This window comes from Mobula birostris, unplaced genomic scaffold, assembly GCF_030028105.1.
Source record: "Mobula birostris isolate sMobBir1 unplaced genomic scaffold, sMobBir1.hap1 scaffold_1701, whole genome shotgun sequence".
Lineage (NCBI taxonomy): Eukaryota > Metazoa > Chordata > Chondrichthyes > Myliobatiformes > Myliobatidae > Mobula > Mobula birostris.
The window spans coordinates 3,561-67,500 of record NW_027274746.1 but is presented as its reverse complement, the minus strand read 5'-3'; the positions used below and the strand labels follow the sequence as shown (position 1 = coordinate 67,500).

At 48.0% G+C, this 63,940-nt stretch overlaps 1 protein-coding gene across 2 annotated transcripts; it reads left to right on the top strand.

Annotated features, from left to right (window-relative positions):
* The first annotated feature begins 8,853 nt into the window (after positions 1-8,853).
* On the top strand, positions 8,854-31,900 carry LOC140192578 (uncharacterized). 2 transcript variants are annotated; one of them, XR_011884340.1, is made up of 10 exons: positions 8,854-8,932; positions 9,625-9,711; positions 10,193-10,264; positions 11,893-12,012; positions 15,217-15,333; positions 20,783-20,935; positions 25,822-25,964; positions 26,942-27,006; positions 28,299-29,496; positions 31,810-31,900. XR_011884340.1 is itself a non-coding variant. In XM_072250142.1 (9 exons), the coding sequence occupies exons 2-9, from the start codon at positions 9,645-9,647 to the stop codon at positions 28,477-28,479; spliced, it is 918 nt and encodes a 305-aa protein (XP_072106243.1). In that variant the 5' UTR covers positions 8,854-8,932; positions 9,625-9,644; the 3' UTR covers positions 28,480-29,598. The 2 variants fall into 2 exon arrangements, 1 of the variants encoding a protein (XP_072106243.1); XM_072250142.1 differs by lacking the exon at positions 31,810-31,900 and having other exon boundaries at positions 28,299-29,598.
* The last annotated feature ends 32,040 nt before the right edge of the window (positions 31,901-63,940 follow it).

Here is a 63,940-nt window from a genome sequence, read left to right as displayed (position 1 = left end):
ATGCTGGCCTTCATAACAAGGGGAATTGAGTATAAGAGCAAAGAGGTCCTTCTGCAGCTGTACAGGGTTCTGGTGAGACTACACCTGGAGTACTGTGTGCAGTTTTGGTCTCCAAATTTGAGGAAGGACATTCTCGCTATTGAGGGAGTGCAGCGTAGATTCACAAGGTTTATTCCCGGGATGGCGGGACTGTCATATGTCGAAAGATTGGAGCGACTGGGCTTGTATACTCTGGAATTTAGAAGGCTGACAGGGGATCTTATTGAAACATATAAGATTATTAAGGGATTGGACACGCTGGAGGCAGGAAGCTTGTTCCCGTTAAACGATGAGTCCAGAACCAGAGGCCACAGTTTACGAATAAGGGGTAGGCCATTTAGAACGGAGTTGAGGAAAAACTTTTTCACCCAGAGAGCAGTGGATATATGGAATGTTCTGGCCCAGAAAGCTGTGGAGGCCAAGTGTCTGGATGCTTTCAAGAAAGCGATGGATAGAGTTCTTAAAGACAGCGGAATCAAAGGTGATGGGGATAAGGCAGGACCTGGATACAGAATGTGGATGATCAGCCATGATCACAGTGAATGGTGGTGCTGGCTCGAAAGGCCGAATGGCCTACTCCTGCATCTGTTTTCTTTTGTCTATTGTCTATTGTCTATTGTCAATTAAATTATCTCCCTCTGTAGACTCTCAGTATCTTCTACACACTTAGTTTTTCCAATCAATTTAGTATCATCAGCAAACTCAGATTCACGACACTGGATCCCCTCTTCCAGATTATTAATGTATATCGTGAGCAGCCGCAAACCCAGCACCGACGCCTGCGCACTCTGCTCATCACTAATTGCGAAACAGAATAACGCCCATGTATCCCATTCTCTGTTTTCTATTGGTTAACCAACCCGATACACATGCGAATCTCTCCTGCAGCCATCATTCAGTAATGCATATTTCCCAATCTGCAACTGCGCTAAATTCATCTTCTTATCCCGTGTACCGTATGCACTCAAATATAACACCTTCACTCCTGAAATCATCCTCGATTGTATCCACCTCCTACATTGCCACTCATCCTACTGACTGCAAATTTGCCGTCAATAGCCTCTCCTCACGACACAATGCCTCTGTTTGTAAACCAGTTGCCTCATCTTCAACACGTTTATCCGCCTCTCCTGCGGACTTCATTTATTGAAATATATGCAGTTCAGCACACTATTGAGAACATGTTTAACCTTCTGATTGCTAACTGTGTCTTAGTTTTGACCAACATGACCCCGTAAGCCTCTCCAATAGAGTCTCTTACATTTCCTGGGTGATAGCATCTCTCAGGATCTATATTGGGCAGCACATTGCTGAGGCGCAAAGGGATTTGTGGATCCTATTGCACAATTCCCTGCTGGTTCACTTACAGGTGGAGTCGGTGGTGAGAAAGGCAAATCAAACGTTCGCGCTCCTTTCCAGAGGGCGAGAATATAAATGCAAACATTTGACTGTAAGCTTTTAAAAGACACTGGTGAGGCCTAATTTGTGTGATCTATGAGTCGATTTGTCCCTCTTAGATAAAAAAGAAAAAGGATATGCGAACTTTCGGCTGGGTTCCATGCAGGTGAACCAAAATGTTTAGAATAACGGAAAACCTACAGCACAATACAGGCCCTTCAGCCCACTAAGTTGTGCCGAGCATGTCCCTACCTTAGAAATTACCAGGCTTACACATACCACTCTATTTTTCAATGCTCCATGTACCTATCCAAAAGTCTCTTAAAAGATTCTATCGTATCCGACTCCACCACTGTTGCCTACAGCCGATTACACGCACTTACCACTGTCTGAGTAAAAAACTTCCCCCTGACATCTCCTCTTTACCTACTCCCCAACAACTTAAACCCGTGTCCTCTTGTGGCAACAATTTCAGCCCTGGAAAGAAGCCTCTGACTATCCAGGAGAGCAAACCTCTTATCAACTTATACACCTTTATCAGGTCACCTCTCATCTCCGTCGCTCCAAGGAGAAAAGGCCGAGTTCACTCAACCTATTCTCATTAGACATGGTCTCCAATCGAGGCAACATGCTTGTAAGTCTCCTATGCACCCTTTTAGACCATAAGATCATAAGACAAAGAGGCAGAAGACGGCCATTCGGCCCATCGAGTATGCTTCGCCATTTTATCATGAGCAGATCCATTCTCCTATTTAGTCCCACTCCCACGCCTACTCACCATAATCTTTGATGCCCTGGCTACTCAATTACCTATCAATCTCTGCCTTAAATACACCCAATGACTTGGCCTCCACTGCTGCCCGTGGCAACAAAATTCCATAGATTCACCACCCTCTGACAACAAAAAAGCAACTTCGCATTTCTGTTCTGAATGGGCGCCCTTTAATCCTTAAGTCATGCCCTCTAGGACTAGACTCCCCCATCATGGGAAACAACTTTGCCACATCCACTCTGCCCATGCCTTTCAATATTCGAAATCTTTCTATGAGGTCTCCGCTCAGTCTTCAAAACTCCGAGGAATACAGTCCAAGAGCGGACAAATTTTCCTCTTATGTTAACCCTCTCATTTCTGGAAGCATTCTAGTGAATCTTCTCTGTACCCTCTCCAACGTCAGCACATCTTTTCTTAAATAAGGAGACCAGAACTGCCCACAGAAATCCAAGTGAGATTTCACCAGCGCCTTATGGAGCCTCAACATTACATCCCTGCTCCTATACTCTATTCCTCTAGAAATGAATGCCAACATTGCATTCGCCTTCTTCACTACAGACTCAACTTGGAGGTTAACTTTAAGGGCATCCTGTACGAGGACTCCCAAGTCCCGTTGCATCTCCGAACTTTGAAGTCTTTCCCCATTTAAATAATAGATGCCCGTTCATTTTTTTTTCTGCCAAAGTGCACAACCATTCGCTTTCCAACATTGTACTTCATTTGCCGCTTCTCTGCCCATTCATCCAATCTATCCAAGTCTCTCTGCAGACTCTCCGTTTCCTCAGCACTACCGACCCCTCGACCTATCTTCATATCGTCAGCAAAATTGGCCACAAAACCATCTATTCCATAATCCAAATCGTTGATGTACAATGTAAATAGAAGCGGCCCCAACACGGACCCCTGTGGAACACCACTGGTAACCGGCAGCCAACTAGAATAGGATCCCTTTATTCCCAGTCTCTGTTTCCTGCCAATCAGCCAACGTTCAATCCACGTATGTAACTTTCCCGTAATTCCATGGGCTCTTGTTAAGTAGCCTCATGTTTGGCACCTTGTCAAGGGCCTTCTGAAAATCCAAATATACAACACCCACAGCATCTCCCTTGTCTAGCCTACTGGTAATTTCCTCAAAAAATTGTAATGGGTTTGTCAGGCAGGATTTTCGTTTAAGGGTTCCATGCTGAGTTCTGCTTATCTTGGCATATGCCTCCAGGTACTCTGTAACTTCATCTTTGAGAATCGACTCCAAAAACTTCCCAACCACCGATGTCAAGCTAACAGATCTATAATTTCCTTTCTGCTTCCCTGCCCCTTCTTAAATAGCGGAGTGACATTTGCAATCTTCCAATCCTCCAGAACCATGCTAGAAGCTATCGACTTTTGAAAGATCTTCGCTAATGCCTCCGCAATCTCCACAGCTACTTCCTTCAGAACACGCGGGTGCATTCCATCTGGTCTCGGAGATTTACCTACTATTCAGCTTCCTGAGTGCGTTCTCTATCGTAATTGTCACAGCGCAGACTTCTCCTGCCTGCCGCCCTTGAGTGTCCGGTATACTGCTGATGTGTTCCTCAGTGAAGACTGATGCAAAATACTCGTTCAGTTCCTTTGCCATCTCCTTATCTCCCATTATAATTTCTCCAGTATCATTTTCCATCAGTCCTATATCTACTCTCACCTGTCGTTTGCTCTTTATATACTTGAAAAAGCATTTAGTATCCTCCTTGATATTATTTGCCAGCTTCCTTTCATAGTTAATCGTTTCCCTCTTAATGACCTTTTTGGTTTCCTTTTGTAAGGTTTTAAAAATTTCCACAATCCTCTGTCTTCACACTATTTTTTGCTTCCTTGTATGCTCTCTCCTTTGCTTTAACTTTGGCTTTTACTTCTCTTGACAGCCGCCGTTGCATCCTTTTTCCACTCGAAAATTTCTTCTTTTCTGGAATATACCTGTCTTGCACCTTCCTCACCTCTCGCATAAACTCCAGCCACTGCTGCTCTGCTGTCTTTCCCACCAGTGTGTCTTTCCAGTCAACTTTGGCCAGTTCCTCTCTCATGCCACTGTAATTTCCTTTACTCCACTGAAATACCGACACATCAGATTTCGGCTGCTCTTTGTCAAATTTCACAGTGAACTCAATCATGTTATGATCACTGTCTCCAAAGGACTCCTTCAGCTCAATCTCTCCAATCACCTCCGGTTCATTACACAATACCCAATCCAGTACAGCCGATCCCCTAGTGGGCTCAACAACAAGCTGTTCTGAAAAGCCATCTCGCAGACATTCTACAAATTCTCTCTCGTGAGATCCAGTGCCGACCTGATTTTCCCAATCCACTCGCATGTTAAAATCCTCCACAATTATCATAACACTGCCCTTCTGACAAGCCTTTTCTATTTCCAGTTGTAATTTGTAGTCCACATCCCTGCAGCTGGTTTGGAGGCCTATAAATAACTGCCAACATGGTCCTTTCACCCCTGCTATTACTTAGCTCAACCCATAAACTGTCTGACCTCCCGATCCTATAGCACCTCTTTCTAATGATTTAATGTAATTTCTTATCAATAAAGCTACACCTCCCCTTCTGCCTCCCTGCCTATCCTTCCGATACACCGCGTATCCTTGGGCGTTCAGCTCCCAGAGACATGCATCCTTTAGCCAGGTTTCAGTCATGGCCACAGTATCATACCTGCCAATCTGTACCTGTACGACAATTTCATCCACCTTATTGCTTATGCTGCGTGCATTTAAGTATAACACCTTAAGACCAGTATTTGATACTTCTCGCTTTGATTTCACTGCAACTTTTTTGCACTGCAACTCATTCCAATGTCACACTGGTGGGGGCATTGGGAGCAAGAGTGGACCCAAATGCAAGACACATCTTGAGAGGCTACTTAGATTTAGTTTATTGTTCGATACCTGGAGAGCAAGGCAGGAGCGGGAAATACCGAACTGGACAGGGACTCAGGACTACGACTAGGCTGGGATCAAGGGTCTGGGCTAGAACTCGGAATCGGCTCCCAGAACTGGAGGAGACTTGAAGAGACTAGGGTATAGGCTCCGAGCCACAGACTCGGCAAGTGCTCAGTACCTGGGTCTTGCCATGGTCTCGGATCCCAGAACCAGTCAAGGACAGGACATGGGCTAGGGAGAGGAGGAACATAGTAACACAGATCCTCGGTCTCGGGGAGCAGATACAGGGAACCATGGGCGCATACACAGAACACAGAGTCGGGACCCCTCCTTGCGTACAGGACATAGGGCCGGGACTCAAACACAGAACAGAGAGTCGGGACCCCTCCTTGGGTACAGGACATAGGGCCGGGATCGCACACAGAACAGAGAGTCGGGACCCCTCCTTGGGTACAGGACATAGGGCAGGGACTCATGACCCTCCGCTGGGTAACGGCAAGACGGCCTGACTTACCCCACGGAGGCAAGGACAAGACAAGACAAGACATGGCTCCCCGCGGGGCAACGGCAAGACGGCCTGATTACCCCACGGAGGCAGGACAAGACAAGACATGACTGCCCGCGGGGCAACGGCAAGTCGGCCTGACTTACCCCACCGAGGCGGGGACAAGACAAGACAAGACCAACACGAATGAACACCAGACAGTACCTATCTAGCTGCAGCGATGGTACTACACCGGAGTGCAGGCGGGGGCTGCAGACAAGGGCTAGAGGCGAGAGGGGCAGAGAAGGGATTCAGACAGGGGGGTTAGGACAGGAATCACAGACCACCAGGGCCAGGACCTGACTTAGAACTGGGAACCCGCCAGGGTCAGGACTCGACTTGGTGCTTGAACGCCGCCAGGACTAGGACTTGAGTTGGTGCTTGCATGCCGCCAGGAACAGGACTCGACTTGGTGCTTGAATGCCGCCAGGACTAGGACTTGACTGGGTGCTTGCATGCCGCCGGAGACAGGACTCGACTAGGTGCTTGCATGCCGCCGGAGACAGGACATGACTTGGAGCCTCCGGGTAGTGGCGAGCTCTCGACTAGTCCCGGGTACTGGACAGCGTTTCTTGATTCCCTCCGGCAGGTTAACTGACGGACCCACCTCAGCGAGGAAACTTTGTAGGCTCGCTTTGGCGAGGTAACTGGACAGGGTTGCTCCGGTGAGGAGAGGCGAATTTCCGGCACTCGCTTCGGCAGAGATTCGGCTTGTTCCTGCCTGGTGACATTGGCCGCCGTGACTTTGCAGACACTCCCGCGCCGAACGGGTGAAAGCAGGAGACTATAAACTACCGGTTCAGCCGTGCGTTAATTGCCTCTAAATATCAAAGTCGACGGACACGGGAAAACAGGGAATCAACCGTCCAGATCGTATCATATACAAGGTAAATTTAAAGGCACCCCGATCCGGACCATGACACCCAATGGCTACAAATTTGCCCCATCACCTGCCTGTCTTTCCTGAAATCTTTACTGCTCATTATATTAGATTTATTTCTGTTTTCCCTTCCCTCCGCTCTGTCATTCCGGTTTCCACCCCTTTGCCAAATTGGTTTAAACTCTCCCTAACAGCTCTATTAAACTTTCCCGCCAGGATATTTGTCCCCTTCGGGTTTGGGGGTAACCTGGCCATTTTGAGCAGGTCATACTTCCCCCAGAAGAGATCCCAATGTTCCAAGAATCTGAAGCCCTGCCCCCTGCACCAGACTCTCAGCTACGCATTCATCTGCCTGATCCGACTATTCTTGCCCTCGCACAGCCCAGGATCTGCAGCTTGTTGATTCGAACTGAGGAAATAATTGTGCTGAACGCTGAGCTGTTGCCAGGTTACCGCAGCCTGACGTAAGTATTGCTATTGTCCAGATGGTCCCGGGCCCAGAGGAGAGCAAGTGAGATGACAACAGCAGTAGAACTATTGTGGAGACAGACACATTGCAGAGGGTCGATGTCCTTCTGCATGGAGGCCAGTGACCTGCTGTATAACAGAGGGATCTGTTCTGGGACTCCTGCTCGTTGTGAAAGCTGGAAGGTGGCTTAGTCTCTTTGTCAATGTCACAAAAGTTGCGGGTGTTGTGGATAGTGTGGAGGGCTGTCAGAGATTACTGCGCGATATCGATAGGATGCAGAACTGGGCTGACAACTGGCGAGAGGAGTTCAACCATATCAGTGTGAAGTGGTTCATTTCGGCAGGTCAAATATGAAGACAGGACTTAATATTATTGGCGAGACTCTTGGCAGTGTGGAGTATTATAGAGATCGTTGGGTCCGTGTTAAAAAGGCTTACGATGTATTGGCCTTCATCAACCGTGGGAGGTAATGTTAAAACTATAGAAAAACTTGGTCAGACCGCACTTGGAATAGTGTGTTCATTTCTGGTCACCTCACTACAAGAAATATGTGAATACTATAGAGAGGGTGCAGAGGATATTTACAAGGCCGTTGCCTGGATTGGGGAACATGGCTTACGAGAATAGGTTCTGTGAACGCGGCCTTTTCTCCTTGGAGCTACGGAGGATGAGCTGTGACCTGATGGAGGTGTATCAGATGATGAGAGGCGTTGATCTTGTGGATAGGCAGAAGCTTTTATCCCCAGGGCTGAAATGGCTAACACGGGAACACACAGTTTTAAGGTGCTTGGAAGTAGGTACACAGGCGATGTCGGGGGTAAGGATTTCACACAGGGAGTGGTGAGTGCGGGGAACGCACTGACAGCGACGGTGGTGGAGGCTGATAAAACGGGTCTTTTAGAGACTCTTGGATAGGTCCATGGAGCTCAGTAAAATAGAGGGCTATGTGATAGGGAAATTCTTGGCAGCTGCTGGGGAAGGTTACCTGGACGGCACCACATTGTGGGCCGAATAGCCTGTAATGTGCTGTAGATGACTATGTTCCAGCCAATAAACACTAACGCGTTATTTTACACTCGATGGTCGCAGAAGCAGCTTAGCCCACCCTCCCTGAATACTGGTATGATCGTCGCCCTTTTGAAGCGGATGGGATGCTTCCAATGCAGAAGTGAGAGACTGAGGAAGACGCTCGGGCAATCCGGTCTGCTGGTCGGCACAGGTCTGCAGGGCCCACTCCAGGTACACCATCGGGGCCTGACACCTGGTGAGCGTTCACCCACCTCAAGGGCGTTCTGACCCTGTGCCCCGAAACAGAGATCGCAGAAAATCTCTCACCCCTCACCACTGACCAGCTGCATGAGCTCCTGACAGCGCTGGAGTATCCGGCCCCTCCATAATCCCTTACACCGACTCTCTGTCACCGACTACCTCTTTCTACCTCGGAGTACTCCCCCGTCTCCATCACCCCCTCCTTTCCCTAAACACCTATTAAATCCTTCACCTCCTTACTCGACTGTACCGATCTCCCTCATCCCCAAACTCCCCGAAGCTACTCCCTGTTTACGTAGACCACTCCATCCCCAGCAGACCTCCAGATCTCTGGGTCCAACCCAAGCCCCTCCTCTCCAATTCACCCTCTCTGTGTTCACCGGGATTTCTGAGTACGATAGGGGTTTACTCCCTTTATATCGGATACCGGTCTCTCGGTTCTGAGGCTCTCAACAGTTCTGTGTGGATAAAACCACCATGTGATTCCTCTCCTATGTGCAATCTCACCACCCGGTCCCCGCCCACTCCACGCCTCCGCTTCCTTCCTCTTTCCTCTGCTTCGCAACGGCTCTCAGACACACACACACACACGGAATCTTAGAAGCAGACACACAATTCAAGACTTCAGGAACGGCTGGAGGTAGGGAGGTGGTGGGGAAGGGTGGAATGGTGAGAGGGAGAAAAGGAGCGGGTGGGGGTGAGGGTGGGAGTGTGAGAGACAGGTGGGGGGAGGGGCACGGAGGGACGAGTAGTGCAGGGGGAAAGAGGAACGGTGTGGGGGAGGGAAAGGGGAAGCGAAGGAGGGTGTGGACAGAAGGGACACAAACAGGAAGTAGCGAGACGGAGTGAACGAGGGGGTGAGGTGGGGAATTGCACTGCAGAATGTGAGAGAGGGATGGCTGTCCCGAGCCAAAAAAAACAACCCAACGCCTTCCCCACCTTCGACAAGTCGGAAGCGATAAATATGGTGGGAGATGTGGAAGGAGACAGAGAGGGAATGCAAGAGAAATGAGGAATGGGACATAGGAGAAAGAAGGGGAAGGAGGGAGAAAGAGAAAGAGAGAGAGAGAGAGGGGGAATGAGAGGGAGAGATAGATAGAGAGAGCGAAAGAGAGAGAGAGAGAGAGAGAGAGAGAGAGAGAGAGAGAGAGACTGCTGTGCGATAAGGAAGGGAAGACAGAAAAGACAGAGGACGAGGAAGAGAGAGAGTGGGTTGGGTTTGTGTCCTGTGTCCAGTCACTCTCCATATCACTCTTCTCCCTCTATTTCACACTATCCTGCCCCCACCACATTCATCCCACACGCACTCAATCACTCTCCTATCCCTTTCAGGAGATCAAGAACTCGATACGATGGATGAGAGCGAGACCTACGCGAACATGCGTTTCACAGGAGCGGACTCACAATCTCCTTCGAGAGGTGAGTGGTGCAGAGAGAGGGAGAGAGCTAAACACTGTGTCTGACACCCTGGAAATATGAGATGGGACAGCGTGTACGGAACTACACACTGTGCCTGACACCGGGGAGGAGGGTTGGTCGGTCAGTGCTGAGGGCGCTTTACTCGGTGCCTGACACCAGGAGCTTATGACGAGTCGCTGTGAAGGGAGATTTACTCAGTGACTGACTCTGGAATCTGTGAAGAGACAGTGTGGAGAGAGATTCATGTGTTTCTCTCCAGGAAATAGGTGATTGGACTGCGTGGAGGAAGTTTTACTCTGTGCCTGCCCCAGGAGGGTGTTATGGACAGTGTGGAGGGAGCTTCAGTCTGTGTTTGACCCCGGGAGTGTGTCATGTGAAGTTGTGGAGGGAGTTTTACTCTGTGTCTGAACCCGGGAGTGTATCATGCGACGGTGCAGAGGGATCTTCAACCTGATTCTCACCCTTACTGTTGTGTTCCCAGCTGAACCTGATGTATCGTACGTGGAACTTAACGTCACGGCCCTCTCCGCTCCTCGGGTCCGGAGAGATGGAGGTCAGTATCATTTTTGTTGAATTGACTGTGTTTAGGTAACGTGTCCGCTCCTGTCGAGAGATCGCAGCGCATGGGCACAGTTGACCCTAATGATAAGCTGAAGAATAAGACGGAGGGAACCGGTGGCTTTGGCCATGATGTGGGAGGTCTGTGGGAGTGTCGGTGTGGAGGGTGCGCTCTGTGAGGTACGGTGGGTATTCAGCACCATGGCAGCAAGGAGCTGTGTTTGGTGGGGACGGTGCATTCTGCGAGGGGATGTGTGGACGGAGCGTTGTGGGATCGGGAACGGGGCAGTGCTGTGGAAGGCGTCGGAAAGGAGGGGTGCTCTGGGAGACGTGGAGTGGTGGGTGTTCCATGGAATTGGGTGAGGAGGGATTGCCGTGTGAATCATCGGTGTTGGGCACGGAGCAGAAGGAGAGCCGTTGGAGCGGTTGGTGAGGAAAGGAGGGACATCTGTGGGAGGGGTTGGTAAGTCGGGAACACCATTGGAGGGGTGTTGAGGACGAGGGGGGGCATGGAGGAGGCGGAGAGGAGACAGCGTTGCAGAATTTGAACGGTTCTCCGAAAATTCTAACCATCTTTCTCTCTCTTCTGATCACCCTGTCTCCCTCTTTCTTTTCTCCTATACCTCCTCTCTCTCCCTACTTCCCCTCCCTTCTCCCCTCTCCTTTACCCCCTGCTCCTCACACCTCATTCCCTCCACTCTCCCTTCCCTTCTAAACCGTTCCATCTTTTCTACCACTTTCTCCTAGTACCCCTCTCTCCATTCCCCTTCTTTTGCCCACTCTCTCTAAACTCGCTCGTCTATCAACACCCCTCTCTCTCTCCCCATCCCTCTCTCCCTTCCCACTAAACTCTCCCCTCCTCTTTCCCGCCCTTCTTCCACCCACTCCCCCTTTTCCCCCAATATCAACCACTCTTCCTTCCCTCACTTGCCCGACTCTCCGTATTGGCCCCTCTATCACACTCCACCATTCTCCCTTCCTCACTCTCGCTCTCTCCTTCGCACTCTTTCCCTCATTCTGTGCTCATTCTCTGACCTTCTGCAATTTGCCCCGTTTCTCCTTCCTTCATTTTCTCCTTGTTCTCTCCCCTTCGCCCCATTTTCCGCTTATCTCCCGCTCCGCAACATCATCTCTTTGATGATCCCTTCCCCTTTTTCCCTCTCGCTCATGCTTTCCCTCCTCTCCCTTCCCCTCTCTCACATTCTCTCTCTTCTTCTGCCTCTTACCCCCTTGCACTCCCAATTTTCTCCTTCCATCTGTCTCCTATCTTCCTCCGCTCTCTTTGCTTTCTCTCGCCCCTCTACCTCTCCCTTCCGTTCTTCCCTCTGCCACTCTCTCCGTATCTCATACCCATACTCTCTCCCCATTCACTCACTCCCAATTCGTCGTCCATTGCTCCTATCTTTCATCATTGTCTCCTCTTTTCCATCCATCTCTCATCCTTTTTCTCCCCCGTCTTCACCCGTTCCTTCAACTTCTTTCTCTTTGTCTTTCATCCTTTCTCCGCTTCACTTAACATACTCTCTCTCCCTGCTCTCCCTTCGCCTCTAACTGCTCGCTGTCGCTGTCCTCCCTCCTCTTTCTCTTCCCTTCTCTCTCATCCTCCCTCGCTCGACGCCCCAGCTGGTCTGAGCTCCACCTACGCAGAGGTGAACTGTCCGAAAGACGAGCCCGTCATCGATGAGGACGAGGCCCCCCCCATTGCCGCAGGATCCCGCAAGCAGACAACCAATGCCCAAACAGGTCAGAGTTCACCATTATGACCTCATTATGTCTTATGCGGAAGTGTGTGTATTTTTAAGTGCTTAACATTTCTCTCCTTCAGCCACATTTCTTGCATCTCGTTCCACATACGGACCGCCAATTGGTTACAAACTTTTGTCACAAGGGTACCCAATTATTTTTTTACTCTCTCACTTTCTGCGTGTGCACTCTCTTCCGCGATTCTCCTTGATATGCGCATTCAGCCTGTCTGTGCCCCTCGTGGTTTTATACACCTCTGTAAGGTCACCAGTGCACTCCAAGGAAGAATGTCCCTCTGTAAGGTCAGTCCTGCGCTCCAAGGATTAAAGTTCAGAACTACACGACATCTCCTAACTAGGTCCCTCGAGTCCCCGCAACATCCTCGTAAATTTCCCTCTGCACTTTTTCCAACTGAGTGACATTTTTCCTACAGCACGGCCAACAAAGCTAAACACCCAGCTCCGATTCCGGCCTCGCCGGCATCTTGTACAACTGCAAAGTGACTTCCCAACTCCCGAACTCAGTGCCCTGACTGGTGAACGCGAGCGTGCCAAACACCTTCTTCACCGCCCTGTCCCACTGTGACTTCTGTTCTTCTACGGCCTCCTTCCTTCCTCAAAGCTAACTCTCCTCCACCAATCTCCACACAGCGCATTAATTCAATCATCCAAGTCTTTGACATAATATAGAAAGGAATAATTCACAACACGGAACCCTGTGGAACACCACAAGTCACCGGCAGCCAACCAGGAAACACACCCTTTATCCTCAAACTTTGCCTTCTGTTCATTTGTGGTCGCCCCATTACAGAAAGGATGCCGAAACTTTGGAGAGGCTGCAGAAGTGGTTTACCAGGATGCTGCCTGGATGAGAGGGCACAAACTGTGCGGACAGGATGCAGAGAATTGAGTTGTCTTCACCGGCTCTGAGGATGACGAGAGGAGATCTGATAGAGTTTTGCTAGATTATGAGAAAAAGAGATAGACAGACAAACCGTATCTTTTTTTTTTCTCCCCTGGGGCTGAAATATCAAATCCCAGAGTGCATGCAACCGAAGTGAATGGGTGAGGTTTGAATAGAGGTGTAAAGAGTCTGTTGTTTGGACACAGAGGGTGGTGCCTGGATTTGCGCTTCCTGGGCTGGGATTAAAGACGGGCACAGTAGAGAGTTTAACGAGATATTTAGGTAAGCCGATGAATGTGAAGGAAACGGAGAGATATGGAGATTGTGTAGGCAAAAGAGATGAGGATTGTTATCCATTTGATGAGGAATTCATGTATCGGGGACAACTTTGTGGGCCGAAGGGCTGTGCTGGTCAGTCTGTGTTCTGTGTGTGCAAATACTTTACGGTATCTGCGAGGCAGCATGTCCTAAACGCACAAAGCCGTGTTGAACACGAAGCTTCCGTCCAAGTCTTTGCCACAGGCGGCACCGATCCGTGCGGAACACAACCAGTCACGGGCGGCCAACCTGCGACCGCCGCCCACTCTGTTCGCTGGGCAAGTCAACTTCGAATCCAAATGGCCCATTCACCGTGAATCCCATGCATCGCAATCTTGTGAATGAAACTCCCACCAGAAGATTTATATAAAAGGCCCGTCTGCAGTCAACTCTGTAACACCCCATTGACCTGTGTAATAAAGCCAAAATCTCTTTCGAATGCACAGTTAAGCGCCTTGCCGTTGCAGGTGTCCTGTCCCTTTACAACTGAATTTCCAGAGCGCAAAACCTCACACTAACCCGGGATAAACGCATCTACCATTATTGACTCAGATCTTTAACAGATCCAAACCCACTGAATGTATTGGCGATCTTCTACACTGTCCACCATACCACGAATTTTATGTCATCTGCAATTTTACCAACCCACTCATATTCAGTTTCTTTGAAGTCGGTCCTAATGCATCATATACAACCTTGAGATTCAGAGCTTTAAAATTGTCCTTGGATTTACATATTTATTAATAAACGGTGTGGAATCGGCTCTTCTGGCACTTCAAGCCGCGCTGCCCGGCAATTCCCCAAATTATTCCTAGCCTAATGACGGGACAATTGACATTGATCGATGTATGTCCCAGCTGGAGCGTCTTTGGAATGTGGGAGGAAACCGGGGCACCCGGAAGAATCCTACTGGCTCACGGGATAAGGTGCAAACTCAATGCAAGCGGCAGTGGGAGCTGAACCCGGTTCACTGGTAATGTAAAGCGTTTGCTGACCACTACGTTACCATACCCCCCACAACATGTTAATCCCTACAAGACTGTCATATATCCCACGTGTAAGAAAAGAACAAAGCTGGGTAACAGAAATTCAACTATGAAAAATAATAAACTCTGAATCCGGACGACCAATTCCCCGTGGATCCCAGTTTCCTAATCGTCTGTATAAGCCTCCTCTGAGGGTCCCAGTCAAATGTCCAATTGAAGTTCACGAAGACAACGTCCTCGACTCTAACTTCACAGTTCAGCTCAGAAGCAGAAACAGAAACAGTCGGACATTAGACAGCCTTTGCCCAGTACAGGATTTAGGACTCTCAGCGATGACGGATAAAAATAGATGGGATTGAGAGAGGGAGGGGATGACTTAACATAGAACATAGAATAGTTCTTCACAGTACAGGCCCTTCGGCCCAAAATGTCGTGCCGACCCTTAAACCCTGCCTCCCATAAAATAAACATCTTAAACTCCACCATATACCTGTCTAGTAGTCTGTTAAATTTCACTAGTGTATCTCCTTCCACCGCTGACTCAGGGAGCGCATTCCACGCACCAAACACTCTCTGAGTAAAAAAAAAACTTCCTCTAATATCCCCCTTGAACTTCACATCCCTTCCCTTAAAGCCATGTCTTCTTATGTTGAGCAATGTTTTCCTGAGGAAGAGGCGCTGGCTGTTCACTCTATCTATTCCTCTTAATACCTTGAAGATCTATTGTGCCTCCTCTCATCGGCCTTCTCTCCAAAGAGGAAACCCCTAGCTCCCTTAATCTCTGATCATAATGCATACTCTCTAAACCTGGCAGCATCCTGGTAAATCTCCTCTCTATCCTTTCCGAAGCTTCCACATCCTTCCTATAGTGAGGTGGCCATATCCATCTTCTCGTGATCGTGGTGGAAGGAGAAAGCGTGAATGGTGGGTGGAAGGGGGTCGCAGTCGGGGACACGGCTGAACTCAGACAGACACACACTAAATGGGCTCTCTACAGGTGCGCATGAACAGGAGCCGAAACAGAACATCGAAAATAGACGATACATGAAGATCTGCCTACTCTGCCTATTTACGTCCGTCCTCATCGCCATAGTGGCCGGGCTCTCGATCTATGGTAAGTCTGGATGGAGTCAGAGAGTGGACAAACAGTGTGGAATGAAATGTTCGCGTGAAATCTCACAGTGATGACGGCACACCCCTGAACATGACACCAACACAACCCTCACCGTAACACCGACCATATCTCTGGCCGTAACACTGACACATTTCCCACCATGCCAATGATACTGCCGGGAAGCTGTCGGAGCGGGCAGCGGTGTCAGCGGTAGCAGAGTGTAGGGCTTTGGCTGCAACGGGCTTCGGTGATAAACGGGAAGAGGCGAGAGCGAAGCGCCAACTCTTGTTTTCTCTCCCACCCCCCCCCACCCCTTTCGCGAATCGGCCCGGACAGACAGGAACAGCAGGGCTCTCACAGCTAACGGTTTAAAAAGTTTGTCTGTTTGGCGAGGTAAGTGGGTGAGTAGAATTATTTTTCCTGTTTCATTCGTGTAGAATTAGATAGCATGCCTGCAGGGTTAGTGCTTTGTTCAGGGTGTCAGATGTGGGAATCCTGGGAGATTTCCAGACTCCCTGATGGCCACATCTGCGCCAGGTGCACCGACTTGCAGCTCCTAAGAGACCGTGTTAGAGATCTGGAGCTGCAGCTTGATGACCTAGTGCTTATCAGGGAAAGTGAAGAGGTGATAGACAGGAGCAATAGGGAGGTAGTCATCCCTAAGCTACAGGAGTCAGTAGTCATCTCTAGGCTACAGGAGTCAGAACAGTGGGTCACTGTCAAGAAAGGGAAAGGAAATGCCCGGATAGTGGAGAACACCCCGGTGGCTGTCCCCCTCAGCAACAAATATCTTGTTCTGGATCCTGTTGAGGGGGATGACCTGACAGGGGACGCTCACGGTGACCGGGTCTCTAGTACTGAGACTGGCGCTGTTATGTAGGAGAGAAGGAGGGTGAAGAGAAATGCGGTAGTCGTGGGGGATTCCATAGTCAGGGGAACAGACAGGAGATTCTGTGAGCCTGACAGAGATACCCGCATGGTGTGTTGTCTCCCAGGTGCCAGGGTACGGGATGTATCCGATATTCTAAAGGGGGATGTTGGTACCAATGACATAGATAGGACAAAGGAGGAGGTCCTGAAGAGAGATTTCCAGGAGTTAGGAAGGAAGCTGAGAAGCAGGACCTCCAGGGTAGTAATCTCGGGATTGCTACCTGTGCCACGTGCTAGCGAGGGCAAGAGTAGTCGGATCAGGCAGATGAATGCCTGGCTGAGAGACTGGTGTAGGGGTCAGGGCTTCAGATTCTTGGATAATTGGAATCTTTTCTGGGGGAAGTATGACCTGTCCAAAAAGGACAGGTTACACATAAACCCGAAGGCGACCAATATCCTGGCAGGAAAGTTTAATAGAGATGTTAGGGAGGGTTTAAACTAATTTGGCAGGGGGATGGGAACCGGAATGATAGAGTGGAGGAAGGGGAAAACAGAAATAAATCTAAGATAGTGAGCAGTAAAGATGTCAGGAAACATAGGCACGTGATAGGGCAAATGTGTAGCCATTGGGATGAGTTGCAGTGCAATAAAGTTACAGGGAAATCAAAGCAAAAAGTATCAAATACTGGTATTAAGGTGTTGTACTTAAATGCACGCAGCATAAGGAATAAGGTGGATGATCTTGTTGTACAGCTACAGATTGGCAGGTATGATATTGTGGCCATCACTGAGACCTGGCTGAAGGGTGCATGTCTCTGGGAGCTGAACGTCCAAGGATACACGATGTATCGGAAGGATAGGAAGGTAGGCAGAGGGGGAGGCGTAGCTTTATTGGTAAGAAATGGTATTAAATCATAGAAAGAGGTGATATAGGATCGGAAGGTGCAGAATCTATATGGGTTGAGCTAAGAAATCGCAGGGGTAACAGGACCCTGATGGCAGTTATTTATAGGCCTCCGAAGAGCTGCAGGGATGTGGACTACAAATTACAACTGGAAATAGAAAAGGCTTGTCAGAAGGGCAGTGTTATGATAATTGTGGGGGATTTTAACATGCGAGTAGATTGGGAAAATCAGGTCAGCACTGGATCTCAAGAGAGAGAATTTGTAGAATGTCTGCGCGATGGCTTTTTAGAACAGCTTGTTGTTGAGCCCACTAGGGGATCGGCTGTACTGGATTGGGTATTGTGTAATGAACCGGAGGTGATTGGAGAGATTGGAGAGATTGACGTGAAGGAACCCGTAGGAGACAGTGATCATAATATTATTGAGTTCACTGTGCAATTAGAAAAAGAGAAGCCGAAATCTGATGTGTCGTTATTTCACTGGAGTAAAGGAAATTACAGTGGCATGAGAGAGGAACTGGCCAAAGTTGACTGGAAAGGACAGTGGCGGGAAAGACAGCAGAGCAGCAGTGGCTGGAGTTTATGCGAGGAATGATGAATGTGCAAGACAGGTATATTCCAAAAAAGAAGAAATTTTCGAGTGGAAAAAGGATGCAACCGTGGTTGACAAGAGAAGTCAAAGCCAAAGTTAAAGCTAAGGAGAGGGCATACAAGGAAGCAAAAGTAGTGGGAGATAGAGGGTTGGGAAATTTTTAAATGCTTACAAAAGGAAACAAAGAAGGCCATTAAGAGGGAAACGATTAACTATGAGAGGAAATTAGCAAATAATATCAAAGAATATACTAAAAGGTTTTTCATGTATATAAAGAGTCAAATACAGGTGAGAGTAGACATAGGACCGATAGAAAATGATGCTGGAGAAATTGTAATGGGAGATAAAAGAGATGGCGGAGGAAATGAAAGAGTATTTTGCATCAGTGTTCACTGAGGAAGACATCAGCAGTATACCGGACACTCAAAGGTGGCAGGGAAGAGAAGTGTGCGCAGTCACAAAAAAGACAGAAAAATTACTCAGGAAACTGAATCGTCTAAAGGTAGATAAATCTCCCAGAGCAGATGGAATGCACCCTCGTGTTTTGAAGGAAGTAACTGTGGAGATTGCGGAGGTATTAGCGATGATCTTTCAAAAGTCGATAGATTCTGGTATGGTTCCGGAGGATTGGAAGATTGCAAATATCACCCCGCTATCTAACAAGGGGTCAAGGAAGCAGAAAGGAAATTATAGACCTGTTAGCTTGACTTCGGTGGTTGGGAAGTTGTTGGAGTCGATTGTCAAGGCTGAGGTCACAGAGTACCTGGAGGCATCTGACAAGATAGGCAGAACTCAGCATGGATTCCTTCAAGGAAAATCCTGCCTCACAAACCTATTATAATTTTTTGAGGAAATTACAAGTAGGCTAGACACGGGAGATACAGTGGATGTTGTTTATTTGGATTTTCAGAAGGCCTTTGACAAGGGGCCACACATGAGTCTAATTAACAAGATGAGCTGCCATTGAATTACAGGAAAGTTACATACGTGGATAGAGCGTTGGGTGATTGGCAGGAAACAGAGAGTGGGAATAAAGGGATCTTATTCTGTTTGGCTGCCGGTTACCAGTGGTGTTCCACAGTGGTCCGTGATGGGGCAGCTTCTATTTACATTGTATATCAACGATTTGGATTATGCAATATATGCCTTTGTGGCTAAGTTTGCTGATGAAACTAAGATAGGTGGAGGGGCCGGTAGTGCTGAGGAAATGGAGAGTCTGCAGAGGGACTTGGATAGATTGGAAGAATGGGCAAAGAAGTGAAGAATGAATTACAATGTTGGAAAGAGTATGATCATGGACTTCGGCAGAAGAAATAAACGAGCAGACTATCATTTAAATGGGGAAAGAATTCAAAGTTCTGAGATGCAACGGGTCTTGGGAATCGTCGTACAGGATACCCTTCAGGTTAACCTCCAGGTTGAGTCGGTGGTGCGAAAGGCGAATGCGATGTTGGCATTGATTTCTGGAGGAACAGTGTATAGGGGCAGGGATATGATGTTGAGGCTCTATAAGGCGCTGGTGAGACAGCAATCTGAGTACTGTGGGCAGTTTTGGGCTCCTTATTTGGGAAAGGATGTGCTGACGTTGGAGCAGGTGCAGAGAAGATTCGCTAGAATAACTCTGGGAATTAGAGGGTTAACATATGAGGAACGCTTGTCCGCACTTGGATTGTATTCCTTGGCGTTTAGAAGAATGAGGGGAGACCTCATAGAAACGTTTCGAATGTTGAAAGGCATGGACAGAGTGGATGTGGCAAAGTTGTGTTCCATGATGGGGGAGTCTAGTACGAGAGAGCATGACTTAAGGATTGAAGGGCGCCCATTCAGAACAGAGATGCGAAGATTTTTTGTTTTTTTTTAGCATGAGGGTGGTGAATCTATGGAATTCGTTGCCACGGACGGCAGTGGAGGCCAAGTCATTGGATGTATTTAAGGCAGAGATTGATAGGTATCTGAGTAGCCAGGGCATCAAAGGTTATGGTGAGAAGGCGGGGGAGAGGGACTAAGTGGGGGAATGGATAAGCTCATCATAACATGGCGGAGCAGACTCGATGGGCCGAATGTCCGACTTCTGCTCCTTTGTCTTCTGGTCATATGGCTTATAACCATGATAAAGACACGGCATTCACCGTCACACAATCAAGACTCATCCTGACACCGGCACGCCATTCACCAGAACATGAACAATTCAGTCACCGTATCACGGCCACGACCTTCAACGAGACACAGATACACTCCTAACCGCAACACGGACACGGACCATGGCCGTTACACACCCGTGGCAGTCACACTGACCGCAACGTACCCCTCACTGTAACATCGACATTCCCACTGACCGTGTTACTGATAAACTCCTCAAGGCAGCAGCGAAACACACCTCAAAATGACCCCGACACGGTTTTCACTGTGACACTGTGGTACCGTACACTGTGACACCTTCACGCTCCTCGTCGTGATCTGCACCGCCTCGTGACAAAGATTCAGAAGTCACTGTAACACCCCTGACCGAGACAGTATCACCGCTCAACATAACGCCGATGCACCGCTCACTGAGGCAATTACCCACGCCTCATTCTGACACGGGCAAGCCTCTTAGCGTGATATCAAAACACCTCAGCCTGACACTGTTACAACCACCGTGGCAATGACATGCCTCTCACCGTGACACAAACACATCCCTCTCTAAACACACCCCACACCATGACAGAGATGCTCCACTCACCTTAACAGCACCAGGCCCCTTACTCTGACATTTCCCACGCCGTGACATCGAGGTACACTTCAATGCGACCCGGCACAACTCTCACCGGGGCACAGAATCACCTATCACGGTGACACCGCCACGTCCTTCACAAGAACTTGATCATGACCCACATGATATTGACGCAGACCCCATTGTGACAACAACATAACCTTCACCGACACATTAATATACCCCTCAGCGTGACACGACAGGCCGACGCCTCTCACTGTGACAACCTTCAACGTGACACTGACACAACACTCTCTGTGGCCCGCTCGGTAGCGTGTTGCTGAATCACGTGTCACTGTAAACGCTAATCATCCTTCACCATCTCTCTCAGTATCACAGATTCGTCAGTCCAAGTTCACCCTCGACCGAAACTACGATGAGTTAAACTCAACCCTTCAATCCAAGATCAATGAGATGGAAGCGAAGTACAAAGCTGTGAAGGAAACCAAGGCTCAAATCTGTGAATTGTTGACTAGCCGAAGAGGTGAGGCATCATCCTCTCCTTTAACCCGCTCCTCATCACAGGGCAGACACAGAGAGAGGAAGCGTCACTCTGTGCTCGACATCGGGAGTGTGTGAAGAGACGGTATGGAGGGAGATTCCCTCTCTGTGTTTGACCGGTGAGTGCGTGATGGTGCTGCGAGGAGGAAGCTTCACTGTATCACTGAACCCACGAGAGTGTGACGGGATGTTGTGGAGGTGGATTCTTCTGTGCCTGCCCAGAGGATTGCGAGACGTATCTTTACAGCTTCACTCTATGTCTGATTCCGAAAATCTCTGATGGGACGGTATGGATCCATCTTCACTCTGTGTCTGACAGGCGGTTTGTGTGATCGGACAGGGCCCAGAGAGCTTCACCCAAGGTCTGACCCCTGAATGGTGTTATGGGTTGGCGGAGAGAGAGTTTCACTCTGAACCCGGGAGTGTGTGACGGGGCGGTGCAGAGGGGGCTTCACCCTGTGTCTGAATCCGGGAGTGAGTGATGGGACGTTGCAGAGGGGAATTCACTCTGTGACTGAATCCGCGAGTGTGATGGGACGGTGTGGAGGGAGCATCACACTCTATCTGATTCCCGGAGTGTGTAATGGGATCGGACGGAGAGAGAGCGTCTGTGTCTGACTCCGGGAGTGTGTGATGGGTCAGTGCAGAGGGGCGTTCACTCTATGTTACACCGGGTTGTGTGATTGGATGTTATGATGGTAGTCTGACCCCGTGAGTGTGCCATGGGAGGATGAGGGCGGAATTTCGCTTTGTGTGTGAACACGGGGGGGGGGGGGGGTGATGGGACGGTTCAGAGAGAGCTTCACTCTGTGAGTCGCCAGGGACTGTGTGATGAACCGTAAGGAGGGAGATTCACACTTTGTTAGACTCGGTGGTATGTGATGTGGCCGTGCGGAGGGAGATTCATTCTGTGTCTACCCACGGCAGTGTGTTATTGGACGAGAGGAAGGAGATTCGCACTGTGTTATTCTCGGGAGTGTGTGATTGGACGGTGAGGAGGTAGGTTCCCTCTGTGTCAGACAGTTTGCGCTGTGGTGTGTTGAGAAGACGTAGAGGGAGAATCGGTCTCCCTCTGTTATTTGTCGTGTGTGCTAAGGCAGTCTCTTTCCGTGTCTAACCGCTGGAGTGTGTGATGGGCTTGTGGAGAGAGAGATTCACAGTGTGTCTGACCAAGGCTGTGTGAGATTGGACTTTGGGAAAGGATCTAAATTCTGATCTCTTACTCAGGGCATGTATAAGGGGCGGTGTGGAGGTAGCTTCACTCTGTGTCTGACCCCGAGAGTGCGTAATGAAACGGTGTGGAAGGAGTAACATTCAGAATCTGACACGGGGAAGAGTGTATTTGGAAGGTGTGGAGGAAACATCACTCCACGTCTGACCGCTGAAATGTGTGATGAGCCCATGGAGAGAGAGATTCACTCTGTTCCTGACCCAGGCAGTACGTGACGAGGCTTTGTAGAGGGAGCAAAACTCTCTGTCTGACTCCGGGAGTGTGTGATGGGAAAATGCGGACGGGAGCTTCACTCCACGTCTAACAACTGTAGCGTGTGATGGGACGGCGGAGAGAGAGATTCCATCTGCGCCTGACCATTTCAGTGTGTGATCTGACCGTGTGCAGGAAGCTTAAAGTGTCTCACCCCGTGTGTGTATCATTGGACTCTGTTTGTGACACAGTATGCGTGTGATGGGAAGGAATAGCGGAGGTGGGGGTGGGTGACTGCGTTTGGGAGGGCGGTTATGTATGTGTCTGACACCGGGAACAGTGGCGCGTGCCTGGATGGTTTTCCGCTCTGTGTCTGATGCCAGGAGTGAGTGATAGAACGGTGCGGAGGGAGTTCTCTCGTTTTCTGACCCCTGTGTTGTGTGATGTGACAAGGTAGAAGGAGCATCATACTGTGTCTGACCACGGGAATATGCAGTGGGATGGTGGCGAGAGTGTTTCATTTTTATCTGATCACGGGCGGGTGTAACACGGTGGTGTTGGAGGAGGTTCACTCTGTGTTTGCCCGCAGGACTCTGTGTTAGGAGAGTGTGCAGTGAGCTTCACTCCATGTCTGACCCAAGGAATGTGTGATAGTGAGGTGGAGAGAAAGCTTCAGTCTGAGGCTGAACCGGGGACTGTGTGATGGACAGTGTGGAAGGAGCATCACTCTGTGTCTCACACCGGAAGAGTATGATGGGAACGTGAGACAAGAACTTCATTCTTCGTCTGTTCCCGAGAGTGCGTGACGGGACATTGTGGATGGAAGCCCAATTTGTGTCTGACCCATTAGGAGGTGTGTGATTGGATGGCGTGCAGGCTGTTGCACTCTGTAACTGAATCCGGTGTCTGTGATGCCGAGGTAGTTTCATTCCGTATCTGATCTCGGGATTGTGTGATGGGATGGTATGGATGGAGATTCACTCTATGTCTGACTTTGGGTGCGTGTCATGGGATGGTGCGGAGTGAACTTCACTCTATGCCTCACTCCGGGAATCTCTGATGTGACAGTATGGATCCAGCTTCACTCTGGGTCTGACAGGCGGATTGTATGATCGGACAGGGCCCAGAGAGCTTCACTCCATGCCTGACCCAGAATAGTGTTATGGCACCGTGGAGAGAGAGAGTTTCACTCTGAATCCGGGAGTGTGTGACGGAGCGGTGTAGCGGGGTCTTCACTCTGTGTCTGATTCCGGGAGTGAGTGATGGGACGGTGCAGAGGGCGCTTCACTCTGTCTGAATCCGAGAGTGTCTGAAGGGACGGTGTGAATGTAGCTTCACTCTGTGTCTGACTCCCCGAGTGTGTAATGGGATCGTAGAGAGAGACAGAGCGTCTGTGTCTGACTACGGGAGAAGAGGGAAGAGTGTAAATGGACGGTGTGCAGGAAACTTCACTCCACGTCTGACCGCTGGAATGTGTGATGAGGCACGGAGAGAGATTCACTCTGTGTCTGACCCAGGCAGTAGTGACTTGGCTTTGTAGAGGGAGCTAAACTCTGTGTCTGACTCCGGGAGTGTGTGATGGGACAACGTGGACGGGAGCTTCACTCCACCTCTAAACCCTGGAGTGTCTGATGTGTCTGTGGGGACAGAATCTATCTGCGTCTGACCGTTTCAGTTTGTGATCCGACGCGGTGCAGGTCGCTTAAATTTGAGTCTCACCCCGGTTGTGTATGCTTGGACTCTCTTTGTGACACAGTGTGCGTGTGATGGGAAGCAATGGTGAGGGTGGGGGGGTGCGTTTGGAAGGGGGTTCATGTGTGTGTCTGACACCATGAACAGTGACGCGTGCCTGGATGGTGTTCCACTCTGGGTCTAATAACAGCGGTGTGTGACTGGACGGTGCGGAGGGAGCTTCTCTTGTATTCTGATCCCTGTTGTGTGAAGTGACAGGGTAGAAGCAGTATCATACTGTGTCTGACCACGGGAGTATGCGGTGGGATGGTGCCGATAGTGTTTCGTTTCCTGTCTGATCATGGGCGGGTGTAATGGGGTAGTGTGGATGAAGATTTACTCTCTGTTTGCCGCAGTTAAGGCAGTCTGCAGGGAGCCTCAGTCCAGGTCTGACCCAAGGAGTGTGTGATAGCGTGGTGGGGAGAAAGCTCCAGTCTGAGGCTGACCCTGGGAGCGTGTGATGGGAGAGTGCGGAAGGAGCATCACTAGCGTCTGACACCCGGAGAGTATGATTGACCGTGAGACAAGAGCTTCATTCTTCCCCTGTTTCCGAGAGTGTGTGACGGGTCATTGTGGATGGAACCCAAATTTGTGTCTGACCCTTCAGGAAATGTGTGACTAAATTGCATGCGGGGACCTTCACTGTATAAGTAACTCCCGCTGCCTGTGTGGAACTGTTTCCGACCCCGCGCCTGTGTCACGGGAAAGTGAGAAAGAGCTTCACCTCATGTCTTCCTCCGGGTGTCAGTAATCGGATGGTGCTGAAGGAGATACGCTGTGACTTATCCCTGGAGTGTGCGATTACACACTGCGACAGCAGCATAACTCTGTGATTGACTCCTCGATTTTGTAGTGGTAGGGTGTAGAGGGAGCTTCACTCTGTGCCTGACCCCGGGAGTGTGTGATGAGACGTTGGGGAGGGAGATTCACTCTGTGCCTGACCCCGGGAGTGTGTGATGAGACGGTGTGGAGAGAGATTGACTCTGTGTCTGACCCCGGGAGTGTGTGACGGGCAGGTGTGGAGGGAGATTGACTCTGTGTCTGACACAGTGTGTTTGCGATGGGGTGCTATGCACAAAGCCCCACTCTGTGTCTGACCCCAGGAATGAGTCTTCGCAGAGTGAGGAGGGAACTTCAATCTGTCTTCTACCGGGGTTGTCTGATGGCAAGAACATTGACTTCTCTAACTTCCATTAAGGCCCCACTATCCTTTCGTACCCTATCCTTTATTTATTTGTTTGTTCGTTTGGTTGTTATTACTATGATGTTGCCTTTTTTTTCTTTCGCTCTTTTTTTTTCTCTCTCTGTCCCTCTCAGTATAACTCCGTACCCATCCTCTAGGTTCCCCTCCCCCTTTCTCTCTCCCTTGGCCTCCCGTCCCATAATCCTCTGCCTTCTCCCGCCTCGCACCCCTTTGCCAATCTACTTTCCAGCTCGTAGCTCCATCCCTGCACCTCCTCTCTTCTCCTATCATTTCCGATCCCCCCCTCCCCCTCCCACTTTTAAACGTATTCCATTTCTTCTTCCGGTTATTCCTGACTAAGCTTCTCGGCCCGAGAAGTCGACTGTACCTCTTCATTGCAATGCGGCCTGGCCTGCTGGGGTCACCAGCATTTTCTGTGCGTGTTGCTTGGATCCCTATTCTATGTCTGTCTCCCGGCGGATGCAATGTACGGACGGAAGGAGATTCACTGTGACTTGTTTGGAATTTTCAGAGCAAACGTTTTCCCAGGACTGGTTCAGACATGAAGACGGGTGTTATTTTATATCCAGGATTGAAAGATCCTACGATGAGGCGAAGCTGCATTGTGAAAATTCTGATTCAATTCTTCTTGAAATAAATTCAGCAGAAGAACAGGTACGTGTCAGTTCGAGGGAAGACATATCAACACCAGAGTAAAGCTCAATCGACACCGTCACATCACGCACTCCCAGTATTAGACACAGAGTGAATCTCCCTCTACACCACCCCATTACACACTACCGGGTTCAGACACAAAGTGAATCTCACTCCACACCGTCCCATTACACACTACCGGGGTCAGACACAGAGTGAATCTCCCTCCACACCGTCCCATCACACACTCCCGGGGTCAGACACAGAGTGAACCTCCCTCCACACCATCCCTTCACACACTCACGGATTCAGACACAGAGTGAATCTCCCTCCACACCGTTCCATCACACACTCCCGGGGTCAGACACAGAGAGAATCTCCCTCCACACCGTCCCATCACACACTCCCGGGGTCAGACACAGGGTGAATCTCCCTCCACACCGTCCCTTCAGACACTCCCGGGGTCAGACACAGATTGAATCTCCCTCCACACCGTCCCATCACACACTACCGGGGTCAGACACAGAGTGAATCTCCCTGCACCGTCCCATCACACACTTCCGGGGTCAAACACAGAGTGAATCTCCCTCTACACCATCCCATTACACACTACAGGGGTTCAGACACATAGTGAATCTCCCTCCACACCGTTCCATCACACACTCCCGGGGGTCAGACACAGAGTGAAGCTTCCTCCACTTCGTCCCATCAGACACTCTCGGGTTCCGATAGAGTGGATCTCTCTCTACACCATCCCTTCACACATTCCCGGGGTGAGACAGAGTGAAGCTTCTTCCATACGGTGTCATAACACACTCCCGGATTCAGACACAGAGTGCAGCTCCCTCCAATCCCTACCATCAACATTTCCTGGATCAGGCAGGGTGTGAATCCCCTTCTGCACCATCCCATCAGACTCTCGCGGGGTCAGACAGAACGTGACGAACCTTAAATTGTGCTGGAATTCAATCATTAATCATAGCAATTTAATTTCACAGAGACTAGTCAAGAAAGCTATCAACGACCAACGTAGTTCATACTGGATTGGAAAATGCAAAAGCGGGTGAGAGTTGGTGTCATGAAAGATGTTGAGGAGAAAGTTGGCCGTGGGATTAGTTTGGGGATTGATGTAAACTGCAAGAAGGGAGTGGGCAGTGGGATTAGTTTGGGAACTGACACAGGTGGCGAGAGGGAGCCAGCAGGGGGATTATTTTGCGGACTGACGGGTTCTGTGGGGAGAGTGTGGGATTTGGTAGTATTTTGCGGACAGGGAAAGGTCTGCGGGGAGAGAGTGGGGTGTTTGCATTTGTTCAGTGACTGACACAGATCTCTAGGAAGGAAAATTGTCAGTAGGAGTATTTTGGGGACGGACACTGTAGGGAGGGAGTGAGGCACTGGGATTAATTTGGGGCACATACATCTGTGGGGGGAGAGTGGGCAATTGGTTTAGTCTGTGCACTGGCACGGGCTATTGACAGAGTGTGTGTAGTTGAATGCGTTTGGGGACTGACGTGGAATGTGGGAGAAGGTTAGGCAGTGGGATCATTTTCGGAACAGGCACGGGGCCGTGGGGACTGGGTGGATCTGTAGAGCGCTTTTGGGAACTGACACAGGTTTTGAGAGAGAGTTCGGCAGCGGGAGTTCTTTGGGGGCAGACACAGTTCTGTGGATAGAGAATTTTTTCAGTGGGATTAGTTTGGGCATTGACAGAGGTCTGTGGAAAAACAGTGGAAAGTGGGGGAGTTTTGGTTTCTAACACAGGTTTGGAACAAGAAGGCTGGGCAGCAGGATTATTTCCGGGACTCGCACGGGGCTGTAGGGAAAGAGTGTGAAGTGCGAGTATTTTGGGGACCGACACGGGGTCGTGCGGACAGAGCGAAGCAGTGTGTGGACTTTGAACTGACACTGATCTGTGGGGTGAGAATGAGAAGTCAGCGTCCTTTGGGGTGTAAAATCAGGCCTGTGGGGAGACTGTGTAGCAGTTGGAGTATTTTGGGATCTGACCTGGAGCCTTGGGGAGCGAGTGTCGCTATGTGTGTATTTTGCGACCTATGGGGAGCAGCTGGGGTACTGAGATTATTCTGGGGTCTGACACCGGCCTGTGCGGTGAGATTGGGGCAAGGGATTAATTTTGGGGCTGACTCAGTGCTGCAGGGAGAGGATGGGCCAGTGGGAGTCTCTGGAGACTGAAACCGGGCTGTGCTGGGAAATTGGGGAAGTGGGTGATTTGGGTGTCTGCCACAGGTCAATGGTGAGGGAATGTGTCAGTGATTTTGGGTACTGACACAGGGCTGTCTGCTGCCGGAGAGTAGTCCCTCTCAACTTGTTCACCCCCCACCCCGCCTCCCTTGACAGGAAAGTGGCCTCTTATGTCGTGCAGAAGAATAAAGCTGGAAATTTCGAATGCAGTGAATGTAAATGGGACCGTTGCAAAAACGATCAGCACCGTTTCATCTGTGAGAAGTCGGCAGCCTTGTGCCCAAATATTCGTGAAAAGATCCAGGATCTCTGTCATCAGTCCGAGGGGCCGACTTGAATCAGATGACAACACCCTCTTTCTCCCCCATCTCCCTCTCCGCACCTCACAAACCCGTCCTCTCTTCTCCAACTCCCTGCCCTATTCTCCTCCCTCCTTCTATCGCTCTGTTACTCGCCATCTCGCGTTCCGTTTACCCTCGTTCCTCCAAACTCTCTCTCCATTCTCCTCCCCTCCCACCTGACCTATTATATCCGCATTTTTCTTCCTCTCGCATTTTTGCGTCCCTCTTCCCCAACTCTTCTCTTCACACTCTCTCTCCCGATTCTCTACTCCTTCTCTACCCCTCTCTCCCCATCCCACTCTGTCATTTGATTTATCCCTCTCCACCTCCCTTTTCTCTTTTCAGCTACTCGCACCTAAATCATATGTCCTAATGTTGCTGATTCCCCATCCCTGGGGAAATAGAGTGCCTTATCTGTGCCGCTGGTGGTTTTATACACCTCTGTAATGTCACAGAATAAAACCTAAACATTCTAGGCCTCGCTCCATAACTCAGTCCGTCGTGTCCCGGCAGCATCCTCGGAAATCCCCATCTGCAGTTTTTCCAGCTTAGAGGCATCTTTCCTACAGCAGGGCGACCAGAACTGAAGACCGTACTCCAAGGGTAGACTCACCGTTGTCTTGTACAACTGCAACGTAACGTCCGACTCCCGTACTCAGTGTCCTGACTGATGACGGCCAGCGTGTCCAATGTCCTGTCCACCTGTATCGCAGGTTTTTCACCGGATTCACGGTCTGTTTTATTATCTGGGACTTGTACCACCTGGGATTTGTTCTTTTGAATGATCTGTAGGGTGCAGATATGTAAATTTAATGTGAAATGCCAAAAGATAATAAATACCACAAAGAATGCCGAGGTGGTGCTCATGCGTTCAAAAGTATGATAGAGGAGGGAAAGAAGGTGTTCCTGAATCGTTGAGTTTTCATCTCCTGTGCCTCATGTCCGATGGTAGTAACGAATATGGAGCTTGTCCCGGGGTGAGCGGCTTCAGCGATGAATGCCGCCTTCTCCAGGTAACGCATCTTTTTTTTTATTCAATTTCAAACTTGACCACATAGAATAATATCTACCCTCCCCCTCCCCTTAACCCTTCCCCCGTTACATACCTCTACCTAAAAAAAGAGAGAAAAAAAGAACAGGAAAAAAAAATGAAAGAAAGAAAGAAAGACTGCTTGGAGATTGGAAGGTCTCCGCATGTTCCATGGGATTCGAAATAAATTTCATATATGTATTTGTTTATTTCCCCAATGGACAAACATCTTTATCATCGGAGCACCTATATATATAATCCTATCTTTTGTAAATAAGGGCGCAAAATACTCAAAAATGTATCATATTTATTCCTTCAATTATAAATAATTTGTTTTCAAGTGGAATACAGCCAAATATTTCATTATTCCAACGATCCATACTTAAATACGAATCCGATTTCCAAGTAACTGCAATAACCTTTTTGGCTACTGCCAATGCAATTTTTATAAATTCTTTCTGAATTTCATTCAATTTAAGTTTCGGTTTTATCCCTTCAATGTCACCTAATAAAATAATATTGGATTATGTGGAAGTTCTGTTCCAATAATTTGTTCCAATAAAACTCTTAAGTGTATCCAAAAAGGTTGAATTTTGAAACAAGACCAAGTAGAATGTAAAAAAGTACCAATTTCTTGATTACACCGTAAACATTGATCAGATAAGTTTGTATTTAATCTACTTATTTTTTTGCTGTGTGATATATAATTGATGTAAAAAAAATATTGTACTAATCTGAGTCGAAGTTTTATTGTATTTGTCATACTGTCAAGACAGAGTCTTGACCAACTTGTTTCATCAATATTAATATTCATATCCGTTTCCCAATTTTGTCTTGACGCATGGATTCCTTATTTAATCAGATTATACATAAAATAAGTTTTTTTTAATTTTTTCCTTTTTGAACTAAAGCTTCAATTAAATTAGGTTTCGATAATAACATTGTTTGACCCAGTTTATCTCGCAAATAAGCTCTTAATTGAAAGTAACAAAAGTGTTATTTTATACTTTATATTTATTCTTTAATTGTTCAAATGACATCAATATACCTCCTTCATAACAGCCTCCTATACATCTAATCCCTTTTTGATACCAATTATATAAAAATTGATTGTTGAATAATAATTTTTAAAATTTGGAAGTTGTAACCCTCCTAAGTCAAATTTCCATGTCAAGTTTCCCAACGATAATCTTGACATCTTACCTTTCCAAAGAAATTTCTTCACACATTTATTTAACTTTAATAAAGAAACCCTAATAAATAAAGACTGTAATCTATGAAATATATTCATTTTTATAGCATTAACTCTACCCACTAATGTTATTGGTAAGAGCATCCAATTGTCAAGATTTTCTTGAAATTTTTTCAACAGTGATAAATAATTTAATGTATATAATTTATTTATATCATTATCAACTGTAATACCTAAATATTTTATGCCATTTATCGGCCATCTAAATTGAGTTGCTAATCCACATTGACTATAGACTCCTTTAGTAAGGGGTAAAATTTCAATTTTATCCCAATTTATTTTATAGCCTGTAACTTTCCCATATTCTTCTAACCTAGAAGATAATTTCCGCTACGAATGCAATGGGTTTGTTAAATAAATCAAAACATCATCAGCAAATAAATTAGTCTTATATTCCTCCTGATTTACTCTAAAACCCTTAAAATCTGAATCAATTCTAATTAATTCAGCTGATAATTCTATCGCCAATAGAAATAAAGCAGGTGATAATGGACAAGCTTGTCTAGTTGATCTTATTTAACTGGAATGGTGTTGAAATTCGGCCATTTGTCACTACTTTAGCGTTGGGATCAGTATTTAAGGTTTTAACCCAGTTGGTAAAAGGTACTCCTAACCAATATTTTTCTAATATTTTAAATAAAAAAAAAATCCCACCCCAATCTATCAAACGCTTTTTTCTGCATCCAAAGCGACTACCATACTCATTTCCTCCCTCTTCTGTGCCAAATGAATTATACTGAGTAACCGAGTTACATTATCTGCCGATTGCCTATTTTCAGTAAATCCTGTTTGATCAGTATGTATTAATTTTGGTAAATATTTAAATAATCTGCTAGATAAAATTGTTGCTATTATTTTATAATCCGTATTACACAAAGCCTGTACGATGCTGGTTTTAAAGGAGCTTTCTCTTTTTTTGACAATACTATTAAAATCACTGTCAAAATAGACTCTGGAAGTTTATGTGTTCTTTCCGCTTGACGTATTAACTCCATAAAAGGAGAAATTAATAAATCTTTATTTTTTTTTTTTTGTAAAATTCAGGTGGAAAACCATCGCCTCCCGGAGATTCATTACTCTGAAGTGAACCTAAAGCTTCTTCAACCTATTTTAATGTAAAAGGAATATCTAATCACTTCTGTTCTTCCGAATTCAAATTTGGGAGAGTTATTTGTGATAAAAATCTTTCTATCTCATTACCATCATTTTGTGACTCCGATTGATATAATTCAGAGTAAAAACTTTTAAATGTTTCATTAATTTCTGAAGGTTTATAAGTAATTTTATTTGCACTTGTTCTAATTGCATTTATCGTTTTGGAAGCCTGTTCTGTTTTCAGTTGCCAGGCAAGAATCTTGTGTGATCTCTCACCCAACTGATAATACCTCTGCTTTGTTCTCATAATTGCTTTTCCCTTTCGATATGTCTCAAGCGGCTTATATTGCAGCTTCTTGTTGACATGTTGTCTTCGTTAATTCTGTCATATGTCTTTGAGATTCTTTTTCTAATTATGTAATCTCTTTTTCCAGCCGGTACAGTTCTACCATATATTCCTTCTTAATTTTAGAAGTATAACTTATTATCTGACCCCACAAATAAGCTTTCATCGCGTCCCATAATAGAAATGTATCATCAACTGAATAAGAGTTTGTATCCAAAAAAAAAATCTGTTTTCTTCATAAAATCAAAAAAATCTTGATGTTTAAACAATATTGAATTAAATTTCCATCTATTCGTTGATTCCTCCTTATCCATCATTATTATTGTTATTATTAAAGGAGAATGATCGGACAATATTGTCGCTTTATATTCCATACTTTTCACTCTGACTTGATTATTCGTCGATAATAAGAAAAGAAATCTGTCCTTGAGTAAGTTTTATGTCTGTTAGAATAGAGCGCATAGTCTCATTCTCTTGGGTTAATGCTTCTCTATATATTAATCAAATTTAATTGTTTCATCAATGATAAGGTTAATTTTACTACTTTCGAATTTGTAACAGCCTTGGTTGATCTGTCTAATACTGGGTCTCGACAAAAGTTGAAGTCTCCACCTGTTAATAATTTATCATGTGGGTCATCCAAATTCAAAAAGGCTTCTCGTATAAAAACTTGCACCATTTACATTTGGAGCATAAATATTCATAACAGTCCATAATTGCGAAAAAATGTTGGCAAAGTATAATTATATATCTCCCCGCAGAATCAGTTATTACACATTGTATTCTAATTGGTAACGTTTTATTGACCAAAATTGCAACCCCCCTCGCTCTTGAATTAAATGAAGCTGTAATAACACTTCGCACCCAATCTCTTTTAATTTCTGCTGTTCTATCTCTGTTAAGTGTGTTTCCTGCAAGAAGGATATATCTACCTTCATTTTGTTAATATGTGTTAAAATTATTATTCTTTTCACCGGACCATTAACACTAAAACTCAAAAAAAATCAACATGTCAGTCATTATTCTCATCAACATTACTCCAATCTATAGCATTACTTAACATCTCAACTCTCATATTTCCTTGGTGCATATCTTTAAAAATCACCATGTTGCTATATGTCTCTCCCCTCCAATCATCCAGGCAAAAAGAAAGAAATAAAAGATACATAAATTATAAAAAAAAGTAACAAAATACCCCCTACCAATGTTCCGAATAACAAAAAAAAACACAACAATCCCTCCCCTCCATTTTGCGGGCCATGGTTGCCGCCATGATTACACACATGAATCCGGTAGCGATTAATCAGTAGTTCTTCCAGCTCCCCCCTAGCAAACAAACAAACTATATATATATATATATGTGTGTGTGTGTGTGTGTGTGTGTGTGTGCAGTTTGGGCTGCCGCCTGCAGAGCCCTTTGTTTATCTTGACATCTTAAACATTTTATTAAAATTGATCGCAGATTTTGGTCCCGATGTGGTTTTCGTCTAAAAGCTCTATGTGCCCTTTCAATTACAATTGACCGATTTCCCTCTTCCATTTGCAAATTTTCCGGGATCCATCTTTAAAAAAATTCTATTAGATCCCCCTCCATACCTTCTTTAAGACCAGCAATCTTAGTATTATTTCTCCTACTAAAATTTTCCAGCACTTTCACTTTTTTTTCCAACAGCCGTTTTCTTTCTGTTGTTCAGGCAAAGATATTATCTTCTATCTTTTCCACTCTATCTTTAGTGTCCTCCGATATTTCTTCCAAGCTTTCAACTTTCTTATCAGTTTTGTCCTTTTTTTTCATAACATTATCCAACATAGCCTACATGTTTCTAGCATCTGTTCTTTTACCTTGAATTCAACCATTATTTGCACTAAGGCCTCTTTTATGTCTCCACGATGTATTTTATTTTTAATCTCCTCTTGTTCTTCTTCCTCCTTTTCTTCAGCAGTATTCACCGGGGATTCTGATTCTAACTCCGAATCGCTCTCACTTTCAGAGGCAATCGGTCCTTGTAGTTCGGCTTGCACCGATTTGCGCATGCCTGCTTTTTTATGCATGTGCAATTCCCGCCTCTTCTTCCAAGAGACCGCTCTTCAACGTGGGAGGCAAAATGTGTCTGCTGGAAAGGAGATCCAACCTGAGCCCAAGTTCCATCGCAGTAGTAGGCCCTTTTCTCTTCCCAACTCGCGGTGTCGTCAAAACGGTAGTCTTCTTCGGTTTCTGTTTACAAGGCATATCTTAAAATAATATTGTGTAGTTTATAAGTAGCTTTCAAACAAATATTTATTAACTTTGCTTTATTAAAACGATACTTTACTGATTTTTTTACGGGAGAGCTGGATTTCCACGTCTCGAGCCTACGTCATCAAGTGACGTCCCCTGGAATCGCATCTTGAGGATGTCCTCGATGCTGGGGAGTGTTGTGCTCGTGATGGAGTTGGTTGAGTTTACACCCCTCTGCCGCCTCCGGCGACCTTGTGCATTGTGCAATCCTCCCTGTTTCGGTGACTCCCTGCATCCTCTGCACCACACCCCGGACTAGTCACTCTATCCCTTCCCTTCACCCTTGCCCGTCTTCCCCTCCTCCTGCCCGTCTTCCCCTTGCTCTTCTGCACCCCGCTAGTCTCAGTCAACAACAGCAGGACCTGCATCCGTCCTTGTCTTCCTTCCTCCCCCGACGACCCACTTCGTCATAAACCCTCCTTCCCATCCCCGTCACCGTCAGCCACGGCTTCCCCTACAGCCCTAGCCTATTTCCTCCACCGCCAACCCCTTCTGCACACGCCGTCTCCATCAATACTCCGTCCTCTTCACTCTTTGTCGTCTCCATTATCTCCTCCTTTCGAGCCTCCTCTCGCCGTCTCCTTGACACGAACGATCCTCTGCAGCCATCCACGTTTCCATTAACACTTTACCTCCTCCACACCCCTCCTTCTCTCTGTTCATATGGAACTCTGGGGGAGGAATTGGGAGAGGCGTTGCCCTGTGTTACACCATCCCGCCATCCTCCACCGGATATCGATCCCACGGTTCTGAGCCTCAACACTGTTCTATGTAGTGGTAGCAATGCCTGGCCAAAAGAGTTGAATGCCCCTCTTGCAGGATATGGGAAGGTGGGGGTCCTTCAGGGTTCCTGACAACTTACCGTGTAAGAAAGCCATACAGCTGCCCTTACTCTGCGTTGCAGAGTTGGAACTGGAACTGGATGAACTTGGGATCGTTCGAGTAACAGAGGGGGTTATAGGGATGCCGATCAAAGAGGTATTTACACGCAAAGTGCAGGACACAGATAGTTGAGTAAAATTCAGAATGTGAAAGTGGCTAAAAAGGCAGAGGCAGTGTAGAGATATCTTGTGGCCTACCCGCTTAATAACAGGTATTACACTTTGGATGGGTGGAGAGAAGTGCAAATGACCGATCATAGCAAAGACTCATCGGTCATTTCTCCGGCACTGAGTGTGGTTTGTGGTTCGAAAGGGAAGAGGGTGAGATGTGGTGAGATGTATCGATGGGGTTTTCTTTGGTTGAGGAACAGAAAAGAGGTACTGTGGGCGAGAGCAAGATTTCTCCATGCTATGCGGTCGTTATAGACACCATATATAGGTAAAGAAGAAGGAGCCAGTTCTGCAAACTTGGAACAACGTCTTCGGATATGCGTATCGCTGGACTCCCTTTCACGGAAGCTGCGACCTCTACAGACGAGACGGTTTCATTTCATTTCAATTCAATTCAACTTAAATAATAATTGTAATTCCATCATACATGAATGCCCATGAATACAGACAAGGACACACACACACACACACACACACACACACACACACACACACACACACACACACACACACATTTATGCAGTTTGAGACCCATGGACACTTTGAATGCCACCGTAATCTACAATTGCTCACAACAGAGGTTGTCTTCTGCCGAGCGAACACCAGGGGGCAGCACAGACTCCTGCCTGGAGGCCGCGCCTCACCGCTCCGACGTTGTTCAGCTCCTTCAATTCTTTTCTCATGAGCCTCTCTCTCAGTTTACACCTGAACTGGGTTAGAACTAATATCCCGGCGGTAATGTTTGCCATTGAAAGCGGGAGGGGGGGGAGTGGCGGAATAAACTGGAGTTGCTGGAGGATGTAAACAAAAACGCCATTACTGAGAGTTGACTGTTTGTGGGACAGATGTTTTTAAGCCCTCAGACAAAGTCAGGAAGCAAAAAGTTGAGCCTTCTGGAACTAATGTTCTGAGAGGCGTAAGTTTCAGTGCAAGCAGGATTGTTCGAAGGGCAGATGAGCTCAGGGCAGGGGTCCACGCGTCTGAGCCTGGCACTGTAGATATTAGTGAAACGGGGAGTGGTGTAGGGTATGTGGCTGACGGTGACGAGTTTGGTCGTCGGGAAAGGAGGGTTGACGACGAAGGGGGTCGTAAGGGGTGAAGGGGCTTATGGAGAGAATTAAAGTGTACAGGGACAGCTGGTGATGACAGAGACAGGCGGCGTGTACAAGAGAGAGGGGTGGCCATGGAGACTGGCTCGGATGAAGGAAAGATAACGTGACTAGAACCAAGAGTGGTGCCGCATGACGGGGGATTGTCAGAGATGGGGCGGGGGAGAGTAGCGGAAGAAGGAGTGGTTGACATGGGTAGTGGTGCAGAGGAGGGAGGGAGTCACGGAGACAGGGAGTATCTTAGGGGAGGGATAGGGCGGCATAAATGGTGAAGGCGTCGGAGAGGGAGAAGATGACGGAGACGTGGAGGGCTACAGGAAAGTAAGTACAAGACCTTCTCTATCAAAGAGGATTGAAACAGAGAAAACAGCGCAGCAGTTATCCCTTCACACACTCCAGGGTTCAGAAGCTCACCACCCCCAGCACTCTGCCGTGCTGGTACTCCGTAATAGTGTATCTATCTCGGAGATTGTGCGTGTGTTTGTGTTCAGATGGTGCGCATGGAAGAGGAGGGAAGGGTAAGAGAGGGAGGGCAGTAAAGGGGTGGTGAGATGTCAGTCACTGGGAGGAAGTGATGCCGAGCCACACCAGCAGCCTGTCCACACAGAACAGTGAATAGCCTCAGAACTGAGAGAACGATATGCGGTGGAGGGTGGCGTGGTGATGTAACACCAGACGTCACCGGTCCCCCTTCCTCCCCACAACTCCCTATGCACACAGAGAGGGAGGAGTGTAGAGGAGGGAGAGGGATGATGGAAATGTGGAGGGCTGTAGGGAATGGCGCGAATCGGGAAGCCGTGGAGAGGAGTTGTGGAAGGAGGGATAACGGATCGGCGAGGGGTGCTGGGGACGGAGTGCTGATGGAGACGGGGTGTGTAGAAAAGGAAGCTGATGATGGAAACCCGGAGTGGAGAGTGTCGGATAATTCCTGACTGAATGTGGCGAGGATGGTCGTCGGGGAAGGAGGGGTTGACGATGAAGTCGGTCGTAGGGGAGAACGGGGCTGACGGAGACAGCGAAGGGTGCAGTGACTGCTGGTGGTGACACAGACTGGCGGTATGTAGAAGAGCGAGGAGGTCAGCGAGACGGGCAAGGGTGAAGGGAAGGGACAGGGTGACTAGACCAGTGAGGTGCCGAATATCGAGGGATTGACAGAAACGGGAGAGGGAGAGTAGGGGAAGAAGGAGTGACTAACATGGGTAGTGGTTGCAGAGGAGAGAGGGAGTCACGGAGAGGAGGAGTATTTTTGGGAAGGGATAGGGTCGCGTAAAGCGGTTAAGATGTCGGGGAGGTAGGAGGTGACGGAGACGTGGATGGGTGACGATGAGTACGTACACGAGTTGGGAATGTCACGTTGCAGTTGAACAAGATTGTTGGTGTGGGGCACGTTGTTCGGCTCTGCTCGCTCCTTCTCTTCTGTGACTCCTGCCTCGAAGGTCGATGTTAGAATCTTCGTTCAGGTGAGTGAAGCCTCGAAGAGCATCGGGTTCCGATGTTGTACCTGGTGGGAACTTTGCCGACCAATAGGCTGGATTGTCCAAGAAGCCGGTTGTGTGGAAGGCAAGTACAAGGTTAGCATTCCTTTCCAGAGCAAGATTTAATTTGAAGGGACTGGAGTGTGGCTTGCTGTCACTTTCCCTTTCAGACTGACATTTTTTGCCTGTCACATTCCTTCCTGGAGTGTCTGCTTTTAAAGGGCTCGTGCCGAGCACTGAGTGATCAACTGGGAGATGCATTCCCAGCACTATGGCTTGTGATTGAAACGTTGGATAACGTTACTGCCGTCTTGTTAATTTTGTGTCTGAGTGTAAGGTATCCCAGACCTTCCTCTGTCCTTGGGTTGATCACCATCCAGAGCTCCCTCGCTACAGAAGGTGTTGCCACGTCAGGAGTTTGCGACGATTTGGTCTCTCATTGAACACGAGCAAATTTCTGCGGATGTCCGCTGGAGGGCGCTCTGACCATCGCATCACCGCCTGGTGTGGAGTCGGAAACGACCGGGGTGGCCAGAGGCTGCAGAGGGATGTAGTCTCAGCCAGCCCCGGCACGGACACCACGCTCCCACCGCCGAGGACATCCTCGAGAAGGCAGCATCCATCACTGAGGACCCTCACCGCCGGGAAACGCCCTGTGTTCGTTACTACCATCGGAGAAGCGTGAAAACTTAATGAGTCAGGAACAGCGGAACACCTTCTTCCTCTCCTCCATTACATGAGCACAATCTCGACAGTTTTGAGGTATTTACTATTATTTTGTAATTTACATTAATTTTCCATCTTTGCGCCGTACTGATGCTGCAAAAGAAAAACAAATCTCAGGTGGTACAACTCACAAAGAATAAATCAGATCGTGAATCTGGGACAAAACATGCGATACAGGTGGACAGGAGATTTAGAACACCGGCCTTCATCCGTCAGGACACTGAGTACTGGAGCGGGGTGTTCGGGGTTCACGCTGCAAATGTATGAGACGTCTGTGACCCCGCACATAGAGTAGGGTGTTCGGTTTTGGGTGCCCTGCTGCAGGAAAGATGCCATTCAGCTGGAAACAATGCAGGTGGAGATTGCCGAGGATGTTGCCAGGACTCGAGGAACTGAGATATGGACAGATGAGGTAAGTCAGGACTTCATTCCTTGGAATGTAGGGGTGACCTTACAGAGATGTATATAACCACGAGGGGCACAGATAGGGTGAATATGCACAGTCGTTCTGCCCAGGGTCGAGTAATCGAGAATCAGAGGTCACAGGATTGAGATGTGAGTGGGAGAGAGAGAGGGAGAGCAAGCTGGGCTAGGTACGTTGAGAGAGGGACGTCGGAGGACCAAAGAAAAGAGAGGGCGGGATTGAGAGAGAGGGTCCGACAGAGGAAGTGGGAAGTTAAGTAGGGGCGAAGGGCAGTTATGAAGGGGGAGTGAGAGTGGGAGTGAGAGACTGGGATGAAAGAGGGGTTGTCAATTGATTCAAATCGCCCCCAGTGGCTGTTGACAGAGATGCTGGATTTCTTCAGGAATATCCGAGAACAAGGATGCAGCCGAAATGGCGGATGAATCGCAGAGGAAATAGTGCTTTTCAGGACTGCAAAACGAATGCTGACTGGACGATTTACATTCAATACATTCGATGTTTCCGGAGTATGTCTTGTACAGGACATTAGAGGTCGCTTTCCTATCAAAGAAGGTTGAAACAGACTCAACAGAAGCAAAGTAGACCCAGTAGACATCCCCGAGAGTTTTCTCGAAATAGTCCAACCACTCCATTCTCTCTCCACGGCGTTGTATCAGTCTGCAAACTAATCACACTGCACCACGATCTCCCCGGAGCCGCCTGTCAGTCTCCAAACTATTCTCATTGAGCCTCCCTCTTCGCACCTGTGTCAGTCTCCAAACAAATCCCATTGACCCACTCTCTCCCCACAGACCCTGTGTCAGTCCCCATACTAATCCCACTGATACTCCTCTTTCCCACAGTCTCTAAACTAATCCTACAGACCCACTCGCTCCCCAGAGATCTACGTCAGTCTCCAACCTAATCTCGCTGACACACTCCAACAACGCAGTGCCCTGTCAGACCCAACCTCGCCCGTCTTCTCATTTTCCACTCCAGTAATTTCTGTATGGACAGCAGACAGCATTGAAACAAAATTCATTTGAATTAAAATTAGTGTATTATTGCCTAGCAGGAGCTTCACTCTCAATCAAACCACGGGAATCTGTGATGGGACGGTGTGGAGGGAGATTCACTCAGTCTCTCATCCCTGAAGTGTGTGATGGGACGGTGCGGAAGGAGGTTTTCTCTATGTCTAGCCCCGGAAGTGTGTGCTGGACAGGGGTGGAGGTAGCTTTATTCAGAGTATGAGACCTGGCGAGTGTGATGGGACTGTGGGGGGGGGGGGAGCCTCACTCGGTGCCTGATCCCGGGAATGTGTGATGGAACGGTGTGCAAGAAGCTTCTCTATGTGTCTGACCCCGGCAGTGTGTGATTGGACGGTGTGGAGGAGGCTTCACTCTGTGTCGAACCCCGGGAGTGTGTGATGGGTCGGTGCAGACTGACCCATAAATATTTGTCTCATCCTGGTAGACGTGGGAGACATGTGGATACCTCTTCTGGTGGTGTGACACATATCGCTTCATGCTTTGAACTGATTTCGAGGAGACTTGAATTAAAGATTTTTAACATTGTTGCGTCGTTCCAGCGTAAGATGTTTCTAAAGTGGATAGGAAATAAAACCGGTCTTTCTATCTGACCCAATCCTTCTGACACGTTTGCAGTGGAAATCAAAAGATAAGGAACTGTAAATCTCCCTCTCCGCACCAATTCACCCGCATGTGTTTGGACGCAGAGTGCAGACCTTCCACTGTCCCACGCTGTACCATCACACACTCCCGTGATCAGAGGCAGAGTAAGGCTCACTCAGCAACCACTCATCACACTCTGTGAAATCAGACACACCGTGAAGCTCCCTCCACACCAATCACAAATTCCCGGGATGAGGCTCAGGGTGAAGGTCCGTCCACACCATCCCAAAACGCTTTTCCGTGGTCAGACACAGACTGAGTTCCCTCCACACCAATCTAAACAGCTGGGGTGAGATCCACGGTGAAACTCCCACCACACCATCACTGCACATCCACCAGGGGTCAGAAAAAGATTGAAGCTCTCTCCACACCGTCTGAACACAGACTCCTCGTGTCAGACAGAGAGTGAGGCTCCCCCACTCACAGTCCCATCACTTATTGCCAGGATTAGAGACAGTGAAGACCCTTCCACTGCATCGCAACCCCCCCCCCCCCCCCGGGTTCAGTGGCACGTGTAGCAACACGTGGAGATCCTGCCCTTTAATCTAATTCCCTGTATCCCTCGTCACGTATCCTCCCCATGCTATTCGTAGCCAAATCGAACACGACCGTATTTGCTCCCCAGTGGGTCTTGGACCATCTGTACAATTGCAATACCGACATCAGGCTGCGGTTTATTGACAACAGCTCAGAGTTCAGCACAATCATTTCCTCAGGTCTTATCCACAAGCTCCAAATCCCGGGCAGTGCATCTCCCTCTGCAACAGATGTTTTGCTTCCTCATCGGGAAACCACAGTCAGTGCAGCTCGGTCATAACATTTCCCATCTACAGACAGTGCTGAAGTAGCAGAGAGAAATGGGCAAACTAGTGGCTGATGTAACACCGTGTCTAGAGGTGCGTGACCTCGCATTTTGATAGAAGAAAATAAAGTGTAGACTTCTTTCTAAATGCAGAAAAAAACATCGACAATCTACGGTGCAAAGGGATTTATGGAATTGCAGGATTCCCTCAAAAGTAAGTTACAAGTGGTCAGACGCAGAGTGAAGCTCCCTCCACACCATCTCATCACACACTCCTGGAGTCTGGCGAGAGGGAATTTTTCAAACACCTATATCATTACACACTCCCGGTGTTAGACACAGATTAAAGCTCCAGTTTACACCGTCACATCACTCACTCTCGGGGTCCGACACAGTGAAACTCCTTCCACACCGTCCCATCACACTTTCCCGGGGACTGACACAGAATGAAGCACCCTCCATACTATCAGATCACACACCTCTAGCGTCTACCACCACACCATCCCATCACTCCACTCCATGTATCGACACAGAGTGAAGCCCCATCCAAATTGTGCCATCACAAACAGACGGGGGTCAGAAAAAAATGTGAATCTCTCTATGCACCAAACCATCACACGCTTCCTGAGTCAGGTACACAATGAAGTTCCATGCACACTGTCCCATCGCGCAGTCTCGTTGTCAGATGCACATTGAAGCTGCCGCCCCCCAGCACCACCCCTTCCCCCCACCACCGCTGCACCATCCATGTGCACTCTACAGGGGGCCAGATACAGTGCGACTAGTCATAGTCAGAATTTATTAATCCCAGGGGAAATTGGTTTTCGTTACAGTTGCTCCATAAATAATAAATAATAATAGAACCATAAATAGTTAAATAGTAATATGTAAATTATGCCAGTAAATTTTAAAATAAGTCCAGGACCGGACTATTGGCTCAGGATGTCTGAACCCCCAAGGGAGGAGTTGTAAAGTTTGATGGACACAGGCAGGAATGACTTCCTATGACGCTCTGTGTTGCATCTCGGAGGAATGAGTCTCTGAATGTACTCCTGTGCCCACCCAGCACATTATGTAGTGGATTGGAGACATTGTCCAAGATGGCATGCAACTTGGACAGCATCCTCCTTTCAGACTCCACCGTCAGAGAGTCCAGTTCCATCCCCACAACATCACTGGCCTCCTCATTGTCACGTCAAACCCCTCCTCATTGTCACGTCAAACCCCTCGCCATTGTCACGTCAAACCCCTCCTCATTGTCACGTCAAACCTCTCGTCATTGTCACGTCAAACCCCTCCTCATTGTCACGTGAAACAGACTCAGTGTCTGACAGAGAGCAAAGCTCGTTCCACAGCGTCCTATCACAAACTCCCGATGGAAAGGCAGAGACAAACTCCCTCTGCACCATCTCATCACACAGTCAGGATCCTCAGAGTGAAGCGAGCTTTCTCGCGACGAATAGCACATTCCCAATTTCAGTCACTAGGTGTCGCTGCCCCTCAGACGCACACATTCCCAGAACAGGACGCAGAGTGAAGCCTGATTCCACAGCGTCACTACACACACTCCCAGTGTTAGGTAGAGTGAAATTCCCTCTACACTGTCCCATCACGTATTACCGGCGTCAGACACAGAATGAGTTTCCCGCCCACCGTCCCATCACACACTCCCGGGATCAAACACAGAGTGAAACTCACTCCACTCCGTCCTATCACGCACCTCTGGGGTCTACACAGGGTGCTGCTCCCTCTGCACCATCTCATCATATAATTCCACTCTCAGAAATAAAGTGAATCTCCATCAGCACCGAACCATCACATAGATCCTGCATCAGATACGGTTTGAATCTCCCTTCACAACGTCTTATGACACACACCCAGGGTCAGACATAGACTGAGGGTCCCTCAAACCGTCCCATCACACACTCCCGGGGTCACACAGAGTGAATCTCCCTCCACACCGTCCGATCACACACTCCCTGGGTCAGACACATGGTGAAGCTCCCTCCACACTGTCCCATCACGCACTCCCGGGGTCAGACACAGAGTGAATCTCCCTCCACACAGTCCCATTGCACGCACCCGAAGTTAGACACGGAAGGATGCTCCCATCGCACCAATCCACGAAAATATCCCGGAGTCAAGTACAGAGCGATGCTCCCTCTACACCGTCCCATCAAACATTCTCGGTGCCCGGCGCATATTGAAGCCTTCCCATCACTCACAGCTCACCCCTACCATCGCTGCCCAATGCAAGCGCATGCTCCCGGGCAGGTATACTGCGAATACCCCTCTTTAATGTCACGTCTAGGGCATTTCCATTCCGGTGTGAAAGACACACGCTATCTGGTCTATTTGCGTCACGTATTGTTATAAAACTCAATACGAATCTAAACCTCAAGTCATGTCTGTCCCTTTTCCATAATAACCTTGTATCTAATGGCATTACCATCACTAGATGGAAAGTGGCCATCTGCACACATTTCTGTCCCGTGCCTTGTTCCATTCCGCAGGAGCATATCAAGTACTTCACTCTCTCGTTGGGACTTTATACCTACTGATTAAGGAAACTGTCTTGAAAACATTTGACAAACTGTTGCACTTGTCCTTTCACAGTGTGAGGCTCACAGTCAATACCAACATAGTTTAAATGACCCAATATCACAACCTGATGGTTCATGCAACAGATTCCGAACTCTCTGCAGATTTGTTCCTCTGAATCGCTGGGAATCTGAGGTGGTAGTTAATGTAGCCCCATGAGTGAGTTCATACTTTTCTTAATCCTCAGCTCCACACATCCTGGTGCGCATGCGCCGGTCGTGCATGTAGCCTGGTCCAGCCGTTCCGATCTATTCTTACTTTCTTCTTCTTACTTTTTAATTTACGTTATTTTATTTTTTTTTTTCTCACTGTAACACGTCGAAGTTGCACCCTGTCTAACATACTGGTAGAGAGAGTTTTATTTGGGCTTTCTTTAGCGCTGGAAATGGTTGTATTCCGACACGCGGGACAGCAGCAAGGTCGCATTGTGTATTCCACGGACCAGCAAATGCCGGCCAGTTTAGCGAGCAGAGTGGCGGACACCCCTGCTGAAATCCGGAGGGAAACACGCAGAAGATGCAGAGAGGGATCACAAAGCCGAGGACAGAGGACCGGGTCGAGACAACAGAGACTTTTGGAGAAGAGGAGTTCGGTGGGTAACACTGTCCCGGCTGACAGAGAGTGCACTGAGAGCGGTAAGGGTTAAGGAGCTGGGTGCTTACTGTTCTGGCTAACAACGGATGGTGCAATCCGGGGTATATTACGCTCGAGGAACGTGTTTCAGGACTGGATATTGAACTTTTTACTGTTGGACTTCGGCCACACTCCACCGTCATACAGCACTGGCGGCACGGGAGGTCGTTCTTGCCTATTGCCATGGAACTTGCAGCTCCTCCCATGGAGGGTCAGACACCCTGAGTCACTAGACTGGTCCTGGACTGATTTTCCATCTGTCATAGTTTGCATTTTGTTGTTTTATTGTTGGGGATTTTGTATTGCTATATTTACGCTCTGTTCTTGGTTGGTGCGGCTGTAACGAAACCAAATTTCCCTTAGGATTTATGAAGTATATCTATCTATCTATCTAAAGCCTCACCTAGACGAGTTCTTCAGTGTACCCTAACTGAGCACCGCTGTGATGTTTTCCCTGACTAGTAAAGCAGCTCCTCAGCCTAAGTGAAATATGCCTTAGCTCGACTATAAACAGCGGTAAATAGGAAGGTTGAGCTAACAGACCTGCCCCTCCTGCACCGAAGTCTTACGAATGGCTAAAACATCATGCTTCAAGGCGTTGAACCCTGCCCTGAGATCACCTGCTTTTCGTACAATACTTTCTGTATTGAGACGTACGCAGCTCAGATCATGAGTCCCGGCAGGCTCAACTTTTTGCTTTCTGAGATCGTCTGAGGTCTGAACAACATCTGTCCCAACAATGACTCCATAATCTGTTAAGGCATTCTGATTCTTTTCCCCCTGCAACTCTAGTTTAAACACCACACCGACCCCTTTTTATGACAACCTTCCCACTGGGATATTAGTTCCACTGCAGTTCAGGCATAAACTGAGAGAGCGGTGCACAACCAGGAGGAAATCTGCAGATGCTGGAATTTGAAGGAGGTGCACAACGTGCGGCGGTGCTGCGCGGCTTCGAGGCTGGAGTCTATACTGCCCCCTAGTGTTCGCTCAGTAGAAGACAGGCTCTGTTGTAGATTGTCGATTTTGGTGACATGCAAACTGCCCAAGTCCTCAAGCTGTTTATATATATGCCCGCGACCGCGTGTATGTGTATATGTGTGTGCTTGTGTGTGTGTGTGTGTGTGTGTGTGTGTGTGTGTGTGTGTGTGTATACACAAGTGTATATGTGTATGCGTGTGTGTGAACGCGAGCGCATGTGTAAATATTTCGTGAATGTATTTAACTGATATACTACATGTGATTGCTATCTTTCTCTCTTATACACATTTTGAGTGCTCTGTGCCGTGTGTGATTGTTGGCGTTGTGTTTAGCAGCTTCGTCCTGGCTGTATTCATGGGTATTCAGGTATGATGGAATTACAATTAAACTTACATTAAATTGAATTGAAAGGAAATGCAACCGTCTCGTCTGTAGAGGTCGCACATTCCTTGGAAGAGAGCGCAATGGTCCAAATATCTGAAGCATTCGTTCCGACCCCAACTCCTTGGCCACGTGTTAACCTGGATGTTCTTTGTATTTCCGGCCACACCTGCAGATACATAACTTTGCAAATTCGCCTCCCCTTCCTATCGATACCACTGGTTCCCATAACGACACAGAGTGAATCTCCCTCAACACTGCACAATCACGCACTCACAGGGTTAGAAACTGAGGGAAGCTCCCTCCGCACAAACCCATCACAGACTGCGGGGTTCAGACACAGAGTGAAGCTCCCTTCACACCGTCCCATCCGGCACACCCGGAGTGGTACACAGAATGAAGCTCCCTCCACCCCGTCCCCTCACGCACTGCCAGGGTCAGGCATGGAGGGTAGTTCCCTCCGCACCATCTCATCACACACTCCAATGGTCAAGACTCAAATTAAAGCTTCCTCACCCCGCCCCCTGGTACCAGATTCTGAAGATCTTTCGCTCTCACCTATCTTCCGCGATCCTCCATCCTGCCGGTACGTTGGTCTCGGAGATTGTGCGTGTATTTGTGTTCAGATGATGTGCAGGGAACATAAGAGAATTGGAAGATGGGCGTGATGATATTGGTGGGAGCAGGGACGTTCTGGTGAGATAGCTGTCAATGGGAGGAAGTAGTGTGGAAACACAACAGCGGCCTGTACACGCAGAACAGTGCAGAGGCTCAGAACCCAGAGATCGATAACCGGTGCTGATAGACGGGGTGCTGCACACCAGACGTCACCTCTCCCACTTCATCCCCAGCGTTCCACATGAACAGAGAGAGGAAGGGGTTCAGAGGAGAGAGAGGGTCACTAGAATGATAGGTTTAACATATTAGGAACGTTTGACCGCTCTTGGACTGTACTCCTTGGAGTTTAGAAGAATGACGGGAGACCTCATAGAAACATTTTGAATGTTGAAAGGCATGGAGAGAGTGATGTGGCGAAGTTGTTTCCCATGATGGGGAAATTTATTACCGGGGGGCATGAATTAAGGATTGAAGGGCGCTCATTCAGAACAGAAATGCGAAGAATATTTTTTTAGTCAGAGGGTGGTGAATCTATGGAATTTTTGCCACGGGCAGCAGTGGAGACCAAATCATTGGGTGCATTTAAGGCAGAGATTGATAGATATCTGAGTAGCCAGGGCATCAAAGGTTACGGTGGGAAGGCGGACGAGTGGGACTAAATGGAAAAATGGATCAGCTCATGATAAAATGGCGGAGCAGACTAGATGGGCCGAATGGCCGACTTCTGCCCCATTGTCTTATGGTCTTGTATTCTAAAGGTGGATAGCTGTAGGGGATGGAGCGGGTCAGGGAGACGTACTGGACGGAGGGTTGATGAAGACGGACTGTGCAGACGAGGATGGCGGTGGCGTGAACGGTGAGGGCTGTAGGGGAAGTCGTGTCTGATAGTGACGGGGATGGGAAGGAAGATTGAGGACGAAGTGGTTCGTAGGGGAGGAAGGAAGACAAGGACGGGTGCAGGGACCGCTGGTGCTGACAGAGACTGCCGAGGCGTACAAGAGAGAGGGGATCATGGAGACGGGCAAGGGTGGAGGGAAGGGATTGGGTGATTGGACCGGGAAGTGGTGCCGAGGATGGAGGGTTTTAGGGGAGGGATGGGGTGACGGTAAAACAGTTAGTTTGTAGGGGGAAGAGGACATGGTGGAGATGCGGAGGGTTCAGAAAGTACACCAATTGGGAAGTCACGTTGCAGTTGAACAAGGCTTCAGAGAGGGGCACATTGCTCACCCCTTCTTGCCCCCTTCTCTTCTGTGAATTAAGAATAATCCCTCAAGTGGGTGAACCCTCAGAAGGCATCGGGGCCGATGATGTACCTGGGAGGAAACTGAAACAAATTGGCGAACATCAGGCTGGATTGTCCAAGGAGTCGGTGGTGAGGATGGCAAATTCAAGGCAAGCATTCATTTCCAGAGAGAGGAATTAATTTTAAGGCACCAGTGAGGCCCTATTTGGAGTGTTGCGAGCGGTGTTCGGCCTTTAAATAATCCAGCCACATGTGCTTACACTAGAGAGTGTTGAAAGAAGGTTCACGACAAGGATCACACATCAAAGTTGCTGGTGAACGCAGCAGGCCAGGCAGCATCTCTAGGAAGAGGTACAGTCGACGTTTTGGGCCGAGACCCTTCGTCAGGATCAACTGAAGGAAGAGCTAGTAAGAGATTTGAAAGTAGGAGGGGGAGAGGGAGATCAAAAATGATAGGAGAAGACAGGAGGGGGAGGGATGGAGCCAAGACCTGGACAGGTGATTGGCAAAAGGGATATGAGAGGATCATGGGACAGAAGGCCTAGGGAGAAGGAGAAGGTGGGGTGCGGGGACCCAGAGGATGGGCATGGGGTATAGTCAGAGGGACAGCAGGAGAAAAAGGAGAGAGAGAGAAAGAATGTGTGTATATAAATACATAACAGATGGGGTACGAGGGGGAGGTGGGGCATTAGCGGAAGTTAGAGAAGTCAATGTTCATGCCTTCAGGTTGGAGGTTACCCAGGCGGAATATAACGTGCTGTTTCTCCAACCTGAGTATGGCTTCATCTTTACAGCAGAGGAGGCCGTGGACAGACATATCAGAATGGGAATGGGATATGCGATTAAAGTGTCTGGCCACTGGGAGATCCTGCTTTCTTTTGCGGACAGAGCGTAGGTGTTCAGCAAAACGATTTCCCAGTCTGCGTCGGGTCTTGCCAATATATAGAAGGTCACATCGGGAGCACCGGACGCAGTATATCACCCCAGCTGACTCACAGGTGAAGTGTCTCCTCACCTGGAAGTACTGTCTAGGGACCTGAATGGTGGCAAGCGAGGAAGTGTAAGGGCATGTGTAGCACTTGTTCCGCTTATAAGGATAAGTGCCAGGAGGGAGATCAGAGGGGAGGGATTGGGGTGAGGGGCGAATGGACAAGGGAGAGGTGTAGAGAGCGATCCCTGTGGAAAACAGAGGGGGAGGGAGGGAAAGATGAGCTTAGCGGTCGGATCCCGTTGGAGCTGGCGGAAGTTTGGATTATAATATGTTGGACCCAGAGGTTGGTGGGGTGGTAGGTGAGGACAAGGGGAACCCTAATCCTAGTGGGGTGGCGGGAGGATGGAGTGAGAGCAGATGTGCTTGAAATGGGGGAGATGCGTTTGAGAGCAGAGTTGATGGTGGAGGAAGGGAAGCCCCTTTCTTTAAACAAGGGCGACATCTCCCTCGTCCTGGAATGAAAAGCCTCATCCTGAGAGTGGATGCGGCGGAGACGGAGGAATTGCGAGAAAGGGGATGGCATTTTTGCAAGAGTCAGGATGAGAAGAGGAATAGTCCAGATAGCTGCGAGAGTCAGTAGGCTTTTAGTAGACATCAGCAGATAAGCTGTCTCCACAGATAGAGATTGAAAATTCTAGAAGGGGTGGGAGTTGTCGGAAATGGGCCAGGTATACTTGAGGGCAGCGTGAAAGTTGGAGGCAAAGTTAATGAAGTCAGCTAGCTCAGCATGCGTGCAGGAAGCAGCGCCAATGCAGTCGGAGACAGATACCTGAATAGGCTTGGCACATAGATTGATGCACAAAGCCAACTAAAATCAGGCACAAAAACGCTGAATAAGCCTGATGCATCTTAGAAACAAGTTTTGTGGACTGATGAAGTTAAAACAAAAGTTTTTTTTTTTTTTTTTTGTCCGCAATGCGCATAGGTATGTTTGTCGAAAAAAAAGTGCAGAATTTCATGAAGAGAACACGCCTCCAACCGTTAAACCCGGGGGTGTATCGATCATACTTTGGGCTTGTGTTGCAGTCAGTGGAACTGGGAAATTTTCACTGGTGGAGGAAGAATGAATTTAATTAACTACCGGAAAATTCTGGAAGAAAGCATCACACCGTCTGTAAAAAATGTTGAAGATGAAAAGAGGACGGCTTCTACAACAGGATAATAATCCGAAACACAGCTCGGAATCTGCAGTGGACTCCCTCAAGAGGCGCACGCTGAGGGTGGTTTTACCACGGCCCTCACAGTCCCCCGACCTGAACATCATTGGAAATCTGTGGATAGAACTCAAAAGAGCAGTATATGCACAACGGCCCAAGAATCTCACTGAAGTAGACGCCCTTTGCAAGGAAGAGTGGGCGGAAATGCCCCAAACAAGAATCAAAAGACATTTAGCTGGCTACAGAAAGCGTTTACAAGCTGTGATACTTGCCTAAGGGGGTGTTGCTAAGTACTGACCATAGTGTGAGCCAAAACTTTTGCCTCGGATCCTTTTCGTTTTTTTGTGATTTGGAAACAGTAAAAGATGAAATAAAAGTAGCAGTCTTGCTTAAAATATTAAAGAAATTGTCATCTTTAACTTGATGCCGTTTGGAAATCAAGTTATCTCTTACTCCCTTAGCTATTCACTGGAACAGAAATTTTGACCACGGGTTCCCAAACTTTTGTACGTCTCTGTATATGGACCAGGAAACGCCCCCGCTCACTCACCCACTTAAGAATCATAGGAAAGGAATGGTGTGCTGAGGGAAGAGGAAGGAAGGGGAGGAGAGTGGAGGCCACAGAAAGGGTGTTCAGCTTGCCGCCTTTGGAGCAGAACGTGTGAGACACCATTTAAATAGAACATAGAACATCGAATAGTACAGCACAGTACAGGCCCTTCGACCCACAATGTTGTGCCGACCCTCAAACACTGCCTCCCATATAAGCCCCCACCTTAGATTTCTCCATATCCCTGTCTAGTAGTCTCTTAAACTTCACGAGTGTATCTGCCTCCACCACTGTTCAAGCAGTGTATTCCACGCACCACACACTCTCTGAGTAAAAAACCTTCCTCTAATATCCCCCTTCAGCTTCCCACCCCTTACCTTAAAGCCATGTCCTCTTGTATTGAGCAGTGGTGCCCTGGGGAAGAGGCGCTGGCTATCCACTCTATCTATTCCTCTTATTAACTTGTACACATTTTCCTGCCGCCTATTTCTGTCTGGAGTCTGTTTAAACGCCAAAATCCCCGAACCTATGTCTGTGAATCAGAGACAGAGCGAGGCTCCCTCCAAACCGTCCCATCACACACATCCGGGGTAAGATACAGAATGAAGCTCCCTCATCATCTTCCCATCACACACTCCCGGGGTCAGGCACAGAGTGAAGCTCCCACACACCGTCCCAGCACACACACCCAGGTTAAGACACAGAATGAAGCTCCCTCGACACTGTCCCATCACACACTCCTGAGGTCAGACAGAGAGCGAAGCTCCCTCCACACTGTCCCATCACACACTACCGGAGACAGGCATAGAGTGAAACGCCCTCCACACCGTCCCTTCACACATTCTCTGGGTCAGACACGGAATGCAGCTCCTTGAACACCGTCTGATCACACACTCCCGGGGTCAGATAGCGAGTGAATGTCCCTCAACTCCGTCGCATCACACACTCCCGGGGTCAGACACAGAGTGAATCTCATTCCACACCGTCCCTTCACACACCCCCTTTCTTTTGCTTCTACAATAGACTTGACTTCCCTTGTCAGCCACAGCTGTACTATTTTGCTATTTGCGAACTTCTTCATTTTTGGAATACACATGTCCTGCACCTTCCTCATTTTTATTTTCCTGAGAAACGCACGTCATTGCGGCTTTGATGTCATCCCTTGCAGACGGTGGTGGATAAACGGCAGACGGTGTTTAGACCGGTTAAATACTAAGAGATAGCTTGCTGTTAAAGCCGAAGCAGCTTTGATGAGCAGAGGGATCTTGCGGTCCGTGTTGGAAGCTCCCTGAATGTGGCTACGGTCACTTAACCCGCGACGGGTTAAAGAATCAGCAGAAATGGAAAACACCTCGGAGTCCAGTATTGCTATTAACTAATAGTATTTAGAAGAAACCATAGAAACCATAGAAAAAAACTACAGAACAGAAACAGGCCTTTTGGCGATTCTTAGCTGTGCCGAACCATTTTCTGCCTAGTCCCACTGACCTGCATACGGACCATATCCCTCCATAAACCTCCCATCCATGTATCTGTCCGATTTATTCCTAAATGTTAAAACAGAGCCCGCATTTACCACCTCGTCTGGCAGCTCATTCCATACTCCCACCACTCTCTGTGTGAAGAAGCTCCCCGTAATATTCCCTTTAAACTTTTCCATCCTCACCCTTAACCCATGTCCTCTGCTTTTTTCTCCCCTTGCCTCAGTGGAAAAAGCCTGCTTGCATTCACTCTCCCTATACCCATCATAATTTTATATACCTCTATCAAATCTCCCCTCATTCTTCTACGCTCCGGGGTATAAAGTCCTAACTTATTCAACCTTTCTCTGTAACTGAGTTTCTCAAGTCCCGGCAACATCCTTGTAAACTTTCTCTGCGCTTTTTTCCAACTTATTAATATCCTGCCTGTAATTTAGTGACCAAAACTGAACACAATGCTACAGATTAGGCTTCACGAATGTCTTTTACAACCACATCATAACATTCCAGCTCTTATAGTCAATGCTTTGATTAATAAAGGCCAATATACCAAAGGCTCTCTTTCCGACCGTATCTACCTGTGACGCCACTTTTAGGGAATTTTGTGTCTGTATTCCCAGATCCCTCTGTTCCACTGCACTCCTCAGTGCCTTACCATTAACCCTGTATGTTCTACCCTGGCTTGTCCTTCCAACGTGCAATACCTCACTCTTGTCAGTATTAAACTCCATCTGCCATTTTTCAGCCCATTTTTCCAGCTGGTCCAAGTCCCTCTGCAGCTCTGAAAACCTTCCTCACTGTCTACTACACCTCCAATCTTTGTATCATCAGCAAATTTGCTGATCCAATTTACCACATTATTATCAGATCATCATTGATATAGATGACAAATAACAATGGACCCAGTAATGATCCCTGAGGCACACCACTAGTCACAGGCCTCCACTCGGAGAAACAATTCTGTACTACCACACTTTGGCTTCTTCCACTGAACCAATGTCTAATCCAATTTACGACCTGTCCATGTATACCTAGCGACTGAATTTTCCTAATTAACCTCCGATGCGGGACCTTGTCAAAGGCCTTACCGAAGTCCATGTAGACAATAACAACTGCCTTCCCTTCATCCACTTTCCTCGTAACATCCTCGAAAATCTCCAATAGATTGGTCAAACATGACCTACCACGCACAAAGCCATGCTGACTCTCCCTAATAAGTCCCTGTCTATCCAGATGCTTGCCGATTCTGTCTCTTCGTACTCCCACCAATTACTTACTTACTAGCAATGTAAAACTTACCGGCCTATAATTCCCCTGGATTACTTTTCGATCCTTTTTTAAACAACGGAACAACATGCGCCACTCTCCAATCCTCCGGCAGATCACCTGAAGACAGCAACATTTAAATATTTCTGCCAAGGCCCCTGCAATTTCAACACTAGTCCCTTCAAGGTCCGAGGGACCACCCTGTCAGGTCCCGGGAATTATCCTCTTTAATTTTCCTCAAGACAGCAAGCAACTCCTCCTTTTCAATCTGTACGGTTTCCATGATCTCCATATTTTTTTTTTCTTTTCTAAGAAGGTACGTGACAATATACTTCCCCACACTGCACTCCATCTGCTACTGCTTTGCTCAGTTCCCTAATCTGTCTTCAACACCACCTGCAGATTGGAAATGCTACGAGCGACCTGCACTGACTGCGGTTTCCCGATGAGGAATTCAAACGTTCTGTTGCAGAGGGAGATAGCCTGTCCCAGGCTTTGCAGCCTGTTGGATAGAACTGAGGACGTGACTGTGCTGAGCGCTGAGCTGCTGTCAATAAACCGCAGCGTGACGTAGGTATTGCTTTTTCCCAGTTGGTCCAAAGCCCGGTGGAGAGCGAGTGAGTTAGCAGCCGCTGTAGTCCTATTGTGGAGAGAGACAGAGCGCAGCGGGACAATGTGTTGCCCAGTATAAATCCTCAGAGATGCTATCACCCGGGAAATGTAAGAGACTTTATTAGAGAGGCTTACAGAATCATGGTGGTCAGAACTAATACACAGTTAGCAATAGAACGGTTAAACATGTTCTCAATAGTGTGCCGAGCTGCATATATTTCAATAAATGAAGGCGGCAGGAGAGGCGGATAATTGTGTTGAAGATGAGGCAACTGTTTACAAACAGAGGCTTTGTGTCGTGAGGAGAGGCTATTGACGGCAAATTTGCAGTCAATAGGATGAGTTGCAATGTAGAAGGTGGACACAATCGCGGATGATTTCAGGACTGAAGGTGTTATATTTGAATGCACACGGTACACGGAATAAGAAGATGAATTTAGCGCTGTTGCAGACTGGGAAATATGATGTTGCATGCATTACTGAATGATGGCTGCAGGAGAGATTCGCATGGGTATCGGATTGATTAACCAATAGAAAACAGAGAATGGGATACATGGGCGTCACTCTGTTTCGCAATCAGTGATGAGCAGTGTGCGCGAGGGTCGGTGCTGGGTACGCGACTGTTCACGACATACATTAATAGTCTGGAAGAGGGGATCCAGTGTCGTGAATCTGGGTTTTCTGATGATACTAAATTGATTGGAAAAGCAACGTGTGTAGAAGATACTGAGAGTCTGCAGAGAGATATAGATAGGTTGACAATAGACAATAGACAATAGGTGCAGGAGTAGGCCATTCGGCCCTTCGAGCCAACACCGCCATTCACTGTGATCATGGCTGATCAATCACAATCAGTATCCAGTTCCTGCCCTATCCCCATATACTTCGTTTTCGCTATCTTTAAGAGCTCTCTCCATCTCTTTATTGAAAGCATCCAGAGACTTGGCCTCCACAGCCTTCTGGGGCAGAGCATTCCATACATCCACCACTCTCTGGGTGAAAAAGTTTTTCCTCAACGTTCTAAATGGCCTATCCCTAATTCTTAAACTGTGGCCTCTGGTTCTGGACTCACCCATCAGCGGGAACATGCTTCCTGCCTCCAGCGTGTCCCATCCCTTAATGATCGTATATGTTTCAATAAGATCCCCTCTCAGCCTTCTAAATTCCAGAGTATACAAGCCCAGTAGCTCCAATCTTTCGGCATATGACAGTCCCGCCATTCCGGGAATTAACATTGTGAACCTACGCTGCACTCCCCCAATAGTAAGAATGTCCTTCCTCAAATTTGGAGACCAAAACTGCACAGAGTACTCCAGGTGTGGTCTCACCAGGGCCCTGTACAGCTGCAGAAGGACCTCTTTCCTCTTGTACTCAACCCCCCTTGCCATGAAAGCCAACATGCCATCAGCTTTCTTCACTGCCTGCTGTACTTGCACGCTTGCTTTCAGTGACCTATGTACAAGAACACCAACATATCGTTGTACTTCCCCTTTTCCTAACTTGACTCCATTTAGATAATAATTTTGTTCTTACCACCAAAGTGGATAACCTCACATTTATCCACATTAAACTGCATCTGCCATGCAACTGCCCATTCACCCAGCCTGTCCAACTCACCCTGCATTCTCAGAACATCCTCCTCATATTTCACACTGCCACCCAGCTTTGTGTCATCGGCAATTTTGCTAATGTTACTTTTAATCCCTTCATCTAAATCATTAGTATATATTGTAAACAGCTGCATGCCCTGCACTGAACCCTGCAGTACCCCGCTGGTAACCGCCTGCCATTCCGAAAGGGACCCATTAATCGCTAAGCTGCGTGGGTGAGGGTCTGGCAGATGGAGTACAACGTTGGTAAAAGGGATGTCACCCAGTTTGGAAGGAAAAATGGAAGAGCAGTTTATTATTTAAATGGTAAAAATTGCAGCTTGCTACTGTGCAGAGGGACTCACAAGCTCCTGTGCATGAATCACAAAGGGCTGGTTTGCAGGTGCAGCAGGCTGTCAGGAAGGCAGATAACCATATATAGTTATATGGTTATATGGAATACTGGCATTCATAGCGAGAGGGGCTGAATTTAAGAGCAGGGACGTTATGCCGCAACTGTTCACGGTACTACTGAGGACACACCTGTAGTATGCGTGCAGTACCAGTCGCCGTACTTGCGGAACAATGTAGCGATTTGGAGGCGGTGCAGATGAAGCTCACCGGGTTAATTCCAGAGACGAGGGGATAAGACAATAAGGGGAAACTGAGTCACCTGGGACTGTATTCACTCATTCACTCAGGAGAGGAGAGAGGTAGGAGGGAAAGAGAGAGGGAGGAATGCTGGGAGGGAAAGCGGAGAGTGAGAAGATGTTAGAGAAGAACAAGAGTGAGATACAGGAGAAGGAGAGAGAGGACAGAAAAAGAAGAGAGAGAGGGGGAGTGAGTGTGAGAGAGAGAGAGAGAGAGAGAGAGAGAGAGAGACAGAGAGAGAGAGAGAGGGGAGAGAGAGAATGCCATGGTATAAAGTAGGAAGGAGAGAGTGCGCCATTGGACAAGGAGGCGGAGAAAGTCTGTGGAGGGAATTAATTTCGAGAGGAGATGTTACCCCACTCGGAGGAGGAGGGCTTATTCACCACAGTGGGGGTTTGTCCTGGGGCCGTGCTTTCTCGCAGACTGCAGATCTGAAGGTCCGGCGATTAGCAGGAGCAGTGCCTGCGTCGGACGCGTCAACCAGGAACCAACGGTGGATGCACATCTCCCCGAAAATACATATTCGATATGAGTGACACAAGTCTCTCCTTCATTTCCTACTGCCCTTATTATCTTCTCCCTCCTTTCCATTTCTTTTCTCCTTCCCTCCTCATTTTTTTCCTCTCAACGTCCTTCGTCTACATTCCTCTCCTTCAACCCTCCCCACGCATCTCTCTGCCCTCTCTGTAGTGCTCCATTTGCCCCTCCCTCTGCTCCTCCCCGCTCCCTCTCATTCCGTTTCTCTCTCTCCCTCTCGTTCTCCAGTTCACCGCCATCTTTTCTCCCTCTCTCTCCCAATCTCTCTCCAAATCTCCTCACCCTCTATTTCTCTACCTCACTCCGTTCTCCTCTCGTTTACCATCTTCTACACACTTACTTTCCCTTCTTTCCCATTTCTCTCCCCACAGTCTCCCTTCTCTCAGCTCCTGTAGCATCTGTACACTGCCGCCCACTTCTCTCTGTCTCTGCAGATTCCCAATCGGTCTCCTCCCTTCCCTTCCCTTACTCCACACTTTCAACACTCCCCACTCCCCCCCAGTCTAATATCTCTCGGCCTCCCTCTCCAACATCCTCTTTCTCTGTGCTCCCCGCACTTCCTCTCCCTGCTCTGCCTTCCTCTCTGTGTCAGCTGTCCATCTGGTGTTTGCTGGAGTCGGACCGCCTTATCGACACGGACTTCCTCTAATAACGGCTCCTTCCCCTTCGTGAGCTCAGAGACACAGAGAGTCCTGAACAAGATGGAGGTGAATGTGGAGCTCGCCGAAATGGGCCCGCAGTCTCCTTCAAACGGTGAGTGGGGCAGCAAAACGGGGGGGGGGGGGGTGAGGGTGGAGATAGATCCATTCTGTATTCATAGAAACACAGAAACATAGAGAATAGGTGCAGAAGTAGGTCACTCGGCCCTTCGAGCCTGCATCGCCATTCAGTATGATCATGGCTGATCATCCAACTCAGAACCATGTACCAGCCTTCCCTCCATACTCCCTGATCCCTTTAGCCACAAGGGCCATCTCTAACTCCCTCTTAAATATAGCCAATAAACTGGCCTCAACTATTTCCTGTGGCAGAGAATTCCACAGATTCACCACTCTCTGTGTGAAGAGTTTTTTTTTCCTGATCACGATCCTAAAAGGATTCCCCTTTATCCTCAAACTGTGACCCCTCGTTCTGGACACTTCCAACATCGGGAACAATCTTCTTGCATCTAGCCTGTCCAATCCCTCTAGGATTTTATACGTTTCGATAAGATCCCCCCTCAATCTTCTAAATTCCAGCGAGTATAAGCCTAGTTCATCCGGTCTTTCATCATATGAAAGTCCTAACATCCCAGGAATCAATCTGCTGAACCTTCTTTGTCCTCCCTCTATGGCAAGGATGTCTTTCCTCAGATTAGGGGACCAAATCTGCACACAATACTCCAAGTGTGGTCTCACCAAGGCCTTGTACAACTGCAGTAGTACCTCTCTGCTCCTGTACTCAAATCCTCTCGCTATAAATGCCAGCATACCATTCGCCTTTTTCACCGCCTGCTGTACCTGCATGTCCACTTTCAATGACTGGTGTATAATGACAACCTGGTCTCGTTGCACCTCCCCTTTTCCTAATCGGCCACCATTCAAATAATAATCTGTTTTCCTGTTTTTGCCACCAAAGTGGATAACCTCACATTTATCCACATTAAATTGCATCTGCCATGAATTTGCCCACTCACCGAACCTATCCAAGTCACTCTGCATCCTCTCAGCATCCTCCTCACAGCTAACACTGCCGCCCAGCTTCGTGTCATCCGCAAACTTGGAGATGCTGCATTTAATTCCCTCATCTGAGACATTAATATATATTGTAAACAACTGGGATCCCAGCACTGAGCCTTGCGGTACCCCACTAGTCGCTGCCTGCCATTCTGAAAAGGTCCCGTTTGTTCCCACTCTTCGCTTCATGTCTGCCAACCAATTCTCTATCCACATCAATACCCTACCCCCAATACCGTGTGTTTTAAGTTTGCACACTAACCTCCTGTGTGGGACCTTGTCAAAAGCCTTTTGAAAATCCAAATATACCACATCCACTGATTCTGCTCTATCCACTCTACTAGTTACATCCTCAAAAAATTCTATAAGATTCGTCAGGCACGATTTTCCTTTCACAAATCAATGCTGACTTTGTCCGATGATTTCAGTGCTTTCCAAATGTGTTGTTATCACATCCTTGATAACTGACTCTAGCATTTTCCCCACCATCAATGTTAGGCGAACCGGTCTATAATTCCCCGGTTTCGAGGATCCTCCCACCGCCCCGGGGCCCGGCGAACTGTCAATCACTGCACAGACAGGTCAGAGGTCGCAGTAATGACGTCATTCTGGAGCGTTTCACGAGTCATGCACCCAAGTCTCCAATACCTAATGCTTCTGAACAGAGCACTCGTTCCCTAGACGGACCACCATCTGGGTAACAAAAGGTTGTCACTCGGCTGCCCAAGTAAATCTGTTTCCCCTCTCATCTTCGCCCTGGGCGCTGTGGTCCTCGATTCTCCAGGCCTGGAGAATGTGATTGTGCTCATTCACTCGATCTGTGCCCCTCGTGCTTTGTACACCTCAGTAAGGTCATCCTTGAGCTCAACATAAAGACCCAACCTGCCCGACTTCTCTCAGTAATTCAGTCCCTGGCGTCCAGTCAATATCTGCAACTCTTTCCAGCTCAAAGTGTTGCAAGACTCAGCTAATAATGATCAGGGAGGCACAGGGCGATCTGTATTTGCCGTCAAGTACCCGTATTGTCTAATTTGACAAATAGATAAAGTACGGAATATTGCCTCCGCACCAGCTTATTTTTCAGCCAGCCATTCTTGTTTGGCAGTCAGCCATTCTTGTTTGGCGTGGTGTCAGGATTGGTCTCCTTTCAGATTAACCAGGCCTCGAGCCTTTTTTTTTCACCCTCAACCCGGCACGGATGGAAAGCGTGCCCGGGGGGTGGGGTGTTGGTGGATGTGGCCCGTCTTGGATTCGAACTCGGGAACTTTCGCTCCGGATCCGGCGCTGATGCTATTGCGTCACTAGCCGGCCGCCGTACCAGCGAAGTTATCCTGACCTTTCATGCTCGGTCAAAGTACAGAAAAGTTATTACTAGGTACAAAGGAGTTTTTGCTGCTGGCCACATGTTCTTCGTAGGCGTTTTGACTTTCCACATGTCCAAGATTTAGTTGTTCTGTTTCTCAGTGACCTCTGGCAGCAAACTTGAAACGTCTTTTTTTTCCGAAATCATGAATTGCATTCCAGTGTCATTGGCTACTGGTCACGTGTCTGACTTTAACACATTTCCATTGGCCCTACTCCATTTAATCTCCATTTAGCAGCAAGTCACAATCTGTAATTTATGGCTCGCAGACCAACATTCACAATTCCGCGTGTTCTACCCAATCAAATAACGCCTCACAAATGACGTCTTATTTGGAAATGATCCCTTAGTTCAGGAGATTGCCTGTGACATCACTGTGTCTACTTTAAATTTCGCATCAACCAAGCGACTAACACACAAAATGGAGAACACAATCTCTTCTTGAAATGGCAGCCTCCCTCTGCTCCCTCGCGGCAGGAGCAAAGCCAACTGCATCTATTGTCCCTGATTCATTCGATATCACCAATCTTCAACTGCATTTCTTTCTGGCCAGCAAATAATATCCTTCCGACAGCAGGGCGAGCAAAACTGGACCCCGTCCTCGAAGTGCAGCCTCGCCGACACCATGTTCATCTGCAACGGGGCCTCCCCATTCCTCTACTCGGTGTCCTTACTGATAAAGATCGGCGTGTCAGACGCCCCATTCACCGCCCTGTGTACCTGTGACTCCACTTTCAGAGATCCATGTACCTGCAGACCCGTGTCTCTTTGCTCCTCAACTCTCTCCAGGGACCCTCCAGTTCAGTGTGAACCTTTACCTTTGTTTGTCTTCCTGGAATATGAAAACAAATTAGTCAGTCAAATCTCCCTGGGCTCCACACCATTATACAGAATAGCCTATCAAGAGGAGGAATTAGTTAGACTTACTAGAGTCCCTATACTTTATCTCCTCTGCCCTGCCCTCGTCAGCCTTCTTGGCTCCTCAGTCAGCTTGGTATGTTCCTGTAGGACCTCGCCCATCTTTCTCGAGGCACCACCGAAAGCATCCAATCGCAATGCAGCTCGACTTGAGGGAAACTACTCCGTCCGTGACCGCAACTAAACTGCAGAGAGTCCAGGAAACAGCTCAGCAGATCAGGGGCACCAGTTTCAGCTCCACGGACTCTCTCGGCACTTCCCGCTGCGTCGCTACAGCAGACAGCCGAATAAAGATTCCCATCCACCCTGGATAATTGTATTACCCTCTATCACCACCTATCGGTGGAAGATAGTAAAGCACGTTTCACCAGCCTCAAAGACAGTTTCTAACCTGCTTCATCAGACAATTTAATAGACCACTATTCTGATAAGTTGTATTCTTGACTTCAAAGTTTACCTCGCCGTCGCCCTTGCACCTTATTGACTGCATGAACTGAACTTCCTCTGTAACTGTGACACTTTACTCTGCATTCTGTTCCTGTTTTACCCTGTTCTACTCCAATGAAGGGATCTGTATCTGTGGCATTCCGCTGGGACCTCTTCTGTCTGTGATGTATATGCCGGGGGGGTGAGGAGTGAGGACAGTGGGAGAAACGGTGAGGAGGGAGCACAGTATAAATTAAAACACTCTCTCCCTTTTCTAACCTCATTCTCTTTCTCTCCTTCACTTGCCACGGTCCCTTTCTCTCACTCTTCACCTCTCTCTCTCTCTACCCTCTCTCCCTCCCTCCCTCTCCTCCTCCTTTATCACCCCGTCCCTCTCTCAAACTCTTTCCCCTACTGTCTCACACTGTTCCCTTATCTTCACCCTCTCCGCTCACTGTCATCCCTTCCTGAACCACAGTCGTTCTGCCCACTTCTCTGTGTGCCTGTATTCCGCTCATCTCCCCTCCACGCTTTCCGCTCCGCCCTATCCAGCTCTATCTCCCTCTCCCCGATGGTTTCTCCTCTCGCTCTTTCCCCTCTCTAATACTATCTTCTCTCTCTTCTCCATCCTTCTCCCACAGATCTCCGCACACTCTCCCTTCTCAATCACCCTCTCTTTCAGCCCCCATCCTCCTCGCTTACCCCCTCTCTCTTCTGCTGTCTCTTCTCTCTCTCCGCGACTCTCTCCCCCATTTTCTACCCCTTTCTCAATCTCTCCCTAATCTGCCTGTCTGACTTTCTCTCCCAGACGGCCTGACCGCCACCAGCCCAGAGTTGAACATTGGGGAAGACATCGATGAGCGCGAGGATCCTCCCATTGCCTCGGGATCCGGAGGGATGCCAACCACTGCACAAACAGGTCAGAGTTCACAGTAGTGATGTCATTCGCTCAAGATATTCAAATTTCTAATTAGAAACATAGATACATAGAACACCTACAGCGCAATGCAGAGCCTTCGGCCTACAGAGTTGTGCCGAACATGTCTCTACCTTAGAAATTACTACGCTTACCTATACCCCTCTAATTGACTAAGCTCCATGTACCTATCCAAAAGTCTCTAAAAATACCCTGTCGTATACTCCTCCACCACCGTTGCCGGCAGCCCAATCCACGCACTCACCACTCTCTGAGTAAAGAAGTTACCCCTGGCATCTCCTCTGTACCTACTCCCCAACACCTTGAACATGTGTCCTCTTGTGGCAACGATTTCAGCCCTGGGAAAAAGCCTCTGACTATCCACACGATCAATGCCTCTCATCATCCTATACACCTCTCTCAGATCACCGCTCATCCTCCGTCACTCCAAGGAGAAAAGGTCGTGTTCACTCAACCTATTCTCATACGGCATGCTTCCCAATCCCGGCCACATCCTTGTAAATTTCCTCTGCACCCTTTCTAGGGCTTCCACATCCTTCCTGTATTGAGGCGACCAGAACTGAGCACAGTACTCCAAGTTTGACCGGGGTCCAATACATGCTTCAACAACTCCTCGCAGCTACTAAATTAAATTTCACTATTGATGAAGGCCGATCCACCATACGCCTTCTTAACGACAGGGTCAACCCGCGCAGCTCATTGGAGTTTGTTATGGACCCGGACCCCAAAATCCCTCCGATCCTCCACACTGCCAAGCGTCATAACATTAATATCATATTCTGCCATCATATTTGACCTACCACAATGAACCACATCACACTTACCTGGGTTGAACTCAATCTGCCACTTCTAAGCCCAGTTTTGCAGCATATCAATGCTTCGCAGTAACTTCTGACAGCCGTCCACACTATCCACAACACCTCCAACCTTTGTGACATCAGCAAACTTTCTAACCCTTCCCTCCATTTCCTGATCCAGGTCATTTATATAATTCACCAATAGCAGGGGACCCAACACAGATCCCTGAGGCACACGGCTGGTGACCGACCTACGTGCAAAATGTGACCCGTCTACAACCTGACTTCTCCTTCTGTGGGCAAGCCAGTTCTGGATCCACAAAACAATGCCCCCTTGGATACAATGCCTCCATACTATCTCAATAAGCCTTGCATGCGGTACCTTATCAAAGGCCTTGCTGAAATCCATTTCCACTGCACCTACTGCTGTTCCTTCATCAATGTGTTTAGTCTCATCCTCAAAAATTTCAATCAGGCTCGTAAGGTATGAACTGCCTATGACAAATCCATGCTGACTACATCTAATCATGTTGTACGTTTCCAAATGTTCATAATTCCTGACTCTCAAGATCTTATCCATCAACTTACCAACTACTGAGGTCAAACTCTGTGGTCTATAATTTTTTTGAGCTATCTCAACTCAATTTCTTGAATAAATGAGCAATATACGCAACGCTCCAGTGCTCCGGAATCTCTCCCTCACCATTGATGATGCAAAGATCATCGGCAGAGGCTCAGCAATCTTCTCCCC

Bases quoted from the DNA above. Each gene is read 5' to 3' on its own strand.
- LOC140192578 (XM_072250142.1), top strand. From the start codon at position 9,645: ATGGATGAGAGCGAGACCTACGCGAACATGCGTTTCACAGGAGCGGAC. The intron at 10,265-11,892 runs GTCAGTATCATT...TCGACGCCCCAG, and splicing joins TCGGGTCCGGAGAGATGGAG to CTGGTCTGAGCTCCACCTAC. The intron at 27,007-28,298 runs GTGAGAGTTGGT...CTCCCTTGACAG, and splicing joins ATTGGAAAATGCAAAAGCGG to GAAAGTGGCCTCTTATGTCG.